The sequence below is a fragment of the Triticum aestivum genome, chromosome 3B (genome assembly GCF_018294505.1).
Source record: "Triticum aestivum cultivar Chinese Spring chromosome 3B, IWGSC CS RefSeq v2.1, whole genome shotgun sequence".
Taxonomy (NCBI): domain Eukaryota; kingdom Viridiplantae; phylum Streptophyta; class Magnoliopsida; order Poales; family Poaceae; genus Triticum; species Triticum aestivum.
In genome coordinates this window covers 125,678,920-125,751,008 of record NC_057801.1, presented here as the reverse complement: position 1 = coordinate 125,751,008, position 72,089 = coordinate 125,678,920, and the positions used below count along the sequence as shown (strand labels likewise).

General features: G+C 44.0%; 1 protein-coding gene across 1 annotated transcript; it reads left to right on the top strand.

Moving 5' to 3' along the window:
* The first annotated feature begins 30,327 nt into the window (after window positions 1-30,327).
* LOC123065011 (uncharacterized) lies at window positions 30,328-31,814 on the top strand. The gene is made up of 2 exons (XM_044488386.1): window positions 30,328-31,326; window positions 31,566-31,814. The coding sequence occupies exons 1-2, from the start codon at window positions 30,333-30,335 to the stop codon at window positions 31,601-31,603; spliced, it is 1,032 nt and encodes a 343-aa protein (XP_044344321.1). The 5' UTR covers window positions 30,328-30,332; the 3' UTR covers window positions 31,604-31,814.
* The last annotated feature ends 40,275 nt before the right edge of the window (window positions 31,815-72,089 follow it).

The following is a 72,089-nucleotide window of genomic DNA, read 5'->3' as shown; positions in this document are numbered from 1 at the left end:
CGCCCGGAGACCCCCCCCCCCCCCCCCCCCCCGCGTCGTCGGACGCCTCGCAGCTCATCCGTCAAGCCCCCGCCGCGTCCTCCTCGTAGGCCAACGCCTGCTGACACTGCGCCCGTCGCTCGTCGACCGCGCTGACGCCGCCTCACCGCCGGGATGCAACTGTCCCCGTCCTCCTCCCCAACGACGCCCCGACGCCAACGCCGTTCGCCGTCGCTGCCACCTCGCCCCGCCGTCGTGTACCCCCTGCATCGGGTCTTCCCTTCAACGCGGGTGAGCAACCCCCGGTCGTCCTCCTCTCTCCGTGAAGCAGCCACCGCATCCCGCGGCTCCCCCCACCATGGCCACGGCCCAGCTGCGCTCGTGTCGCGCCGGCCATGCCCGACGCGCACGCCCGCGCATCGCCTCCCTCTCCGGCCGTGCTCACACTCGCCCGTGGCTGTGCCCGATCGGCCTCCCTGCTTCGCCCCCGTTAACCCGCGCCTGATCTCTGAGCCACTGACAAGAGGGCCCCCACCCCCTGAACGTATTTATAAAAATAAAAATAAAAGTAATTAATTAATTAATTAGAGAAATAATTAACTTAATTAATTCTGTTTAATTAAACTAAATAACTAACTAAACTAATTAAACATTAGTTATCTAATTAACTTGGTTAGTTAATTAGTATGATAGTGGGGCCCACCCCTAATTAATTCTGATTAGATTAAATTAATTTTGGATAATTAACATGTGTCTCTGACCAGGGGACCCACTGGTCAAGTTGACCAGTCAACTCTGTTGACGGCTGACGTCAGCATGACATCATGCTGATGTCATTATTCCATTTTTGAATTAATTTAAATAATTAATTAAAATTCCAGAAATTAATAAAATCTTTAGAAAATCATATCTTTTAATCCGTAACTCGGATTAAAATATTTTCAACATGAAAGTTGCTCAGAACGACGAGACGAACCCGGATACGTAGCCCGTTCGTCCACCACACACCCCTAACATATCAAACCCGCTACTTTCCCCCTCCGGTTCATCTGTCAGAAAACACGAAACACCGGGAATACTTTCCGGGATGTTTTCCCCCCTTCACTGGTATCACCTACTACCGCGTTAGGGCACACCGAACACCGCGTATTGCCTTGTTATATTTTGTGATGCTTTGTTTGCTCTGTATTCATTATTTCTTCCCCCTCTTCTCTCCGGTAGACTACGAGACCGACGCTGCTGCTGACCAGTTTGACTACGGAGTTGACGACCCCTCTCTCTTGCCAGAGCAACCAGGCAAGCCCCCCCTTTGATCACCAGATATCGCCTACTCTTCTCTATACTTCTTGCATCAGAGTAGTGTAGCATGTTAGTGCTTTCCGTTAATCCTATTCTGATGCATAGCCTGTCATTGCTGCTACAGTCATTGATACCTTACCCGCAATCCTAAATGCTTAGTATAGGATGCTAGTGTTCCATCAGTGGCCCTACACTCTTGTCCGTCTGCCATGCTATACTACTGGGCCGTGATCACTCGGGAGGTGATCACGGGTATATACTATATACTTTATACATGATACATGTGGAGACTAAAGTCGGGTCGGCTGGTGGAGCACCCGCGAGTGGATCTTTGAGGCGGAGCGGCAGGGCAGGTTGAGACCGCCTAGGAGAGAGGTGGGCCTGGCCCTATTCGGCGTTCGCGGATACTTAACATGCTTAACGAGATCTTGGTATTTGATCTGAGTTGGCTACGAGCCTATACGCACTAACCATCTACGCGGGAGTAGTTATGGGTATCCCGGTGTCGTGGTATCAGCCGAAGCACTTCAGACGTCAGCGACGGAGCGGCGCACGCCGGATTGGAACGTAAGCCTGCTCTTGTATTAAGGGGGCTAGTTCTGCTTCCGGCCGCCCACGCAACGTGCAGGTGTGCTATGGGCGATGGGCCCAGACCCCTGTGCGCTTAGGTTTAGACCGGCGTGCTGGCCTCTCTGTTTTGCCTAGGTGGGGCTGCGACGTGTTGATCTTCCGCGGCCGGGCATGACCCAGGAAAGTGTGTCCGGCCAAATGGGATCAAGCGTGTTGGGTTATGTGGTGCACCCCTGCAGGGAAGTTAATCTATTCGAATAGCCGTGATCTTCGGTAACAGGACGACTTGGAGTTGTACCTTGACCTTATGACAACTAGAACCGGATACTTAATAAAACACACCCTTCCAAGTGCCAGATACAACCGGTGGTCGCTCTACCTCAGGGATATGAGGAGGGGATCGCCGGGTAGGATTATGCTATGAGATGCTACTTGGAGATGCTACTTGGAGGACTTCAATCTACTCTCTTCTACTTGATGCAAGACGGTGGCTGCGAGAAGCGTAGTCTTCGACAGGATTAGTTATCCCCCTCTTATTCTGGCATTCTGCAGTTCAGTCCACTGATATGGCCTCCTTACACATATACCCATGCATATGTAGTGTAGTTCCTTGCTTGCGAGTACTTTGGATGAGTACTCACGGTTGCTTTCTCCCCCCCTTTTCCCCTTTCCTTTCTTTCTGGTTGTCGCAACCAGATGCTGGAGTCCAGGAGCCAGACGCCACCATCGACGACGACCCCTACTACACTGGAGGTGCCTACTACTACGTGCTGCCCGCTGATGATGACCTGGAGTAGTTTAGGAGGATCCCAAGCAGGAGGCCTGCGCCTCTTTCGATCTGTATCCCAGTTTGTGCTAGCCTTCTTAAGGCAAACTTGTTTAACTTATGTCTGTACTCAGATATTGTTGCTTCCGCTGACTCGTCTATGATCGAGCACTTGTATTCGAGCCCTCGAGGTCCCTGGCTTGTATTATGATGCTTGTATGACTTATTTATGTTTTAGAGTGGTGTTGTGATATCTTCCTGTGAGTCCCTGATCTTGATCGTACACGTTTGCGTGCATGATTAGTGTACGATTGAATCGGGGGCGTCACAAGTTGGTATCAGAGCCGACTGCCTGTAGGAATCCCCCTTCCACACCCCTTGGCCGAAGTCGAGTCTAGACATTGCAAAACTTTTACTAACTTGGCTGTGTGCCTTACGGGCCCACGTCGCCATTGGGTGGTACTAGGATCTTTTACTCCTCGACCTTTACTCTGGGACTCTGAGCTCTCTTCTATTCGGGTTAAATGATTTTGCTAAAAACAAAACTAACTTTAGGTTCTCGCAAGTACTTTCTCCCGGAGAGCCACTTGTTACCGATGACCGCCTGCTGCACCAGAAGATTCCGAAGATACTCTACGATGTGCTCTCGAGACTATGTGACATCGCTTTTGCAATTCACTTCCATCGATAAATCCCTCTGGATAACTACTTACACCTATCGTTCATATTGTCCTCCCCAGTTGCTCTTGTTATTACAAGATGTCCTGAAATACTCTTCGATATTCCGAGAATTCTTTACGCTTACTGCCCTGCAGTTCCTTGCTGCATGAATACCCCTACGGATAATTACTCGCGCTTGTCGAGTATCCGCTCATCCCCAGTTATTCTTGTGTTTCACGAAAGTCTTCAAAATAATATTCGATCTTCCAAAAATCCTCTGGAGCCTTTGGCTCTTGAATTTCTTGTTTGCTTTCATTATGATTAATCCCATAAGTATAGAAATCTTATTGACATTCCTTGTCATTATCATTTTGAGTCTGTTGACTCAATATGTTGCGAATACACGCAATCATCATTGATCCTTATAAATTACCTTTCTGGCTGAGCTTCCATTCTTTTAACTGGAATTGGTTCTCGACCAATCCAATTGTCTTTGATTGTACCCTAAGGCTATTCAACTTGTCCACCCCTAATCAGAGCATTGCTCCTGATCCCTTGATTTGGAAATCATAATTCCTTTGCATTTGACAATTGAATTAGTCAGTTGTTTCTATAATCTGCTTCCTCTAGTTGAGTACCGATGCTCACGTCAGATCCCTTGTGGACCACCAGATCCTTTGTTGGATTTTATCTGACAACGCCCTTCATATTCAATAAACTTGTGAGCCTTTTCTCGGATACATAATGCCTTTGGTAAATTACTCCTAAAGATTTTGGTATATGATTCTAAGATGCCCCGATGGGTTGAACCTATGCCTTCCTTAATATGTGTGAACTCAAAAGTTTTCACGAGTCGTACTCTTCTGGTATTTTGCCAGATAAAATTTCAACGCTATAACTTCATCGAAAGCGAGAAGTGAATGAAAGGGTATGCATTGGAGAAGTGGGAGTCGACCCTGAACCTTGTGTTCATGCCCATGGACGCGATATATATCCTATCATGAAAGCTTCTTGTAACAATAACTATTTCCTTGATAACTAACCTATGGTATCTATGAATTGATCCCTTGCAACCGTGGTTCCGACCATGATTGTTCTTCTTTGATCTCATTTCTCGGACAAGTTAAAACAATTGTCTTCTATGGATCAATACACCAGTCCAACCTTTACTTTGATCTTGTGTCGAGTATTACCCCCCTGGTATCTCGAGATTATCATGGAACTGCATAACTTTTTTTTATGAGTTCTTCATCAAGTGCTACCTTCCCACTGATTCCAATTTTTCGCGGGCTCTGGGTTATTAGACACTCAAAGACACCGATAACTGAATCGAGATCGCACCACGATTAAACAACTCTTGGTAACCTTCATTACTTACGAATTTGAACTCGATCACGTAAGTCCTGGCCTGCTCGGCTATATCATTATCATGCTAAACTATAATTGTGCTACCTGGTCCTTAAATCCCGGAGCACCACTTTCGATGATGAGCTAAGCTTACGACGATCATGCTCGTCATATCAAGTTCACCTTGAACAACAAGCTTGATTTCAAGTTTGTGTCCTACCCATGGTTCCAATAACCTTCCGCTCCATCATTCCGTTGACCTGATGTCGTCGCTGATTGATTACTTCTTCATGAAATTCTTCGGCAAATGTGTCGTGATCATCATCGACCTTATGAGCTCTTCCAAGATATCAATTGAGTTCATGATGAGAAATATCCTTGACCCCGATGATTTGTGTTAGTTTTGACCACTTTATTGCCTTCCGGTCAACACAAACGTGTTCGTGTTTTGTGTTATACCTTGAGTTCCCTGCTATCCAGCATTTGTTCTTCTTTACCTTGGAGTATTACCATCTTTTAATATCAAGGATGTTGTGAGGATTGCTCCACCTCTTAAGAATTCTTGGAATAGTGATACTTCTCATCATCACCATTCTTTCTTGGTCCTCACGTTGATTCCAACCGGGGTACCAACAAGTGAACGGTGTTGTTTGGATTCTTTCCTTCTAGCAACCCTATTTCTTTGAAGTTAATGGTCGAAAGTTCATTCTTAGGCTATTGATTATTGAATCACCATTCTGACATTGGTTGTGCAACCCAACCCATATTTCGGGCGCACCTTTCAACCAATGTTTAATTGGGTATGTTCTCCTTGAGTATACCTCATTATATTATCTGATCTGACAAATGTTATTTCCTTGTTCACATAATTGTGGAAATCCATCTTTTGAAAATCTCAATGGATTGTCGCTGAGTCCATCAGCCACCTCCTCATCCTCAACTTGGTTTAATGATGAACTATTGCTTCAAGAACCCGCTCCCATAGTTCATTTCCCGAGAATCTTGCAATGTCATTTCGTCGATTTGCGTTGCACCTTTCCTTCTCAGGTATCCTAAGTCTGAGGTATCCTGACACCAATCGGATCTGAATCTCGGTCAGATATGATGGTTGGGACAACTTCCAAGAGTTATGATGTTGATCCTTTGATGACCCGGTAACATGATGTCATGCCTAGCACCCCCCGGCTGGAGGACCTATCATTATAGATACCTTTTCAGCAAGGTTATCTATTCGTCCATGAGGAAATTGTAAGACTTATTCTACAAGTTATTCCTGATGGATCCTTCGTGTTTCCAAAGTCTGATCTTCACCTGAAGACCATGTCAATGCTATCTCGAAGCATGTCAATGGTACTACGATTTTCAACAGGAACATTTGAAGCACGATGCAAAATTTTATTTATCACTTATCCTAACACCGTTGTATGGGTAATATCATGAGATTCCTTCCCCCTTACCTAAATGGTTTTCTACTTTGTATCCTGTCATGGATATCTTGCTCTGCTTGTCCTTGGGAAGGATATACCCCTGAATTATGTGTTTTAACACATTTTCCTTTCCATTGTTCTGTTTAATCTGATATTCATATTTTCCTTTCCATTGTTGTGTTTGACATTCTTGTGATCTATATAATCTAAGCAGTAAAGATTCACTGCTTATGTAAACACCTCGATGTATAATTGGTCAGTAAGACCCTGTTACGATTGTTGATGATGTTCCGGTAACCACCGATGGACGAGAACTTTGCCTATTGGCCCGCCTCGTTCAACAAGCAAGAAAATGGTTCTCTTCGTCCCTCGCCCTTGGTACCGATGTTGTTGACAACATAACTGACAGGCTATGCTCTGATACGTCTTGCTTACACGATCGTGCAAGACGTCACCGCCCTTCCTACTTTAACCCACATGGTGGGCCCATAACCCACAGGTCCACTGGATCGAAACCTGACTCTCCTGTACGACCCTGTTTCTAGTGGTTATTCCCCATGCTTGGCTTCGTATTTAATTCATGGGCCACCTTCCTAGTGCTCTATTATGGTATCAGATGCAATATTTACTGTCGCTACTCTGAACCCCTTTCTCACTCTGGTTCGGACTTCGAGCAACCACCTATCCGCTTGGAACCTCTTATTGTACCTTCGTACCTTACTCTCGATGTATTTTATATGTTCAACTCGAGAGATAATCTTATGCTCATTCATGGGTTAACCCCAGATTGTTTCCCTCATAAGCATTATGTCGTAGCCGAGCTGCCCCCTTACCTATTCGTAACTACGATGGAGATCCTGAAGAAAGGATGCTGACTTCATCATGATGACTGGAAGAAGAGTAATGAAGACATCAATGTAATGGATCGATCTCTTCGAGAAGAGCAACCAAGACCGAGAAGATTCGTTAGAGTATCGTAACCAGATCTCCCCCTTACTCTCCCTCTTAAATCTCGGGACGAGATTTCTTGTAGTAGACTCCATGGCTTGCTCGAAATGAGGAGTGCCTCCAACAAACAACAGCCCTGGGGGAGTTTTGTTTAATTATTTTGATTTGCTTTGATCTTTTTGGATCATGGGACAGGGCATCCCGGTTACCGGCCCTTTCTCGTGAATGAGGAGCGGAGTCCACTCCTCTGAGAATAACCCACCTAGCATGGAAGATATAGGCAGCCCTAGTGGAAACATGAGCGGCTAGAGCATACAAAACAGAATTTCATTTGAAGGTTTGGAGTTTGGCACATACAAATTTACTTGGAACGACAGGTAAATACCGCATATAGGAAGGTATAGTGGACTCATATGGAACAACTTTGGGGTTTAAGGAGTTTGGATGCACAAGCAGTATTCCCGCTTAGTACAGGTGAAGGCTAGCGAAAGACTGGGAAGCGACCAATTGAGAGAGCGACAACAGTCATAAACATGCATTAAAACTAATTCACACTGAGTACAAACATGAGTAGGATATAATCCACCATGAACATAAATATCGTGAAGGCTATGTTGATTTGATTCAACTACATGCATGAACATGTGCCAAGTCGAGTCACTCAATTCATTCAAAGGAGGATACCATCCCATCATATCACATCATAATCATTCTAATAGCATGTTGTCACGCAAGGTAAACCATTCTAACTCATAGCTAATCAAGCATGGCACAAGCAACTATAATCTCTAAATGTCATTGCAAATATGTTTACTTCATAATAAGCTGAATCAGGAACGATAAACTCATCATATTTACAAAAACAAGAGAGGTCGAGTTCATACCAGCTTTTCTCATCTTAATAAGTCCATCATATATCGTCATTATTGCCTTTCACTTGCATGATCGAACGATGTGTATAATAATAAGAGTGCATGTGCATTGGACTAAGCTGGAATCTGCAAGCATTCAACTCAAGAGAGAAGACAAATAATATGGGCTCTAGATTAAATAAACAATCATGCATATGAGAGCCACTAAGCATTTTCAATATGGTCTTCTCGACCCTCAAAGGAAAGAAAAGAAAATAAAACTATTTACACGGGAAAGCTCCCAACACGTAAAAGAAGAATAAGAAATCTTTTTGGGTTTTCATTTTAATTTCTACTACAAGCATGGAAATTAAGCTAACTAATTTTTTGTTTTTTCTCAAGGTTTATCAAACACACAAGAAGAAAACTAGAAAAAGGAAATTTAAACTAACATGGATAATACAATGAAAGAGTATGAGCAACGACAACTAGTGTGTTAACATGAATGTAAAGTCGGTGAGAAATACGTACTCCCCAAGCTTAGGCTTTTGGCCTAAGTTGGTCTAATACCAGGGACCGCCTGGCTGATATCCATAAGTGAAACCGGGGTTGTACTGAGATGCAGCGGCAACCGCCTCCTGAGCTACAGCGTGTTGGCGAGCTGCCTCCACTCCCCTCTCGTATTCAGCTGCTTACTCCCTGGTGACAACATATCTCCCTTTTGCCTAATAATCAAAAAGGTAGGGAGCAGGAAGAGTAACAGGGACGATGTTGCGTCTGTCATAGATTAGTCGATAATGGAGGAATTGTTCATTACTCTCAAGAAAATGATGATTAAACATGGCTTCTTTATCCAAATAAGCAGGAGGTAAAATCATATCCCCCTCTCGTGGGGCTATACCAAGATAATTAGCCACACAGGTTGCATAAATTCCTCCAAAGAAATTTCCCTTTCTACTATTATTCTGCAACCTTCGTGCAACTATTGCCCCCAAGTTAAAGCCTTTATAACCTAACACAACACTCTTGAGGACACACATGTGACATGCTTCATCCTTACCGTTAATAAATCTACCAATGAAGAGAGCAAAATAATGGATAGCAGGAAAATGAATGCTCCCTATGGTAGCTTGTGCTATGTCCCTAGATTCTCCCACAGTAATACTAGCAAGAAAATCTCTAAATTCAGATTTGTGAGGATCATTAATATTACCCCATTGCGGGAGTTTGCAAGCATTTGTGAAATCCTCTAAGTCCATGGTATAAGATGTATCATAAATATCAACTAGGACACTAGGAGAATTGCGCGTACAGTTATATTTAAACCTCCGCACAAAGGAGTCAGTCAATTGATAGTACCGAGGACACTTATCTTGTAAGAAGTCATCCAGCTCAGCATTATGCACATACGCGTCAAATTCCTCCTTAAAGCCTGCTCTGACCATAAAATCACCGGATGGCCACTCACAAGCTCGTACATCCGCGTTCCTCGGTAGTTCAACATCTTGCTCACGTATAGCAATCCTGGGCCCTTTCTTCACCAAGGAACCACCTTGGTACATTCTCCTAAGCATATTTCTTTTTCTGAAATAATTCTGAAATTTTAGTAACTTCAAAATAAAAGTGAATAAGACTTAACAAGAATGGTAGCAACTACTCCTACAAGTGCCTAGAGCCTATATCATGCATTAGAATTACTTGGAACCTCAAAAATTTAACATGCAAGCTCAAGAACAGAGTCACCAAGGCAGTAAGGATTTGCAATGAATAAAGCACTAGAACAAAAACTAATTGGACCAATGGAGGAGTCACATACCAAGCAACAATCTCCCAAAGCAGTTTTGTGAATGGAGCTTTGAGCTAAGAGATCAAAAATCGCAGCAAAACGAGCTAGAACGCGTGCTTGAGCTGGATGGGGATTTTTTTGGTTAGATGATGAAGTGTGTGGGTGCTGGCATAAGTGGAGGGTGGCTACCAGGGGCCCATGAGACAGGGGGGGCGCCCTACAGGGGGGCGCCCTCCTCTCTCGTGGCCTGGTGCTTGCCCCTCGTGCAGTGTTTTTAGTGCCTAAAATCCTCAAATATTCCAGAAAAAATTATACTAAATTTGCAGGGCATTTGGAGCACTTTTATTTTCGGTCTATTTTTTTATTGCACAGATAAATCAGAAAACAGACGGATAATACTATTTTCACTTTATATAATCTAAATAATAGAAAGTAAAAAGAAAGTACAGAAGGTTGTGCCTTCTAGTTTCATCCATCTCATGATCATCAAAATGAATCCACTAACAAGGTTGATCAAGTCTTGTTAACAAACTCATTCCGAATAACACGGAACCAGAGAAATTTCGAAGTGACACTAAGTTACCTCAACGGGGATATGAAAATCCCCAACAATAAGAATATCATACTTTTTCTTGACAGTAGGGAGAGGAAATTCAAAACCTCCAATAATAATTGATGGGATTTTCTCAATAGTATTTATGCTATGAACTTGGATTTGCTTCCTCGGAAAATGTACCATATGCTCATTACCATTAACATGAAAAGTGACATTGCCTTTGTTGCAATCAATAACAGCTCCTGTAGTATTTAAAAAGGGTCTACCAAGAATAATAGACATACTACCGTCCTCGGGAATATCAAGAATAACGAAGTTTGTTAAGATAGTAACATTCGCAACAACAACAGGCACGTCCTCACAAATGCCGACATGTATAGCAGTTGATTTGTCAGCCATTTGCAAAGATATTTCAGTAGGTTTCAACTTATTCAATTCAAGTCTATGATACAAGGAAAGAGGCATAACACTAACACCGGCTCCTAAATCACATAAAGCAGTTTTAACATAATTTCTTTTAATAGAGCAAGGTATAGTGGGTACTCCGGGATCACCAAGTTTCTTAGGTATTCCACCCTTAAAGGTATAGTTGGCAAGCATGGTGGAAATCTCAGTTTCAGGTATTTTCCTCTTATTAGTGATGATATCTTTCATATATTTAGCATAAGGGTTTGTTTTAAGCATATCAGTTAAGCGCATGCGTAAGAAAATAGGTCTAATTATTTCAGCAAAACGCTCAAAGTCCTCATCATCCTTTGACTTGGATGGTTTAGGAGGAAAGGGCATGGGTTTCTGAACCCATGGTTCTCTTTCTTTACCGTGCTTCCTAGCAACAAAATCTCTCTTATCATAATGTTGGTTTCTTGATTGTGGGTTATCAAGACCAATAGCAGGTTCAATTTCTATATCATTGTTATTACTAGGTTGAGCATCTACATGAACATCATTATTGGCATTATCATCAGGTTCATGTTCATCTCCGGATTGTGTTTCAGCATCAGAGATAGAAGTATTATTAGGATTCTCAGGTGTTTCTTCATTAGGTTCACTAGACGTTTGCAAAGTCTATCATTCTTCTTTTTCTTCTTCTTAGAAGAACTAGGAGAATCTAGATTATTATTCTGAGAATCTTGTTCAATTCTCTTAGGGTGGCCTTCAGGATACAAAGGTTCCTGAGTCATTCTACCAGTTCTAGTAGCCACTCTAACAGGAAAGTCATTTTTATTATTTAATTCAGCAAGCAATTCATTCTGAGCCTTAAGTACTTGTTCAGCTTGAGTAGCAATCATGGAAGCATGTTTACTAGTGAGTTTAAGTTCACCTTTAACTCTAGCTACATAATCATTCAAATGTACTATCATATAAGCATTATTCTTCAATTGTCTACCAACCTAATCATTGAAATTTGCTTGTCTATTCATGAAATCATCAAATTCATCTAAGCAAGGGCTATGAAATTTAGTAGATGGGATTTCATCTTTATCATATCTATAGAGAGAATTTACCTTTACTACCTCTGTCGGGTTATCAAGACAATGTGTTTCTTCAATAGGCAGTATATTAAGACCATGTATTTCTTTAATAGGTGGTAAATTCTTAACATCTTCAGCTTTAATACCTTTCTTTTTCATTGATTTCTTTGCCTCTTGCATATCTTCAGGACTGAGAAATAGAACACCTCTCTTCTTCGGAGTGGGTTTAGGAATAGGCTCAGGAGTTGGCTTAATTGGTTCGGGAATTGGCTCAGGAAGAGTCCAATTATTCTCATTAGTCAACATATTATTCAATAATATTTCAGCTTCGTCGACTGTTCTTTCCCTGAAAACACAACCAGCACAACTATCCAAGTAGTCCTTGGAAGCATCGGTTAGTCCATTATAGAAGATATCAAGTATTTCATTTTTCTTAAGTGGATGATCAAGCAAAGCATTAAGTAATCGGAGAATCCTCCCCCAATCTTGTGGGAGACTCTCTTCTTTGATTTGCACAAAATTATATATTTCCCGCAAGGCAGCTTGTTTCTTATGAGTAGGGAAATATTTAGCAGAGAAGTAATAAATCATATCCTGGGGACTACGCACACATCCAGGAGCAAGAGAATTATACCAAGTCTTAGCATCACCCTTTAATGAGAACGGAAATATCTTAAGGATATAAAAGTAGGGAGATCTATCATCATGAGTAAACAGGGTAGCTATATCATTCATCTTGGTAAGATGTGCCACAACAGTTTCAGATTCAAGGCCATAAAAAGGATCGGATTCTACCAAAGTAATAATTTTAGGATCAACAGAGAATTCATAATCCTTATCAGTAATACAGATATGTGAAGTAGCAAAAGCAGGGTCAGGTTTCATTCTAGCATTAAGAGATTGTTACTTCCATTTAGCTAATAGTTTCTTAAGATCATATCTATCCTTGCAAGCAAAAATAGCTTCAGCAGCTTCTTTATTCATAACATAACCGTCAGGAACAACAGGCAATACATAATCATTGGGAGAATTTTCATCATCACTATCATCAATAGTAGCATCTTCAATAATTTCATTCTCTCTAGCCCTAGCAAGTTGTTCATCAAGAAATTCACCTAATGGCACAGTAGTATCATGCACAGAAGTAGTTTCATCATAAGTATCATGCAAAGCAGAAGTGGCATCATCGATAACATGCGACATATCAGAATTCATAGCAGTAACAGGTTTAGGTGTCGCAAGCTTATTAATAACAGAAGGAGAATCTAGTGCAGAGCTAGATGGCAGTTCCTTACCTCCCCTCGTAGTTGAGGGCAAAATCTTGGTTTTAGCGTCTTTCAAGTTCTTCATAGTGATCAACAGATATAAATCCCAAGTGACTCAGAGAATAGAGATATGTTCCCCGGCAACAGCGCCAGAAATTAGTCTTGATAACCCACAAGTGTAGGGGATCGCAACAGCTTTCGACGGTAAAGTATTCAACCCAAATTTATTGATTCGACACAAGGGGAGCCAAAAAATATTCTTGAGTATTAGCAGTTGAGTTGTCAATTCAACCACACCTGGATAACTTAGTATTTGCAGCAAGGTATTTAGTAGCAAAGTAGTATGATAGTAATGGTAACGGTGGTAAGAGGTAAAGATAGTAATAGCAATATTTTTGGTGTTTTGTAGTAATTGTAACAGTAGCAATGGAAAAGTAAATAAACGAAGAACAATATATGAAAAGCTCGTAGGCAATGGATCAGTGATGGATAATTATGCCGGATGCGATTCCTCATGTAATAGCTATAACATAGGGTGACACAGAACTAGCTCCAGTTCATCAATGTAATGTAGGCATGTATTCTGTAAATGGTCATATGTGCTATGGAAAAGAACTTGCATGACATCTTTTGTCCTACCCTCCCGTGGCAGCGGGGTCCTAGTGGAAACTAAGGGATATTAAGGCCTCCTTTTAATAGAGAACCGGACCAAAGCATTAACACATAGTGAATACATGAACTCCTCAAACTATGGTCATCATCGAGAAGTATCCTGATTATTGTCACTTCGGGGTTGTCGGATCATAACACATAATAGGTGACTATAGACTTGCAAGATAGGATCAAGAAGACACATATATTGATGAAAACATAATAGGTTCAGATCTGAAATCATGGCACTCGGGCCCTAGTGACAAGCATTAAGCATACCAAAGTCATAGCAACATCAATCTCAGAACATAGTGGATACTAGGGATCAAACCCTAACAAAACTAACTTGATTACATGGTAAATCTCATCCAACCCATCACCGTCCAGTAAGCCTACGATGGAATTACTCACGCACGGCTGTGAGCATCATGAAATTGGTGATGGAGGATGGTTGATGATGACGACGGCGACGAATCCCCCTCTCCGGAGCCCCGAATGGACTCCAGATCAGCCCTCCCGAGAGAGATTAGGGCTTGGCGGCGGCTTCGTGTCGTAAAACGCGATGAAACTTTTTCCTTGATTTTTTTTCTCCCGGAGACGAAAGATATGGAGTTGGAGTTGAGGTCGGTGGAGGTCCAGGGGGGCCACGAGATAGGGGGGCGCGCCCTCCTGTCTCATGGACAGGCCCTGGCCCCCCTGGTGTATTTCTTTCGCCCAGAAATTCTTATTAATTCCAAAAAGTGCCTCCGTGGATTTGCAGGTCATTCCGAGAACTTTTGTTTTCTACACATAAAACAACATCATGGCAGTTCTGCTGAAAACAACGTCAGTCCGGGTTAGTTTCATTCAAATCATGCAAGTTAGAGTCCAAAACAAGGGCAAAAGTGTTTGGAAAAGTAGATACGTTGGAGATGTACCACTTGCGCTTCGGGTAACTCTTGGTTGGGCATCCGAGGTCGTATTCCTCGGCTGCCAGGACATCAGTCCATCTGCCATTGAGCAGATCCTGATCAGCTTGAAGTTGTTGCTTCTTTTTTTCAAGCTTCTTGAAGTGGCTATTAGCTGGCGCTTAAAGCGCTCTGGTTTGAAGGGTTCCTTTGGCACAATAAATTCTTCATTGCCGAGGCTCTCGTCTTCTTCGGAGATTGGTATGTAATCATCATCCTCCGAACCCTCGTTCGCGATGGGATTGTCGGGGTTGACTTGCCCCTCCTCCCAATCATCATGTTCGGATGTTGGTTCGACCAGGGCTTCTTGGTCTTCTGCATTATCCAGAGTATTGTTGTCTTTGGTTCCGGTATTGCTGTCTTTTTCTCGGCGCGGTTTAGAGCGGTGCCGCTGACGACGACGCTTTGGTGGTGCCTCAGGAGAATTTTTCTTGACTGGGTCGTTCCCACCTTCGCTGTCATCGTATTTGGGTGTATGCACCATATACACGTCATACGTGGAGGTAGCCGTCCAGCGTCTGGTAAGCGGCGGGTTCTGGCCTTGTTCTTCTCCAGCATCGTCGTCCATGTCGTCGATGTCCTCGGAAGCGTAATCGAGCATGTCGGTTAAATCCTTGACAGTGGCTATGAAGTGGGTGGTGGGTGGGACGTAAAATTCCCATTACTCAGCCCCTAGTGCGGTTTGGGCATAGTTTGGCAACGATCCTTCTATAATGGCGAGAGACCACATTAAGTCTAGAGCCTCATTTAAGGGCGAGGTATGGACATGGAAGCGAGAATCCGTGGAGCGGGGCGAGACAAGAGCTCCCTAGCCGAGCTCGTGTAACACAGACCTCGAGAGTTCGGAGTTGGTGTACAGAGCTGAGTCCGGCTCGGTGAGGATAAAGGGGGCCAGGAGTGATTCCGGGCTGGCCGGTGAAACGATGCCCTCCGCGTCTCCGGTGCTGAGCTCTATGGGTGAAAAGAGTTTGGCGAGCTCTAAGATTCCATCTTCGGACTGGACGAGGAGTTCCGGTTCTGAGGCCGGAACTGTGGTTGAGGTTAAGAACCCTTAGAAGATCAAGTCTCCTCGGATATCAGTGACATAGTTTAGGTTCCCGAAACTGATCTGGTGACCAGGGGCGTAGTTATCGATCTGTTCAAGATGACCAATCGAATTGGCATGCAGCACGAAGCTACCGAATACGAAGATTTGGCCGGGGAGAAAGGTCTCCCTTAGGGTGGAATTGTTGTGGATGGTTGATGGAGCCATCGAGCCTTCTGGTGACGACACAGTGGAATTCTCAATGAAAGCACCAATGTCGGTGTCAAAACCGATAGATCTCGGGTAGGGGGTCCCGAACTGTGTGTCTAAGGATCAAAGGTAACAAGGAGGCAGGGGACATGGTATTTACCTAGGTTCGGACCCTCTAAATGGAGGTAATACCCTACTTCCTGCTTGATTGACTATGATGAATATAGGGGTTACAAGAGTTGATCTACCTCGAGATCGTAATGGCTAAACCCTAAATGTTTAGCCTGTATGATTCTATTCAACCCCTATAGACTGAACCCTCTGGTTTATATAGACACCGGAGGGATCTAGGGTTGTACAGAGTCAGTTACAGAAGAAGGAACATACATGATCCGAACGCCAAGCTTGCCATCCACGCAAAGGACAGTCCCATCCAGACACGGGGAAGGTTCTTCTATCTTGTGTCTTCAAGGCCCATCAGTCTAGTCCACATCACATAGCCCGGACGCCCGAGGACCCCTTAGTCTAGGACTCCCTCAGTGGGTTATCAAGATCAATCGCAGGTTCCATTTCAACATCATTATCAAGTTCTTTATCATTGTCTAGTTGAGCATCTACATGAACATCATCATTATCATTATCACTAGAATAATGTTCATGACCAGATTGTTTCTCAGCATCACAAATAGAAACATTATTACTATTCTCAGAAGGTTTTTCTACTTTAGGTTCACTAGGAGCATGCAAAGGCCTGTCTCTTTTCATTTTCTTTTTCTTCTTAGATGGACTATGTGCATCTATATTAGTTCTCTGAGAATATTGTGCAATTCTTTTAGGGTGACCTTCATAATAAAGTGGTTCCTTAGTCATTTCTACCTCCTCTAGTCATTACTCTATGAGCATGATCGTTCATATTACTATTCATATCATTAAGTAATTCCTTTTGAGACTTAGCAACTTGTCCTAACTGAGTTTGGACCATGGATGAATGTTTACCTAGACCTCTAACATCATTAGCAATTCTAAACATCAAGTCACTCAAACGATCTATCATGAAAGCATTACGTTTCAATTGCTTCATAACATATTCATTAAAATGTTCTTGCTTAACAATGTAATTGTCAAATTCATTCAGGCATTCACTAGCAGATTTATAAGGAATATCACCTTCATCAAATCTCATGAGATAATTTACCTCTACTACCTGTGTCGGGGTATCAAGTCCATGTATTTCTTCAATAGTAGGTAATTCTTAACATCTTCAGCTTTAATACACTTTTCTCTCATAGATTTCTTTCCCTCTTGCATATCTTCAGGACTGACAAATAGAATACCTCTGTTCTTCGAAGTTGGTTTAGGCGGTGGTTCGAGAAGTGTCCAATCATTATCATTCCTCGGTATATTATTTAATGATTCTTCAGCCTACTTAATAGTTCGTTCCCTGGAAACACAACCAACACAACTATCTAGGTAGTCCCTAGAAGCATCGGTTAGTCCATTATAAAAGATATCAAGTATTTTGTTTTTCTTAAGAGGACGATCAAGCAAAGCATTAAGTAATTAGAGAAGCATCCCCCAAGCTTGAGGGAGATTCTCTTCTTCAATTTACACAAAGTTAAATATTTCCTGTAAGGCAGCTTGTTTCTTATGAGCAGGAAAGTATTTTTCAGAGAAGTAATGTATCATATCCCGGGGACTACTCACACAACCAGGAGCAAGAGTATTAAACAATATCTTAGCATCACCCTTTAGGGAGAACGGAAACAACTTAAGAATATAGTAATAGCGAATTTTTTCCTCATGAGCAAATAGGGTGGCTATATTATTCAGTTTAGTGAGATGTGCCACAATAGTTACAGATTCATAACCATGAAAATGATCAGATTCAATCAAAGTAATTAACTCAATATTAACAGAGAATTCATAATCCTTATCAATAACGAAGATAGGCGAAGCAGCAAACTTAGGATCATATTTCATTCTTGCATTCAGAGATTTTTCTTTCAGCTTACATAGTAATTTCTTGAGATCATCTCTATCATTACAAGTAGGAAGTTCTCTAGTTATCTGCTCACCCACAACATAACCCTTAGGTATCTTAGGCATTTCAATTCTAAGGTAGCTAGGCCTAATAGGTGAACCATAGTTTTCAGCTTCAATGATTTCATTTGTTTCAGCATTTTCAATTTCTTTAGCTCTAGCAAGTTGTTCATCAAGAAATTCACCTAGTGGCACAATATCATCCAGCATAGTACTAGCATCATTCATAGCAGAAGTAGCATCATCAATTATTTGTGACATATCAGAATTAATAGCAGGTGGTGGTGTCGCAAGCTTAGTTGGTGGCGTCGCAAGCTTACTTAAAACAAAAGGTGAATCAAGTGTAGAGCTAGATAACATTTCCTTACCTCCCTTCATCCTAGAGGGAACGATCTTGGTTCTATCATCCTTTAGATTATTCATAGTGATCAATAGATATAAATCCCAAGTGACTCAGTAAATAGAGCTATGCTCCTCGGCAATGGCGTGAGAAAGAGGTCTTAATAACCCACAAGTATATGGGATCGCAATAGTTTTGGAGGGTAGAGTATTCAACCCAAATGTATTGATTCAACACAATGGGAGCCAAAGAATATTTGCAAGTATTAGAAGTTGAGTTGTCAATTCAATCACACCTGGAGAACTAAATATCTGCAGTAGAGTGATTTGTAGCATAGTAATATGATAGTTTGGTAGCGGTAATAGCAGTAGCAACAGTAATGGTAGCGGTAACAATAGCAGTTTTGTAGCAATTGTAACATTAGCAACAACAGTAGTAACTTAGCAACGATCAATATGCAAAAGTCATAGGCATTGGATCACTGATGGATAATTATGTTGGATGACATTCATCATGTAACAGTTATAACCTAGGGAGACACAAGACTAGCTCCAATTCATCAATGTAATGTAGGCATGTATTCCGTATATAGTCATATGTGCTTGCGATAAAAACTTGCATGACATCTTTTGTCCTACCCTCCTGTGGCAGTGGGGTCCATAAGGAAACTAAGGCACTTATATGTGGCACTGCCATCTTGGTCATATCAGAAAGAAACATATGCAAAAACTTCATAAAGATGGGGTGTTAACAACATTTGTTTTTGAATCATTTGATACATGCGAAGCTTGCCTGATGGGTAAAATGACCAAGACACCGTTTACTAGTCATCTTGAACCGGCGCTTGAATTGTTTGATATAATACATAGTGATGTATGTCGATCAATGAGTGTTCCCGCTCATGGTGGATACTTATACTTCGTTACCTTCACTGACGATTTGAGTAGATATGGGTATATCTACCTAATGAAACATAAGTCTGAAACATTTGAAAAGTTCAAAGAATTTCACAACTTATCATGGAGGAGAATATTTGAAAAGTTGAGAATCATCATGGCAAGTTCTATGATCACATCATGGAGGAGAGTATCTAAGCCATGACTTAAGCAAGCATCTAAGTGATTGCAGGATTGTACCACAACTTATTCCTCCCGAAACTCCGCAGAGAAACGACGTGTAGGGAAGGCGTAACCGAACCTTGTTAGACAAGGTCAGGTCAATGATGTCATTTACCGATCTACCTTTATCATTTTGGGTGTATGCACTTGAGACAACAATATATACGTTAAACAAAGCACCATCAAATTCTATTGAGACAACACCATATGAGTTATGGAATGGTAAGAAACCAAATTTGTTGCATCTCAAGATTTGGGGTTGTGAAGCTTATGTAAAACGTTTACAACCAAACAAGCTTGATCCTAAAGCAGACAAGTGCTACTTTGTGGGTTATCCCAAAGAAATATTTGGGTATTCCTTCTACCAAAAGTCCAGTGACAAAGTGTTTGTTGCAAAAGGTGGACACTTTCTCGAGGATGAGTTTCTCGCCAAAGAAGTAAGTGGGAAGACAGTATAGCTTGACGAGCTTTCAGAATCTTCGGAAAATATAGACAGGACTAACAAAAAGGAATCTGTTCCAAAAGTTGTCCATGCCACTGAACCAGAAGTTACTGCACCACTTTTACGAACTCTAGTTAACATTGTGATTGAAGCGCGTAGACCAGGAAGAGTTATCGAACCTCCTGAATGGTTTCATAGTGAAATATTCATCTTAGAAGAAGATGAACCTACACACTACAAGGAAGCGATGGCGGTTCCCATCTCAAAGAATGGCTCAAAGCCATACAATTCGAAATGGAGTCCATGTACGAGAATCAAGGTTGGGACTTGGTCAATCCTCCAGAGGGTGTAAAACCCATACAATGTAAATGGATCTTCAAGGCAAAAATGGACACAGATGGTAATCCCACCATCTACAAAGCAAGGCTAGTTGTAAAATGGTTTTCGCAAGTCGAGGGAGTCGATAATGATGAGGCTTTCTATCCATTAGCAATGCTAAGGGTGTGTTTGTTTGGGCTCTTTTCAGTGGCTTCTATGGCTTCTACTGCCTAGAAGCTGGACCCCAAACAAAGGCCCATTTTTTGAGCCGGCTCCTCGTAGCCAAATCCGGAGCGCTCCAGGAAAACGGTCCAAAAGCCGCAGCTCACAATTTGGGCTTCTTCCGGTCGCAGCTGGCTCCAAATCGATGAAAGACAGGTTTACCCCCCCCCCCCCCCCCACACACACACACACACACCAAAGATCATTATATGGACGAATTGCCACTGCCCGGTATGTATTTGTTCCTTCTCCCCTCTCCTTTCCCACGAACGCACCACCCCCATGTCCCTAGGGTTTGTCGTTCCCCATCTCCTCTGCAACCCACCCCGACGTCGGCCAACGGCGGCCGGCAAACTGGAGACGCCACCACTGTAATCCCTCTTTTCCAGGGCGCAGGGACACGGCCGCCGCATCAACTGCCTCTTCCAACAGCCGCTCCCCATCACCGGACCGCCTTCACGAGCCGCAATCCCAACCACCGGCCAGTCGGATAGTCGCCCACCGCCACGGTAGCCTATTTTGCCTCTCTCCCTCTGTTCTCTCTCTGATCCCTTCCCCTCTGGCAGCATGCACGTGCCTGCCCTTGTGTTGTGCGTGTGTACAAGTATGATGGACGTGTTCTGTGTTATTGAGCTGCTACTATTGTTTTGACTGATGCTGATTCTAGCGAGACACCTAGTACTTGTACTGATTCTAGTGAGACATCTAGTACTAGTGAACTGCTACTATTGTTTTGACTGCTCGACTTGGTACTAGCCAAGTACTAGTGCGTGCTATTGCAAATTTGACTGCTCACATTTGGTACAAGGGAACTGCTAGTGTGTGCTCTTTTAATATAAATTGCAAATTTGACTGCTCCATTTGGTAGTAGCGAACTACTAGTGTCTCCTCTGTTTTTACAAATTGCAAATTTGAATGCTTGATTTGGTACTTGGGCCTGCTACTGTTACTTCCATTGCAAACTCATACTTGGATGTATAGATGGAAGAACCCAAAGTAAATGCTCGGTGAGTACTACATGGCTACAAAGTTGTTTGCTAAACCATCAAACCGTAGCTTCTTTTATGCAATGAAGACAAATGAAGGGAGGCTCAATTGGCTCAAGAGACAGTCTGATGATAGAAGGAAGTAGCTTCTGTCATGTATCTTTACTTATTTACGTGCTTTTGAACAATTTGAAACATGTGTTTGCTTGTTGTACCATGTTGAATTATGTATTTGCTATGTAAATTGAGCATTGTTGAAACTTGTTCTGTATGGATTAAAGGATGGTTTGTGGTACTGACTATTGGCTTTTTACCATAACCATGTATTTTGTAACGAAGGACGGTCAGTGTCTCATGCAATATATAATTAATACCATATGTTATGACGAGTTAAAAAATATTGTCATGTGCTAGAGTATGTGAAAACTAGTATGATCCAAGTTCAAATATGTGAAAACTGGCCATCTACGACTAAAACAATTCAAATCGGGTCATTTACTATAAAAACAGTGTAATCAACACTTAAACCCAATCTACAGAAGAACAAAGGGTGTTATGGTCATTTCAGCATGTTTCAATACCAGTCGCAGCTGCTACAGCACAACGATCAAACGGCTGCACTTCAGCTCCAACCTTCCAGCCACAGCTAGCAACTACAACCGCTCCTTCCAGCTGGAGCCGGTGCAGCTGCTGCCGAAGAAGTTGTATGGATTACGATGTCTATAGCTGCATATTTCGACTATGAGACATGTCAGATGGATGTCAAAACTGCTTTCCTAAATGGAAATCTAAAAGAGGATGTATATATGATACAACCAGAAGGTTTTGTTGATCCAAAGAATGTCGGAAAGGTGTGCAAGCTTCAAAGGTCAATCTATGGTCTGAAGTAAGCATCAAGGAGCTAGAATCAATGTTTTGATGAAGTGGTAAAAGAGTTTGGCTTCATTAAAAATGATGAGGAAGCTTGTGTATACAGGAAGTTTAGTGGGAGCTCTGTAGCACTTCTAATCTTATATGTTGATGACATATTGTTACTTGCAAAATGATACAAAATTCCTTAGCAAAATAAAAGACTATTTGAAGAGTGTGTTGTCAATGAAAGACTTAGGCGAAGTTGCATATATATTGGACATAGAGAACTATAGAGATAGATCAAGACGTCTAATAGCACTAAGTCAGAGCACGTATATTGATAAGGTTTTAAAGAGGTTTAAAGAGGATAATGCTAAGAAAGGTTTTTCTCCCAATGTCAGATGGCGTATCACTTAGTACAAATCAATGTCCCAAGATAGTTGATGAGCGAGTGAAAATGAGTGGAGTTCCATATGCCTCTGCTATTGGGTCCATCATGTATGCTATGATATGTACAAGACCAGATCTTTCTTATGCACTAAGTGTTAGTAGCAGGTACCAGAGTGATCCAAGAGTGGCTCATTAGACAACAGTTTAAGAATACTCAGAAGAACAAAGCACATGCTCCTTGTTTATGGAGGAGATAAAGAAATCGTTGTAAATGGTTACAATGATGCTAGCTTCATGACCAATATAGATGACTATAAATCTCAATCAAGTTATGTTTTCACACTTAATGATGGCTCGATTGTTTGGAAGAGTTTCAAACAAAACACTGTTGCGGATTCTAGGATAGAAACAGAGTATATATTGCGGCTTCAGAAGCTTCAAAGGAGGCATTCTGGATCAAGAAGTTTCTTGAAGAAGTTGGTGTGGTCCCAAATGTGATGAATCCAATGGCTATCTATTGTGATAATAATAGAGCCGTTGCTCAAGCAAAGGAACCAAGATCACACATGAAGACCAAACACATTGAACGCAAGTATCACATTGTCTGACAATATGTTGAGAAGGGCTATATGAAAATTCTCAAGATTCACACGGATTTGAATGTGTCATACCCGATGATGAAGGCTTTACCACAAGCAAAGCATGAGCAACATCGGATAGCCATATGTGTTAAGAGACTATGTAAATTGACCCTAGTGCTAGTTGGAGTCTGTTGGAAATATGCCCTAGAGGCAATAATATTTGTATTATTATATTTTTGTATTCATAATTAAAGAGTTTATATTCTATGCTATAGTTGCTATGATCCTGGAATATGCGATTCAGTGGAAAACTCATATGCACGTGTGGAATGGCAAACAATTACATAAATGGTTCCTAGTCTTTGCTATAGGACTAGCTCAAGTGTTGTTGGTGATCAAGTTTTCCGGATCTTAGGATATCATTGATTGTAAACGATAGTCCTAAAAGAACATTGAGATTATGACGTTGGTAGAATGATCATATTCAATTGACCCAAACTTGTCTGTTATGAATTGAGTTTATATAGTGTGTAATCAATTGTAATAACACAGAGTGTTAATGTGTGATTTTGCTCCTTCGACCATAAGAGTACCATAGTCACTTCTTACCGTATAGTGGAATTTGGGGTTGCTCAAACTTCACATGTAACACAGTGATCATAACGACAATTTATTGGCTCATCAAAAAGTTTGACAAGGGACTAGTTAGCTAGAGAGTGGGATTTTCTCCTACGACGATGGAGAGATATTATTAGGGCCCTCTCGGTGTGACTTTATCTAACATTGTCTGGCTGGACACAGGTGACTATGTTATGAGGATGTCGAAACACGACAACGAGAAAGAAGAAGAAAACTGGTAATGAGGAGAATGGTATAATGAGCATGTGATGACTGAGGAGGATACCGATGCATCCCGGGTTATGTGAAGTATCGCGAAGCAAAGGGAACATCACATGATAACCAAAGGTTCACTCGAATATCATTTGTGTGCTCATAGGGATCGATATGGACGTCCATGGTTCCACTATCTGTTATTGAACGAACGCTTTCGTTCATGTCTATGAGTTACCAAACCTACGGGGTCGCAAGCTTAAGGTAATCACAATTTGCAGAGTGTTAGTAGGACGGGATTGATTAGAATATATTTTTCGAATTGTTTCATAAATATTCGAAATGGTTTTGAGAGGATAGAGAAGCGTTTCGGGTCACGAGAAGGGTTTCTGAGAGTATCAAGTAATACCGGGTATTACCGATAATTAATATATAGGTGGAAATGTTTTTGGGGCTGTTAAATTATATATAATATGGTCTAGTAATTGTTAGAGGGCATTTATATTTAATTTAATATCAATGAGCCTTAAAAGTCCAAACGGTGAAAGGCAGTCACAAGGGCCCAATATGGGTGGCGCCCCTCTCCCATGAAAAGAGGGGAGGGGAGGCCGAATTGGAGGGGGTTTCCCCCTCATTGCCTGATGCAAGGGGGGAGGGAACCCGGAGCCTCCTCTAGTTCCCTCTAGTTCTAGTTAATCCTAGTTGATGTAATTAGAACTAGACCTAGATCCTCTAATCCTCATAATTAGAAGACCATTGTGGTTCTAATCTCCTCCCTCTAATTCTTCAGCGACGATTATGTCTGTCTGGATGGTGAAGCGCTACTGGATCGTGAAGGTTGCACGCTTGCAACCAACTAGAGAGGTCGTGCTTTTGGTCTTCAGTTTGAGGGAATGTTCATGGGTAGTTCGCGAGATCGTTCATCAATGGTTTGAGTGACTCCAAGTACGATCTACACTGACACGTTCTTCTTCCACTGCAACTCAGCAATGGTAACGATCGTGATCCCGACATGTATTGTATCTCCATATTGATCTTGGGTGTGCGTAGGCACGAATTTTTTGTTTTCTACTACGTTTCCCAACACACACTAAGTGTTTGCTTTACGTAGAAACAAGAAATAAACTACTTTGCGAGCGTAATGAGATTTGTTTGTAAGATATGAAAGAACGTGGAAATAAAAGTTAGGTGTTGTTTAAATAAAAGAACAATAAAGTAAATATAGCGAGTGTGAAAAAGTGGTGGTAGTATGTGCAGAATTGTCCCTAGGCAATTGATAACTAGAAAAAGATAATCCTCATTGCAGTTTTATGTGTGGGAGAGGCCTCTTTAACATACTATCACTTTATTGAAATTTCATGCACTTATGATTGTAACTATTAGCAGGAATCCGCAACTAAATAACAAGTTCATTAAGATAAACCCGACCATAGCATTAAGATAAATTGGTCCCCCTTCATCCCATATGTATCGATCCCTACACTCAGCCTCGGTAATTTGCGCCGCCCCAGCCGGCCTATGCATAGTTCTCTTCAACATACAACTAACCCTAAAGTGTGATGTATATACGGGTACGCTCAAATGATGGAGACCAAAGGACATCAACTAAATAAAACATGCAACTCAAACCAATCACGATCACCAATTAACCAATAGAACAAAAAGAAACTACTCAGACATAAGAGCGATGAGACAAATCATTGGATAATAATTTATAGGATCAAAAACCATGTTCAAGTAGGGGATTACAGAGGGTTGCGGGAGAGTGGACCACTATATAGAGAGGGATGAAGGTGATGGAGATATTTATGAAGTCGACGAAGTTGATGGAGATGATCGTTGTGACAATGTTTCCTTTGGGGCTACTAGGGTATCTATGTTTGTACAAATGTTAGTTGTACAGGAGAGCATCCAATGAAAATTCAGAGTTTATTCACATGCTCAAGCAAACGGTGTATGTGTTGCCAAAGAAAGCTATGTGCAATGATCATCGTTAAGGAAAATAGAAACATGTTACAAACATAACCATTTGCAAACACTTGAGGAAAAAATCTTTCAAATAGTTAGCTTAACTTCCAGGCTACAGTTGGTCTCTGCGCGAATTGGTGCAACGGGTCATCTAGTTATAAGAAAAATTAAACAAAACAATGTAGGATATTCCCCCATAGTACCTAGAAAATAAACAACAAAGAAGCATTGATCTTGTTTGTTCGATGATTCAATAGTGTGGTGGCAGTTGACTAGCCAATGAACCACGACTAGTCATCTCCACCAATAAAAAATAACTCTTATCTATCGCTTGTTTCTCCTATGGTTTCACAATAGGTAACCATGTGCATATTTTCACATAGGCTTTTTTCGGCTCTTAGGGATCGAAAATTGTTTTTGAGTGTCCGTTTTCTTTTGTTCATCTATATGCAACATCTATAGAAGAAGCATGGGTTAGCTTTTATCATTTATTTTTATTTATGCAGTATTTTTTATGTGTACTATGTACAATTTATATGCAAGTTCATGGGGAAAATTCATTAATGTGTTTTAGTCACTAGGTGGTGCTCATATTTGAGTATCCATGTTATAGGTATATGATATCACCAATTCTGAAACTACTCATTAATTAAAAAATGGTTGAGATGCTTTCACTCTTCATATGGCAAATTATCAGGGAATCTTAGTGAACTTTAAATAAATTTAATAGTTGCGGTAAGAAACATACATCTTACCAAGTTCTAGCAAACCTTCATTGAAAAGCGTGATTTCTTAATTAATAAAAAGGGAAAGATAATTAACATACTCCATTGATCTGTTTCAAAATAGAAGGTGTATTAGTTTTCTCAAAAGTCAAACATGTGCATGTTTGACCAATTTTTTTGAAAAAAGTACCAATATCTGCAATACCAAATTTGTGTCATTAGGTCCATCATGAAAACTATTTTCATAATTTTATTTTATTTTGCAATGCAAATGTTGATATTTTATTCTTCAATCCTGGTCAAATGTACATAAGTTTGACTCGCACAAAAATTAATGCATCTTATATTTTGGAACCAAGGAAGTAGTACACAACCATCAAAGATGACTCTGTTGTTTACATAGGGAAATAGCAACACAAACATAGCCACGAAAATAATTTTTGATAGTTTCGCACCCACATAACATATCTTCACTCTTATGCTATTCTATTGATATTTTTTCCAAATATAAATAACCTCTTATAAAGTTTCTCCACTTGCGATGAAACCATCGTGCCTTCATCCATTGTGTTCTTAGGAAAAATATTGGTCCCACAAGTATCAATCATGGGATGTCAAGCTACATGGGAAGATCAACTTTGTAGGCTTTTCATCCTTGCTTTGCTATGCGAACTCATGTGACCACCATATGCTTGAGATGTGTTGAATGTGGCATTGCAAATCTTGCATGTGTATTTACGTGAGGTTATAGAATCATGCATAATAGCACTATCAGAAATGCCATTTGGACCAACTAGAAGGATCTTATCTTCTCTTTGAATATGTGAGGATTGCATGGCTGGAGAAGTAGGGGCAGCTACACCATATGGATTAGCATTTGATAATCTTCCATCTTGTATCTTCAGTTGCTTCTGCATAGTACTTGATGTGAAGGGGTGAATCTTTTGAGAAGAACAAAGAAACCTAGATGGTAGTGAGCTTACCTCGGAGACATCCCTCGTGACCATCTTAAAGAGTGAACCATCATCCAACACTCCATTAGTGTTAAGTTGGGAATGAACAATTGAATTTGGTTCTGTTTGAAGTAAGGGTGTGAATGGTGAAGCCTCCGTTGACAAATTCTGCATCTGATGTGATGAGTTGAAGTCATTCCAAAAAGGATTTGTGAGGAAGCCTTCATGCGAGAACGTTCCTTTTTCATCCAATGATAAAGGACTAGGGATTGTATCACCCAGCTATGGGGGTAGTGGTGCGAGTTCTGCATTAGATTGGTATGGAATCATGGAACTATCATTGACCGACAGCACGGTACCTTCTTGTGGTGCATGGATGTTTGTTGAGGAATTTCCTATTGAAGGTGAATATGATGATGGGGATTCAAGGTCTATGAAATCATTCAATATCGGCATGGCGGTCGTGCCTCTCAATGCTTCATGCAAGGGGGAAATGTTAGGATAGGAGCCATCAGGATCCATAGCTACTAGCAATATCAACAATTCGCAGTAGATGTTATGGAGAATAGAGATGCATATGCTAGGATGCCTTTGATGCTTATGTGGGGTATTACAGAAGGTGATATTTATAAGGATCTTACAAAAATATAGACGTGCATGGAATCATGTACTATTTAATTATCTCATTAACAAGAAGATTTTAACAATTGCTATTAATACAATATATAGGAGATATGATATTATAATTTCTAATAATTAATGAGATCTTCTAGGATCTGTTGGTTAATCTGGTCTCCCCACTGGTTTTCGTAAAACCAGGCATTAATCATGTACAATATATGGTATGATTATTGTAGCCTGAGTCCTGTGCATCTTCTCTTTTATTGGAAGGAAAAAACATGTATGTTGATGCAAAGTTGCATGTGTCTTCCTAAACAAGCGATGTCAGTTTATTCTCGGCTTGCAAAAAAATTAAGTTATATGATTGCACAATAGGTCAAAACTAGTATTGCTAATGGATCTTTGACACACACACGCGAGAGAGAGGGGGAGAGGGAGAGAGAGAGAGAGAGCAAAGATTGCGAAAGTGCCTATGTGAGCCCGAGCTCACAGGAGCTTGGAATCTGCACCAATCATTCATCTCGCGATCTGTGTTGCAGGCTGTATAGCAGTAGGTATATGCTCCTCCTCGTTAATTCCCGAAATATGATATGGCCCATGGATCAGTAAACGCTGTCAGTTAGCTCAGCAGCGTATCAGGCGGACGACGACGGAATGTACCGTCCAGTGATTGATTCTGCTCCAACGGAGCCGTTGAGCCACATCTCCGCCGGTGTGTTTCGAATTTCAAAGAGAATCCCGCCCTGCAGGCTCCAACACATGACACACAATAGTTGGCAAACTGCAGTTACGCATGTCCCTCCTTCAGTAAGCAAAATGGTCAGATACTGAAACACACACCAGCCTACACTTAATTGAACGCATCTTTACTGTAACTTATTCTCTGAATTTAATTAGGTTGTCCATGCTGGCATAGACATTACGTACTAACAGACTGAATCAAGCATGGTTCAGACACCATAGTAGCCCACTGCAACAACCAAGAATAATATCAACACTCCCAGGTAAAATTCAGAAAAATGAGATTATACAATCCTCACAGGAAAAATCCACATATCCGTTACAGTTGTACGAATCCAACTACCTGACTATGGCTAGTTCAAACAGTTAAAAGTTCATACCACCCTTTTTTTTCTTTTTAAGTTCATACCACCCTGATATGAAAGGAATTACAAACGATGAACTACAAGAAGACGTTTCCTGGTTTATCCCCAAAGCTGGTCATGTTTCCACTTAATTATTTCAACCTAAGCTCTGTTGTCTTGTTACAGTTGTTCCGGTGCCCTTCAACGCCACAGTTCTTGCATCTTGCCGGTTTACGAGGCTGTTTTGGCACATCCCCGAGTTCCAGCAAGTTGTGCGCTTGTGCCATTGCTGCCTACAAATGCCACAAAATCTTGTTCTCTTACTTATGTTGGAACGTGCCCACGTCCCTCTCGTCAGGACGCTAGCCATGCAGCCCGCGTCGTGCGCGTCTCCAATAGCCCACGTACTTCATGTTTATCCTCTCCTGCATGGTAGCGATAGCCGGCCAAGGCCGTTGTACTCTCCCACGTTCTCCTGCTTCCTCTCCTGTAAAGTGTATAAATGTACCTATGATGGATGAATAGAAGCAGTGTGTGAGTGCGACATATCTCAACTTGGTATCAGATAGCAACACCCCGATCCTTCTTTCTCTCAACGCTTCCGCCATGCATCGTCTTCTCCGCCGCACCCGCTCGGCCGACTTCGACGCGCCGGCGTCCACTCCGTTTGCCGCCGTTCCCGTCGCCGCGGCCACTACTGCTGCGGCTGCACCTCCTCAGGCAGCTCCCGCTGCTACGGTCACCACCACCCCGGCTGCACCCGCGCCCCGCCGTGCGCACCTCGGTGACCTGGGCAAGACGCCAGTCCCTGAAGCCGTTGTGGCTCCTTCCTCGTCCACCTCGGCGCCCCGTGCGGCGCCCTCTGCCCAGCCAGCCACCGGCGTCCTGCGCACCGCCGACAGCACCCCCGTCCCGCGTCTCACGCTGGGCGGCCCCGGCAGCGCCGTCGTCACCCACCTCGGCCCGGGGCGCTCCGACGCCGGTCCTTCCTCAACTGCCGGTCTCCCGCCCTCCATCGCCCACTACTTCACCAGCAAGCTTCACCTCGAGTCCGGTAACTACTCGCGCTGGCGTCAACTCTTTTACATCATCGCTTGCAAACATGAGGTTCAGCATCATCTCGACGCCGCCACCGACCCACTCGGCCAGAGTGTCGTGTGGTGCAACGACGACCTGTCCATGGTGTTGTGGATGCACGGCGTCGTCGCCGAGGAGCTCCTGGACGTCGTGGCGTCCCCGGACAGCACCGCCTACGACATCTGGTCCCAGCTCCACGTCCTCTTCATGGACAATCAGCCGGGCCGCGCCGTCGTCCTCGGCGAACCTCGTCCAGGGCGACCTCTCCGTCGCCGAATACAGCAGGAGGCTCAAGTCCCTGGCCGACGCTCTCGAGGACGTCGGCGAGCACATCTCCGATCAGGCCCTCACGCTCCAGCTCATCCGCGGCCTCAACCGCAAGTTTCAGATCATGGCGACGCGCCTCCCGATGCAGTCGCCGTTCCCCTCCTTCGTGCAGGCCCGCTCTCGTCTCCTCATGGAGGAGATCTCTGCCAACGAGCGGGCTAGGCTGGACGGCCGTCCGGAACTCCCCGCCGCTGCACTCACCATCGGGCACGCCCCGAGTGGCGGCCCCTCTCCCTCCCCTGATCGCGGATCAGGCAGCGACTCCGCCAACAAGAGCAAGGGCCCCGCTGCATCTTCCCCGGGCGACAGGGGCAGTGGCTCGCGCGGGCGTGGGCGCGGTCGTGGCCGTGGCCGCGGCGCCCAGTCATCTGGTGGCGCTCCCGCTGGACGCAGCGCCGCTCCAGCAGGGCCGCATCCCCCGACTGGCTTCTTCGCTCCATACGGCGCCCTCCTCCCCGGCCTACCTGCACCACGGGCCCCTTGGGCTGCGCCGAACGCCGCCGGCGTCCTAGGCCCACGTCCTCCTGCACCGCATCAGGCCTACCCCCTGCACTCGACGCCTTCGAGCGGGCCTACCTGGGAGCAGTACAATCAGTTGTACGCCGCTCTCCAAGGCCTCTCCATGCAGCAGCAGCACGCCGGCGGCACCCCGGATTGGTTCCTCGACACGGGCGCCACGTCGCACGTCGCTGGTAAGACGGACCTCCTCACCTCGTATGGTTCTCCCTCATTGCGTCATTCCTCTGGCATCTTAGTAGGCAACGGTTCTCGTCTCCCCATTACAGCCGTAGGTTCTACCTCTCTTTCAAATTTTGCACTAAATGACGTACTTATATCTCCTACTATCATTAAGAACTTGATTTCTGTACGTCGTTTCACTCAAGATAATTTTTGCTCTATCACGTTTGATCCTTTCGATTTTTCCGTGAAGGACCTAGCCATGGGGAAGCTAATCATGAGGTCCAATAGCCATGGGGACCTCTATCCTTTCTTCAACAACTCTGACGTTCAAGCAATGCTCTCCATCTCCACCGATGACATATGGCATCTTCGTTTAGGGCATGCTAGCAATAAATCGGTTTCCATTCTAGCACGTGATTTTCTTCCAAATTGTAATAAAGCTATGCCTAGCACTTCCGTTTGCTCATCATGTAAACTTGGCAAGCAGCCTCGACTTCCTTTTTCCCATTCCATTACTAAAACAAGTGCGCCTTTCCAATTAATACATTGTGACTTGTGGACCTCGCCGGTGCATAGTTTCTTTGGTTTTCAGTATTACCTAGTGCTTCTTGATGACTACTCCCATTACTCCTGGACGTTTCTCTTGCGCAACAAATCCGACACCGCCGACACAATCACTCGTTTCTTTGCGTATGTTCTTACCCAATTTCACGTCACGATTCAATGTATGCAATGCGACAACGGTGGCGAGTTCCTCACTACTTCCTTGCGCGAGCTCTTCTCCAAAAACGGTGTCTCCTTCCGTTTATCTTGCCCGCACACCTCACCACAAAACGGGAAAGCCGAGCGCCTCATACGCACCACCAACGACGTACTCCGTGTGCTCCTCATCCACACACACCTCCCACCCCCTTTTTGGGTCAAAGCGCTACATACTGCCACCTACATCCTCAACCGTCGCCCTCCTCAGCCATACACTTCGTGACGCCTCACTTCGCTCTTCTTGGCCAGCATCCCACATATGACCACATGCGTGCCTTTGGGTGTTTGTGCTTTCCCAACACCATAGCTACTAGTTCCCATAAGCTCGCTCCCCGCTCATCTTGTTGCGTTTTTCTCGGGTATCCTTTAGAGCACAAGGGCTACAGATGCCTTGATTTATCCACTCGCAAGGTCATTATTTCTCGGCATGTCACGTTCGACGAGAGCGTTTTTCCCTACTTCTCTGCCGATCACCCACGCTCCTCCGCACCTCCCCTGGCCACAGAAGATCCCAACCTCATCCACCCCGTATCCCGCACACCTACCTCGTACCCATCGGAATCCACGCGCGCTCCCGATCCAATCGGCCCGCGGGACCCGCCACCAACCCCCGCGCGATCCACTCGGCCGCCAATCCCCGCACGCTCCACTCGGCCGCCAACCCCCACGCGCATCTCCCCTGCCAGCCCGCGGGACCCCCCCCCCCCCGCCAGCCAGCCCCCTGGCCGCCTCGCCCCGCGCGCCTAGCTCCACTCCACCTGCATGCAGCCCCACCACTCCACCAATTCCCGCCCCAGACAGCTCCCATGCAACCAGTACATGCACGCCATCTGTCCCAGACTCTCCACTCCCTACAGCCACTCTACCACCGTGTGCCGTTCCGATTACCCCTCCGGCTAATCTCCATCGCATGCGCACCCGTAGCAAGTCCGCCTTCGCACAGCCCAAAGCACTTCACGCCTCGACACCTTCCATCAGTCCTATCCCCTCTTCCTATCGCGCTGCTCTTCGAGACCCCAACTGGTATGCTGCGATGCTAGAGGAGTATAACGCACTGATGCAGAATAATACTTGGTGTTTAGTGTCTCGTCCTGCAGGTGCCAATGTCGTTACAGGGAAGTGGATTTTCCGGCACAAGTTTCATCCGGACGACACTCTCGCCCGGTACAAGGCGCGGTGGGTGCTTCACGGCTTCACGCAACAGGCCGGTGTCGACTACGGCGAGACCTTCAGTCCGATGGTCAAACCAGCCACCATCCGGACTGTACTGAGCCTCGCCGCCGGCAAGTCGTGGCCCATACATCAGCTGGACGTCAAGAACGCCTTCCTCCACGGCCATCTTGCATAGACGGTCTACAGCCACCAGCCTTCCGGCTTCGTCGACGCCACCTCGCCCTCGCATGTGTGCCGGCTGAACCGTCTCTCTGTGGTCTCAAGCAGGCGCCTCGGGCGTGGTTCACCAGGTTCACGACGTACCTGCGGAGCCTTGGCTTTGTCGCGTCGCGGGCGGACTCGTCGCTCTTCGTCCTTCGGCGTGGTGCTCACCTCGCCTACCTGCTCCTCTATGTCGACAACATCATCCTCACCGCCAGCTCGGGCGCGGTGCTCGACTCCGTCATCCAGGCTCTTCACCACGAGTTCTCCATGACCGACCTCGGCGTGCTCCACCACTTCCTCGGCATCAACGTCACCACCACTGCGCGTGGCTTGTTCCTTTCCCAGGAACAGTACGCCCTGGAGATTCTCGACCGTGCAGGCATGCTCAACTGCAAGCCCATCTCCACTCCGGTCGACACGCTGGCCAAGCTCTCCACCGACACTGGCCCGCTCTTCCACGACCCGTCGCTCTACCGCAGCCTGGCTGGTGCGCTGCAGTACATCACGTTGACGCGGCCCGATCTCTCTTATGCCGTTCAACAGTGTTGTATGTTCATGCATGCCCCCCGCGACTGCCACTTCCAGTTGGTGAAGCGCATCCTCCGGTATCTGCGTGGCACGACTCACCTCGGCCTTCGGATCCATCGCGACGCCGGCACCGAGCTCGTGGCTTACTCCGACGCCGACTGGGCCGGCTGCCCCGACACGCGCAAGTCCACCTCGGGCTATTGTGTCTTCCTCGGCTCCAACCTCCTCACGTGGTCATCTAAACGGCAGAGCACCGTTTCTCGTTCGAGCACCGAGGCCGAGTACCGGGCGGTCGCCAACGCCGTCGCCGAGTCGGTGTGGCTACGCCAACTTCTCGGCGAGCTCCACCAACCGCCGTCCCGTGCCACGGCCGTCTACTGCGACAACATCAGTGTTGTGTACATGTCGAGCAACCCGGTGCAACACCAACGCACGAAGCACATCGAGATCGACCTTCACTTCGTGCGCGAGCGTGTGGCACTGGGTGAGATCCGTGTTCTCCATGTACCAACGAGCTCGCAGTTCGCCGACATCTTCACCAAGGGGCTGCCAACGGGCGTCTTCCTCGACTTCCTCGACACGGTGTTGGAACGTGCCCACGTCCCTCTCGTCAGGACGCTAGCCATGCAGCCCGCGTCGTGCGCGTCTCCAACAGCCCACGTACTTCATGTTTATCCTCTCCTGCATGGTAGCGCTAGCCGGCCAAGGCCGTTGTACTCTCCCACGTTCTCCTGCTTCCTCTCCTGTAAAGTGTATAAATGTACCTATGATGGATGAATAGAAGCAGTGTGTGAGTGTGACATATCTCAACTACTTAATCCCTCATATGGTGCTTTCTCCCTATTGTTGTTGGTCTGCCCACTTGCTTTCTTTTAATCGGTGGTAATAACTTTGTTGGCAGAGTTGCAGATTCGTTAGCTGAGTTGTTGTCACCATCACCCACTGTAATCTGAGTTCCTCCCCTTGGACGTATATCAACTTCAGATTGTATCCTATTCGGATATTTTATATTGTCCGCTAGCCTGTCTTCGAGACCCAGACCATCTCGGATGTCTGTGAATGGCTTCATCTCTGCAGCACAGTGCTTGAACAATGAAATCAGGTTTTCATAAGCTGCCACACTTGAGTCTCCCATCCGCAGAAGCTCCATAGCTTGCATGTACATATTGAAATACCGGAAACTAAATGGGTTTTCTTGAGCATTGTCCCTCTGGTATTGCATCAGGTGTCTCGGCAGGATATCTCCTGCATCTCTGGTCCACCTTTTAACTATGTGCTTCTTTGGCATTTCGATGACACGAATGAAGTCAAGTACCTACACATTTTTTGGAGACAAATTCACATAATTCAACTTTAGTGCCGATCCAAACGATAAGAGTGAAAATTAGACCAGATAACATATGCACACCATCCTGCCATGTAAATTACCTTTAGGATATGGCTGCACAGCAGACCCATGTGTGCAAACTGGCCACACTCACAATCAAATTCTTCGCCTCCTTCAATAACTGTGACATTGTATGAAGTTCTGCACCACTTCTCTCTAAGCACTGCATCATTATGTATGGCAACACATCTTTTACCTTTCTCTATCTCCTCCACCTGATATGCACCTCACTCATAAAGGATGTGGCCGAATTGCTCGAACATAGCTCTTGTGTATATTTTCCCAGCATGTCTCTAGGTTGGCATATTTGCTCGGATCAGCGGCCTCCCTTGCAAAAAGCAAACACCAGATTACTTGCAACTGACTTTCTCGGGTTCAACAAAGCTAACATACAGAGCGGATGACTCACTGATCATCATGAGCGGATGACAAGTTCCACGAATTTTTGTCATGCTTAAATTTTCTACTGTAATTTGTTTCTACACAAAGCGAACATGCTTCTCAGGCGCACCTAGCAGTATGTTCTGAATTACATAGCTACAGGTTCCAGTCTATGCCTGTTATACTAAATGAAGATCAATGTCAGTCTGCAAATCAGTATTACCTTTGTGCCCAGCTCGGAGTCTTTGGGTCCAGTTGCTCTACAGAGTGCTCAGATCTCTGAGCCTTCCCTGCACTCCCAGGATCAGCAGCAGCCTCGCCACGACAGATCTGCCCGTCCGCACTAGAAACTTGCGCTGCTGGCAGCTCAATCTTTGCGGAGAGGTGACTGGGAACCTCACGGGCTCCATCATGCTGTTGTTCTGGTTCACCTCCTCCAGCAGAGTTCTAAACAATCCAGAAGCAGATGGCATCACAATCACAATCACCCACAAAAAAAGTATTCAAATCGACGGGAAAGAAGTCCGCATCGGACAGATCCTAACCTGTTTATCGGTTGCATCAAGAACTCCATGGCAGCCGCCGCACGCGTGATCTTGCTGCACAGCGGAATCGCCGTCGCCGCAATAGATTTTCTCCTCCGTGTAGCCGCCCTAGATGGAGCCCTAATCCAACTTCACCGCCCACAACCAACCCCCACCCAAGGCCCACCTACTGCATTTACTGTCTCTACCGCCGGCGCTAGCGGAAAGCCCCTGATCTGGTCCACGGATCAGACCGGCAGCGACGTCTCGAGCCACGGCTCAGAGCTCGCTCCGTCCAGGCCGTCGCAACGTCTGTGCATTGAGGGCCCACACGTCAGGCCCGTATAAGGGAGTATATTAGCTTTCCCCATCCCGTGTCTGACATCTGCATTCAATGCATCCGAATCTCACAGCTATTCTGGACGGGCGTGATACCGAGCTCCTGTGAGCTCGCAATCACATACTCCGCGTTCGATATATGTCTTTCTCTTTAAATCAGTTTTATATATATCCAAATATGCTGTGATGTAACCGAAAGATTGCCTTCATCATTGAAATATTTTTTAATACATGTAAATATCCAATCATATCAACCTTATGCTCCTAGGTAGCAACATCAATTCCTTCTTCCTCTACCTTGGTGCCTCCTTCGCCGCCTCTTATCCCCCCTCGGCATTGGCAATGTTGATGTTGAGTGTTAGCCCGCGCGTTGCATCATCCGCCATTAGAATCACTAGCTAAGGAGTCAGCAGGGTAGAGTTCAACCAATCGTCCGACTCGGGAAGAGGTGAGGCCGCCGTAGGGGCAACTATTACTGGCGGGACCCTAGATTAGGGATCAAAGGAGAAGGGAAATAATACTCCATTATGGCCAAGGGAAAATCGTAACATGGTCACGGGAACCTCTAGTGGTGGGGCTCAGGTGGTGAGGTAGCGTAGGGAGAGATGAGAGATCCTAAGGGGGAGGCAAAGGAAGGGACACAGTGGACTCTTCCATTTCTTTTTGACCCCTTTAAATAAGATAGGGGGAAGCCAAAAGAACTCCGCACACGAGGCATCATCAAGAGTCATGACACCACCATTCAAAGCACCGACATGACAAGACGTGTCTGTGACCCTCTGAACCTTCGATCTTGCTGACGCCATCAATACCCTTACCCCTCGGGTAGCTGAAACAAATCTCACTAACAACACAACGTATCCAGAGGAAAAAACCTTTGAAAAGCACTAAATTGTGGGTTCCCCACCTTTCCATTAATCATGTGATTGGAGCTTGAGGTATGAGGACACCACACTTCAAAAGACTCTGCGGAAGAACAAGGGAAGTTAACAAGACCCACATTGTTCCACTCTAGGCAACAGAGGAAACCTAACACTCGAGAGCTGCTAACAAGGGTTCCAAAGATTGAGACCTTCATCCTCCAAGGATGCATGAGCACATCCCGGGGATATCTGACCCCTCAAGACCTCCCTTTGGGGGACTTGAGAACCACACTTGTAATGCAAAGCCGACCGACTATATAAGGCGGACCAGAGGGTCCCATCGGGGCATAGGGAAAAAAGATAGGACATATCTACTTTCTACAACCCCACTCTCTGCTGCTAGGTAGGGTGACCAGTAAATGTCAGGAAAGATCTCGCTAGTGATCCACTAGATCCTTGGCGAACACCTTGACAATAAAGATAATAAGGTAGGAGTAGGGTCTTACCTCCCCTAGACGGCCTAAACCTGTGTAAACTCACAGTGTCTCCGCCTTAACATTCTAGTATGCCATGCCCTCACCAAAATATTTGTCGTACCTTGCCAACACTTTCATGACAAAACCCCAACACTAGCGGATGTAAAATATAGTAGGTGTACGCACCTACCCACAGGGCCTCCTTATGAAAGAATACTTCTTAGTTTTCTCACAGTGAATATACACTCGAGTATAATTTACAAATGGGACTAAGTATGTCTTGTGGTTGAAGTTGTACAACCTTTGTAGGGTATCGTGGCATTGCCAGCAGGAAGCAGTCCGGCAACATGTTCAACTCAATGACGAGCGACCGCAACCAGAGTGGGTGAGGGGAGGCCTGTTCTACACCTACAATGCTTTCATGAAGGAGGTGAACGCGACTACGCAAGTAAGTTCCACGACTTTGGCACCACTTGCGACAAGGTAATAATGGAGGAGCAAGAAACTAAACACGAGGCCACGAATCGAAGAAAAATATAAGAAATTTGAGAGGAATTCATCAGGGAGTGATCATGGTGGAACAATGCTGACCCGTGGAGGCAGCAGTGGAGATTATGCAGGATTATACACGAAAGATCCTTTTTTCCACTGACTCAATTCTAGTTTATTAGATTCTTGTTTAAAAGAAGCGAGGAATCCTCTTTTCGACTCTGACTCCCCTACTCCAGTCGTTGCTTTTCTTTCTGTTACTTCGAAAGTAGCTGCTTCAGCTTCAGCCACGCGAATTCTCGATATAATGGGCGACCTAGATGGAATAACGCTGACCCATGGCGGCACCGGGGTAAGAGTAGGCGACTTGGAGAAAGGCGTGGTTCTACCTGCTAAACTATCGACGAGGGAATGGAGAGGATATAATGGAGGAGGCATTGGTGGGGGCTGACGAAACGACAACGGCTTCTAGTGGGACTTGATGCATGAAAAATGAGAGAACCCTGCCCGACATAGTGCGCCCCTCCGTGACCTACTGCACGACCAAAGCCAGGCTAGCTACAGGGAAAACACGCACAACAACGTGAGAAATTAGTGATGACGTGGCTTCACCATAAGCCACGAAATCAGGTAGTGAGTGGCTCTTATTTAAATATTCTAGATACCAAGGACATTGCATTGTGGATGCTGACCTAGATAACATAATGTGTCAAAATAAATAAATAAGATGGCATAGTACTTTTATCTAGATGCAGAGGCGGGGTCATGCTCCTTTTCAAAAAAAAAATCTATCTTAATATTGGCATTGCCTTATTGCACACACATTTCTTTTTCATGAATACACAATAGTGTGTGTTATTTAATTGATAGGGGAAAAGAAGTTATAGGGTGCCGCTCGAGGGGGCGTGTACACAAGCCTATTGGGATTCGCCCGCAAATTGATCACATAAAATCACGACCAACACGTGCACATGAAAACTTTGTGGCCAAGGGGGCAGTGTCATGTCTGTATTTTCTTTATTCCTCTTAATATCCCATGGTACATCAAAAGCTAACCCTGCATTGCACATATATATACACGCAGAAGCAACGACCCAAATAACCTAGACCTATACGGACTCTTGCTAGAAGCCTACCCAGACTAGTAGTCGGCTCCGTACACAGCCAGGACACAAACCAACCTGAACTAAACTTACCCAAAGTAGTACTCCTCGACTCACACGTACTAAACCTAGTACCACAAACACTTGACAAAGTCCTAACCGGACTACATGACCACAAGCACAAACCGTACATGCACGCGCTAGTACTTCACTAACACCTGCACAAGACTGGGAGAGCGGCCGACCTGCTTCGTGAACAGGTTTCGTCATTTGTATGGAAGATAGGGAGGATCTGGGTGAGTAATCCGCATGAGGATTTAGGGCTTTTATAGCCGTGGTGGGGTTTGTAAAATACTTGGCCCTTCTTGGCATCTTCTATCTATCTTCTCGATGCGTCAATCTTTGACGTATCCCTTGAAAAAGTACTTCACTAACACCTGCACTACAAACTCAAGATTACTACTAACAATCTCTTTCTAATCTTAATTGTTTGTCTTCCATATCTCTCCGGTCTTGGTTTGTCGATGATTCACCCCTTGTCGACTCATTCGCTCACACCACGACAAGTTAAATTGACGGCCTTGATTGCTCAACAAAGCCGACGTCCCCGAGAATGCAACATGAGCATGGTAGAGGTTGCTCAGCCTCGATAAATCAGGTTCAGACTACAGGGATCACTAATTCTAGCCCTATGGCTCCGGCCCTTGCCCAAAGCCGAGCCTCATCCTTGGTAGAAGGCCGGAGGTCGTTGAAGACAACAACGTTAAGGTGCTTCCATATAGACCAGGCGACAAGGGTGATGAGGGAGTTTAGGCCCTTCAGCAAGCTTGCCTGAGAAGTGCTAACGGCAGCAGACCACCAACGGAAGAAGCACAACGCGGCGGTAGGTAGAGACACTGGTATCCGGCACCAGGATAATATCTCATGCTAGGTAATCCTAGAGAAGGCGCATCAGATGAGTAAGTGGTCAAGAGTCTCGTGCTCCTTGCAACATAACTTGCACAACGGGTCGTGGGGGAGACCGTGGCATGCCCTTCTTTCCGCGGTCAAGCAACGATTAAGGGAGGCAAGCCAGAGGAAGAACTTGGCATTCATCAGAGCCCAGCACTTCCAGATGGGGCGCCAGTAGGGCGCGGTGGTGGAACCAAGAGGGCCTTGTAGGCAAAGCTAGCCGTTTAGATCCTGTTGGAGGCCACTTTCAAGTAATCTTGTCGGGCACAACAGATAGCTCAACGTGCTGGATTTGCTGCCAAAAACCAAAGTACTCGATGGTAGTAGCAGGTCCAAATGATCCATGGATGTCGCTTATCCAGTTAATCGGAGATCCCTTCACATACTAGTATGTACCGCCATTGGCGTCACGGGAGTGCTTGGGTGATCTCAGTGATAGAATGGCCTTGAAGCCAATGATCACACCAGAAGAGGCAAGTCTTGCCGTCACCAGTGGTCCTGATCATAGAAGTAGGGATGAAAATGGAGTGGAAACTTTCCGCTTTTCTGGAGGAAAAGAGAAAATGGAGAGGAAATATGAAAATGGAAACGGGAATTTACAAAAAAAATGAAATGGATTTTTATGTGGAAACGAAACAAAATTGGAAACAGGTTTTTGGTGGAACAGACGCTCTGTTTCCATGAATATGGAATTTCCGTTTTTAGTATAGGGCTATGTCAGGACCCCGATCCTAAGTCATACCGATCTAGCATAAGACACATCATATCACTTTGCGGCCTCACACACGGCAACCCACGGCTGCCACCTTTACCTTGGCCAGAACCGTTTGCGTCTTTTGACTCACGTATATGATTGCGATGTTAGCATCCATATGACAGAGAATCCGGGTCGACATAACTAGTCATAACCAAGGTGGAACGAACGTACAGGGACAGGTATAGGTAACCCAATAGTGCATGTGTCTGTCATCAACGTATGAACCCAAGTCGTAGCAAGCTACAAGGACTCAAAGGAAGAATGTGTGACATTTCCCCATAGGGACAGACACAGGAGCAAACAAGGATACATGCCGGTCAGTCCATGTGTTCCGGAGCAATAACGAACTACCAAGGCTCAGTGGAAGCACTAGGAGGCATTTTTCTATAGGAAAGGCTACCAAGGCACATAACTAGGTGTTGAGTCCCATACATACCAATGCATTTTAAAATACACACACAATATGCACAATATGTGTAGATACAACATGGCATCACAACATAACTCTACGAGTCAAAGTATTTATTTAAGAGGCTCAAAGAGCCATACATAGCATGGTATTACAAACAGGGGTCATATGACCCATCATACAAAGCATACAACCAACGGAAGCAAAATATGTCTGAGTACAAACATCTACAAAAGAAAAAGGCTGAGAAGTCTGACTGACTACAAGACCCTCCCACTCGTCAAAGTCCACGTGGAACTACTAGTGAGATCGAAATCTCCTTTGCAAAATATAAATTAAGCAAACGTGAGTACAAACATACTCAATTTCAACTCTGCCTTCAGAACTTTGAGACATTGTTGAGGCGCCTTCAAGACTGCACCATCCCATGCATGCATTTATTTGTGAACGGCACCAGTACGCACCACAATAGATGTTGTAGGACTCGTTTGTTCCCATGCATCTCTCACCAACCATGTCCCTTTCCTTCAACCAACGAGCTTCAAACTGGTTGTATCCTCTCGGTTGCTGCAGGTTACCTCCGACAGCCCCTTAAGTATCCAGGAAAATAGTTTTGTGGTAAGATTTTTGTTTTCTGCGGTTACAACCTTTGCATTTGGAAATACACCATGAAACTCTCCATTACAAACAACCGTATCCAGTCGTTCCCGTGGCCTCACCCTTCTCCATGTAAACTGATCTCCGGTAAACCCCCTATCTTCAACTCACAGTCAATCAGAGCATCACAGAAATCTTGCATCATGTGCATCGGATGTGGAGCTCGTCCCTCTTTCTCATAAGAGTATAAAATCTGATTAAAGCCACCAATCACAACCCAGAGGAGTCGAGTTTGATGATGTGAGTCTAGGATATAGTCCCAATAAAGATACTTATCTTCCCACTTAGGTTCATCATAGAACCCCGTCAACCTCCAAACCTCATCATCCGACAGTTCCACTGTTACGTTGATGCAGTTTTGGGTTTTATAGAACACATGAATTATCACAGGACTACACCAAAATAACAACAGCCTACCACTAGCACCATTGCTCTCATGGACCTCCACACGGTCCATCTATAGTTTCCTTCTCAATTTTTCTACCCTAGATGGGTTTAGACGCCACTCGGACAGGAAAATCATATATGTCCCCCCTTGCTTAGAACCTCAACTAAGCCACAAAAGTTGACAAAATCTGGTAGTTTTTCATATTATACCGGATACCTTCTCCTTTTAAGGTTACTAGCAAACATGCCCGTGCGTTGCAACAAGAGAGAGAAAAAATACACGCTAGCCAAATAAGCATGACTCAATACCCTGATATATGAGCATCATCTATTTTAACACAGTGACCCATCATGTTGCCACTTGTCTTTCTTCCCACCCTCGCTTATGATGAACGCGATGTCCACGTGATCGCAATGTATTCGACATGGTAAGGCAATGAGCTTGCCACTGCACGGCACACTTTAAAAACAAATCTCATCAACCACAAACTCACATTTTTTTTAGTTTTTTCAATATTTTCTAAAATTTCATGGACATTTTTGTCAGATTCACAAATTTTCTTTTAATACACGATTATTCTTTCAAAATCATGAACATGGTTTTATTTCCCAACATTTTTTTCCAAATTGTATTTTTTTAATAATTTGTGAACAGTTTTGTAAAATCACTAATATTTATTAAAACTACAAAAAAAATATGATTTCACACACATTTTTGAATTCACAAACATTTTATAATTTGTCGAACATGTTTTTCAAAATTTGTAACATTTTGAAATTTGAAAATCTCGAATTAATTTAAAGAAGGAAAAAAGAAAAAAGAAAAGAAAAGACAAAAGACGAAAGACAATTTTTTTAAAAAAATAGGTGCGTCACGCTCTGCGGACCGGCCCATGAACACGGACTGGGGAGTGATAACCCACAAGTGTAGGGGATCACAACAGTTTTCGATAAATAAGAGTGTCGAACCCAACGATGAGCTAAAGGTAGAATAAATATTCCCTCAAGTTCTATCGACCACAAATACAACTCTACGCACGCTTGGCGTTCGCTTTAACTAGAACAAGTATGAAACTAGAAGTACTTTATGGGTGTGAAAGGATAGGTTTGCAAGATAATAAAAAGTATGTAAATATAAATTAGGGTTGTTTAAATAAAGATGCAAGAAAGTAATATAGCGAGTGTGGAAAAGTGGTGGTAGGAGTTGTGAAATTGTCCCTAAGCAATTGACTATGTTACTAGACCGATAATCACTATTGCAATTCTATTTGAGGGAGAGGCATAAACTAACATACTTTATCTTCTTGGATCATATGCACTTATGATTGGAACACTAGCAAGCATCCGCAACTACTAAAGATCATTAAGGTAAAACCCAACCATAGCATTAAAGTATCAAGTCCCCTTTATCTCATACGCAACAATCCCCTTACTCGGGTTTGTGTTTCAGTCACTCACGCAACCCACTATAAGCAAATCATGAACGCATTGCAACACCCTACAGCGGGAATCCCTCACGCTTGCGCGACATGGAGGGCACCATAGGACAGTACCAATAATAAAACATGCAACTCAAATCAATCATAGCAGTTCATCAATCATCGATAGGACAACGAAAATCTACTCAGACATCATAGGATGGCAACACATCATTGGAAAATAATATGAAGCATAAAGACCCATGTTCAAGTAGAGGGTACAGCGGGTTGCGGGAGAGTGGATCGCTGTAGATAGAAGGGGGAAGGTGATGGAGATGTTGGTGAAGATGACGGTGGTGTTGGTGAAGATCGTGGTGATTATGATGGCCCCCGACAGTGCTCCAACGCCACCGGAAGCAAGGGGGAGAGAGCCCCCTTCTTCTTCTTCTTCTTCTTCCTTGACCTCCTCCCTAGATGGGAGAAGGGTTTCCCCTCTGGTCCTTGGCTCCCATGGCGTGGGAGGGGCGAGAGCCCCTCCGAGATTGGATCTATCTCTCTGTTTCTGCGTTCTCTCTTTCTGCCCCTTCACCGTTTCCTTTATATCAGGAGATCCGTAACTCCGATTGGGGTGAATCTTTCGCCCAGATTTTTCTCATAGAATTAGCTTTCTTGCGGAAAAAAGAAGGGTATCAACCGCCTTACGGGTGGCCCACGAGAGTCCAGGGCGCGCCCAGGGGGGTGAGCGCCCCCTGTCTTGTGGCCACCTCGGACACTGTTTCGCGTTGATTCTTCCTCCGGAAAATCCCAAATATTTCAAAAAAAGTTCTCCGTCCGTTTTTATCCCGTTTGGATTCCGTTTGATATTGGTTTTCTGCGAAACATAAACATGCAACAGACAGGAACTGGCACTGGGCACTGGATCAATATATTAGTCCCAAAAATAGTATAAAAAGTTGCCAAAAGTATATGAAAGTTGAATAATATTGGCATGGAAAAAATTATAGATAAGACGGAGACGTATCAGCATCCCCAAGCTTAATTCCTGCTCGTCCTCGAGTAGGTAAATAATAAAAAGATAATTTTTAATGTGGAATGCTACCTAGCATAATCTTGATCATGTGTCTAATCATAGCATGAATATTAAGATACGAGTGATTCAAAGCAATAGTATATCATTTGACATAAAAAAACGATAATACTTCGAGCGTACCAATAAAGCAATCATGTTTTTTCAAAACAACAAGGCCAAAGCAAGCTTATCCCTACAAAATCATACAGTTCGACCATGCTTCATCTTCGTCACACAAAAATGCTCCCATCATGCACAACCCCGATGACGAGCCGAGCAATTGGTTCATACGTTTTAACGTGCTTCAGCTTTTTCAACCCTCACGCAATACATGAGCGCAAGCCATGGATATAGCACTATAGGTGGAATAGAATATAATGATGGAGGTTATATGGAGGAGACAAAAAAGGAGAAAGTCTCACATCAACGTGGCTAATCAACGGACTATGGAGATGCCCATCAATTGATGTCAATGAGAGGAGTAGGGATTTCCATGCAACGGATGCACTAGAGTTAAGTGTATGAAAGCTCAAACTGAAAACTAAGTGGGTGTGCATCCAACTTGCTTGCTCATGAAGACCTAGGGCATTTGAGGAAGCCCGTCGTTGGAATATACAAGCCAAGTTCTATAATGAAAAATTCCCACTAGTATATGAAAGTGACAACATAAGAGTCTCTCTATATGAAGAACATGGTGCTACTTTGAAGCACAAGTGTGGAAAAGGGATAGTAACATTGCCCCTTTTCTTTTTCTTTTTTTTCTTTTTTTTCTTTTTTTTCTTTAGGTGGGTTCTTTGGCCCCATTTTTTATTTATGCTTCTTTGGCCTTTCCCTTTTTTTCTTTTTTTCTTTTTCTTTCTTTTTCTTTTTATGGGGCAATGCTCTATAATGATGATCATCACACTTTTATTTACTTACAACTCAATATTACAACTCGATACAAGAACAAAGATATGACTCTATATGAATGCTTCCGGCAGTGTACCGGGATGTGCAATGATCTAGCGTAGCAATGACATAAAAACAGACAAGCCATGAAAACATCATGCTAGCTATCATACGATCATGTAAAACAATATGACAATAAATGCTCAAGTCATGTATATGATGATGATGGAAGTTGCATGGCAATATATCTCGGAATGGCTATGGAAATGCCATGATAGGTAGGTATGGTGGCTGTTTTGAGGAAGATATAACGAGGCTTATGTGTGATAGAGCATATCATATCACGGGGTTTGGATGCACCGGCGAAGTTTGCACCAACTCTCGAGGTGAGAAAGGGCAATGCACGGTGCCGAAGAGGCTAGCAATGATGGAAAGGTAAAGTGTGTATAATCCATGGACTCACATTAGTCATAAAGAACTCATATACTTATTGCAAAAGTTTATTAGCCCTCGAAGCAAAGTACAACTACGGATGCCCCTAGGGGGGTAGATTGGTAGGAAAAGACCATCGCTCGTCCCCGACTGCCACTCATAAGGAAGACAATCAAAGAAACACCCCATGCTTGAAATTTGTCACACAACGGTTACCATACGTGCATGCTACGGGACTTGCAAACCTCAACACAAGTGTCTCTACAATCCACAACCACCCACTAGCATGACTCTAATATCACCATCTTTATATCGTAAAACTATTGCAAGGAATCAAACATATCATATTCAGCGTGTTGGAAATATGCCCTAGAGGCAATAATAAAAGCATTATTATTATATTTCCTTGTTCATGATAATTGTCTTTATTCATGCTATAATTGTGTTATCCGGAAATCGTAATACATGTGTGAATAACAGACACCAACATGTCCCTAGTGAGCCTCTAGTTGACTAGCTCGTTGATCAACAGATAGTCATGGTTTCCTGACTATGGACACTGGATGTCATTGATAACGAGATCACATCATTAGGAGAATGATGTGATGGACAAGACCCAATCCTAAACATAGCACAAGATCGTATAGTTCGTTTGCTAGAGTTTTGAATGTCAAAGTATCTTTTCCTTAGACCATGAGATCGTGTAACTCCCGGATACCGTAGGAGTGCTTTGGGTATGCCAAACGTCACAACGTAACTGGGTGACTATAAAGGTAGACTACGGGTATCTCCGAAAGTGTCTGTTGGGTGACATGGATCAAGACTGGGATTTGTCACTCCGTATGACGGAGAGGTATCACTGGGCCCACTCGGTAATGCATCATCATAATGAGCTCAGAGTGACCAAGTGTCTGATCACGGGATCATGCATTACGGTACGAGTAAAGTGACTTGCCGGTAACGAGATTGAACGAGGTATTGGGATACCGACGATCGAATCTCGGGCAAGTAACATATCGATAGACAAAGGGAATAGCGTACGGGATTGATTGAATCCTCGACATAGTGGTTCATCCGATGAGATCATCGTGGAGCATGTGGGAGCCAACATGGGTATCCAGATCCCGCTGTTGGTTATTGACCGGAGAGTCGTCTCGGTCATGTCTGCTTGTCTCCCGAACCCGTAGGGTCTACACACTTAAGGTTCGGTTACGCTAGGGTTGTAGGGATATGTATATGCAGTAACCCGAATGTTGTTCGGAGTCCCGGATGAGATCTCGTACGTCACGAGGAGTTCCGGAATGGTCTGGAGGTAAAGATTTATATATAGGAAGTCCTGTTTCGGGCATCGGGACAAGTTTCGGGGTTATCGGTATTGTACCGGGACCACCGGAAGGGTCCCGGGGGTCCACCTGTCCCGGGGGGCCACATGGGCTGTAAGGGGGTGCGCCTTGGCCTAATGGGCCAAGGGCACCAGCCCCACATAGGCCCATGCGCCTAGGGTTAAGAGGGGGAAGAGTCCTAGGAGGGTAAGGCACCTCCTAGGTGCCTTGGGGGGGAGGGAAACCCCCCTTGGCCGCCGCACCCCCTAGGAGATTGGATCTCCTAGGGCCGGCCACCCCCCCTTGGCACCCCTATATATAGTGGGGGAGAGGAGGGACTTCATACCTGAACGCCCTGGCCTTTGGTTGCCTCCTTCTCCCTCCCCAACACCTCCTCCACCTCCATAGTGCTTAGCGAAGCTCTGCCGGAGTACTGCAGCTCCATCAACACCACGCCGTCGTGCTGCTGCTGGTGCCATCTCCCTCAACCTCTCCTCCCTCCCTTGCTGGATCAAGAAGGAGGAGATGTGGCTGTTCCGTACGTGTGTTGAACGCGGAGGTGCCGTCCGTTCGGCACTGGTCATCGGTGATTTGGATCACGTCATGTTCGACTACATCATCCCCGTTCTTTGAACGCTTCCGCTCGCGATCTACAAGGTACGTAGATGCATCCAATGACTCGTTGCTAGATGAACTCCTAGATGATCTTGGTGAAATGAGTAGGAAATTTTTGTTTTCTGCAACGTTCCCCAACAGTGGCATCATGAGCTAGGTCTATGCGTAGTTCTTCTTGCGCGAGTAGAACACAATTTGTTGTGGGCGTAGATTTGTCAACTTTCTTGCCGTTACTAGTCCTTTCTTGCTTCAGCGGTATTGTGGGATGAAGCGGCCCGGACCAACCTTACACGTACGCTTACGTGAGACCGGTTCCACCGACTAACATGCACTAGTTGCATAAGGTGGCTGGCGGGTGTCTGTCTCTCCTACTTTAGTTGGAGCGGAATCGATGAACAGGGTCCTTATGAAGGGTAAATAGAAGTTGACAAATCACGTTGTGGCTTTAACGTAGGTAAGAAAACGTTCTTGCTAGAACCCTAATTCAGCCACGTAAAACTTGCAACAACAATTAGAGGACGTCTAACTTGTTTTTGCAGCAAGTGGTTTGTGATATGATATGGCCAAAGTTGTGATGAATGATGAATGATCTATATGTGATGTATGAGATGTTCATGCTATTGTAATAGGATTCACGACTTGCATGTCGATGAGTATGACAACCGGCAGGAGCCATAGGAGTTGTCTTTATTCTTTTATATGACCTGCGTGTCATCAAGAAACGCCATGTAAATTACTTTACTTTATTGCTAAACGCGTTAGCCATAGTAGTAGAAGTAATAGTTGGCGAGCAACTTCATGGAGACACGATGATGGAGATCATGATGATGAAGATCATGGTGTCAAGCCGGTGACAAGATGATCATGGAGCCCCAAGATGGAGATCAAAGGAGCTGTGTGATATTGGCCATATCATGTCACGTTTATTATTTGATTGCATGTGATGTTTATCATGTTTTGCATCTTGTTTACTTAGAACGACGGTAGTAAATAAGATGATCCCTCATACTAATTTCAAGAAGTGTTCCCCCTAACTGTGCACCGTTGCGACAGTTCGCTGTTTCAAAACATCACGTGATGATCGGGTGTTTTATTCAGACGTTCACATACAACGGGTGTAAGACAGATTTACACATGCAAACACTTAGGTTGACTTGACGAGCCTAGCATGTACAGACATGGCCTCGGAACACAGAAGACCGAAAGGTCGAGCATGAGTCGTATAGAAGATACGATCAACATGAAGATGTTCACCGATGTTGACTAGTCCGTCTCACGTGATGATCGGACACGGTCTAGTTTAACTCGGATCATGTAATACTTAGATGACTAGAGGGATGTCTAATCTAAGTGGGAGTTCACTAATAATTTGATTAGTTGAACTTAATTATCATGAACTTAGTCTAAAATCTTTGCAATATGTCTTGTAGATCAAATGGCCAACGTAGTCCTCAACTTCAACGCGTTCCTAGAGAAAACTAAGCTGAAAGACGATGGCAGCAACTATACGGACTGGGTCCGGAACCTGAGGATCATCCTCATAGCTGCCAAGAAAGATTATGTCCTACAAGCACCGCTTGGTGACGCACCCGTTCTCCCTGCAGAACAAGATGTTATGAACGCTTGGCAGGCACGTTCCGATGACTACTCCCTCGTTCAGTGCGGCATGCTTTACAGCCTAGAGCCGGGGCTCCAAAAGCGTTTTGAGAGACATGGAGCATATGAGATGTTCGAAGAGCTGAAAATGGTTTTCCAAGCTCATGCCCGGGTCGAGAGATATGAAGTCTCCGACAAATTCTTCAGCTGTAAGATGGAGGAAAACAGTTCTGTCAGTGAGCACATACTCACTATGTCTGGGTTGCATAACCGCTTGACTCAGCTGGGAGTTAATCTCCCGGATGATGCGGTCATTGACAGAATCCTCCAGTCGCTTCCACCAAGCTACAAGAGCTTTGTGATGAACTTCAATATGCAGGGGATGGAAAAGACCATTCCTGAAGTATTTGCTATGCTGAAATCAGCGGAGGTAGAAGTCAGGAAGGAACATCAAGTGTTGATGGTCAATAAAACCACTAAGTTCAAGAAAGGCAAGGGTAAAAAGAACTTCAAGAAGGACGGCAAGGAGGTTGCCGCGCCCGGCAAGCAAGCTGCCGGGAAGAAGCCAAAGAATGGACCCAAGCCCGAGACTGAGTGCTTTTATTGCAAGGGAAGCGGTCACTGGAAGCGGAACTGCCCTAAGTACTTAGCGGATAAGAAGGCCGGCAAAACAAAAGGTATATGTGATATACATGTAATTGATGTGTACCTTACTAGTGCCCGTAGTGGCTCCTGGGTATTTGATACCGGTGCAGTTGCTCACATTTGTAACTCAAAGCAGGGGCTGCGGAATAAACGGAAACTGGCAAAGGACGAGGTGACGATGCGCGTCGGGAATGGTTCCAAGGTCAATGTGATCGCCGTCGGCACGCTACCTCTGCATCTCCCTTCGGGATTAGTTTTAAACCTTAATAATTGTTATTTAGTGCCAGCTTTGAGCATGAACATTGTATCGGGATCTCGTTTAATTCGAGATGGCTACTCTTTTAAATCTGAGAATAATGGTTGTTCCATTTTTATGAGAGATATGTTTTATGGTCATGCTCCTATGGTGAATGGTTTATTCTTTATGAATCTCGAACGTGATGCTACACATATTCATAATGTGAGTACCAAAAGAAGTAAGGTTGATAATGATAGTCCCACATACTTGTGGCACTGCCGCCTTGGTCACATAGGTGTCAAACGCATGAAGAAGCTCCATGCTGATGGACTTTTAGAGTCTCTTGATTATGAATCATTTGACACGTGCGAACCATGCCTTATGGGTAAAATGACCAAGACTCCGTTCTCAGGAACAATGGAGCGAGCAACCGACTTATTGGAAATCATACATACTGATGTGTGCGGTCCAATGAGTGTTGAGGCTCGCGGTGGCTATCGTTATGTTCTCACCCTCACTGATGATTTAAGTAGGTATGGGTATATCTACTTAATGAAACACAAGTCTGAAACCTTTGAAAAGTTCAAGGAATTTCAGAGTGAGGTTGAAAATCAACGTGACAGGAAAATCAAGTTTCTGCGATCAGATCGTGGAGGAGAATACTTGAGTCACGAGTTTGGGGGCACACTTAAGAAAATGTGGAATAGTTTCACAACTCACGCCGCCTGGAACACCTCAGCGTAATGGTGTGTCCGAACGTCGTAATCGCACTCTGTTAGATATGGTGCGATCTATGATGTCTCTTACCGATTTACCGCTTTCTTTTTGGGGCTATGCTTTAGAGACTGCTGCATTCACTTTAAATAGGGCTCCGTCGAAATCCGTTGAGACGACACCGTATGAATTGTGGTTTGGAAAGAAACCTAAGCTGTCGTTTCTAAAATTTTGGGGATGCGATGCTTATGTCAAGAAACTTCGACCTGAAAATCTCGAACCCAAATCGGAAAAATGCGTCTTCATAGGATACCCAAAAGAAACTATTGGTACACCTTCTACCTCAGATCCGAAGGCAAGATCTTTGTTGCCAAGAATGGGTCCTTTCTGGAGAAAGAGTTTCTCTCGAAAGAAGTAAGTGGGAGGAAAGTAGAGCTTGATGAAGTATTACCTCTTGAACCGGAAAATGGCACAACTCAAGAAAATGTTCCTGAGGTGCCAGCACCGACTAGAGAGGAAGTTAATGATAATGATCAAGATACTTCTGATCAAGCCCCTGCTGAAATTCGAAGGTCCACAAGGACACGTTCCGCACCAGAGTGGTACGGCAACCCTGTCTTGGAAGTCATGTTGTTAGACAACGGTGAACCTTCGAACTATGAAGAAGCGATGGCGGGACCAGATTCCGACAAATGGCTAGAAGCCATGAAATCCGAGATAGGATCCATGTATGAAAACGAAGTATGGACTTTGACTGACTTGCCCGTTGAACGGCGAGCCATAGAAAATAAATGGATCTTTAAGAAGAAGACAGACGCGGATGGTAATGTGACCATCTATAAAGCTCGGCTTGTTGCTAAGGGTTATCGACAAGTTCAAGGGGTTGACTACGATGAGACTTTCTCACCGGTAGCGAAGCTGAAGTCCGTCCGAATCATGTTAGCAATTGCCGCATTCTATGATTACGAAATATGGCAAATGGACGTCAAAACGGCATTCCTTAATGGTTTCCTTAAGGAAGAATTGTATATGATGCAGCCGGAAGGTTTTGTCGATCCTAAAAATGCTGACAAAGTGTGCAAGCTCCAACGCTCGATTTATGGGCTGGTGCAAGCATCTCGGAGTTGGAACATTCGCTTTGATGAGATGATCAAAGCGTTTGGGTTTACACAGACTTATGGAGAAGCCTGCGTTTACAAGAAAGTGAGTGGGAGCTCTGTAGCATTTCTCATATTATATGTAGATGACATACTTTTGATGGGAAATGATATAGAACTCTTGGACAGCATCAAGGCCTACTTGAATAAAAGTTTTTCAATGAAGGACCTTGGAGAAGCTGCTTATATATTAGGCATCAAAATCTATAGAGATAGATCGAGACGCCTCATAGGTCTTTCACAAAGCACATACCTTGATAAGATATTGAAGAAGTTCAATATGGATCAATCCAAGAAAGGGTTCTTGCCTGTGTTACAAGGTGTGAAATTGAGCTCAGCTCAATGTCCGACCACGGCAGAAGATATAGAAGAGATGAGCGTCATCCCCTATGCCTCAGCCATAGGTTCTATTATGTATGCCATGCTGTGTACCAGACCTGATGTTAACCTTGCCGTCAGTTTGGTAGGAAGGTACCAAAGTAATCCCGGCAAGGAACACTGGACAGCGGTCAAGAATATCCTGAAGTACCTGAAAAGGACTAAGGAAATGTTTCTCGTTTATGGAGGTGACGAAGAGCTCGTCGTAAAGGGTTACGTCGACGCTAGCTTCGACACAGATCTGGATGACTCTAAGTCACAAACCGGATACGTGTATATTTTGAATGGTGGGGCAGTAAGCTGGTGCAGTTGCAAGCAAAGCGTCGTGGCGGGATCTACATGTGAAGCGGAGTACATGGCAGCCTCGGAGGCAGCACATGAAGCAATATGGGTGAAGGAGTTCATCACCGACCTAGGAGTCATACCCAATGCGTCGGGGCCGATCAAGCTCTTCTGTGACAACACTGGAGCTATTGCACTTGCCAAGGAGCCCAGGTTTCACAAGAAGACAAGGCACATCAAGCGTCGCTTCAACTCCATTCGTGAAAATGTTCAAGATGGAGACATAGAGATTTGTAAAGTACATACGGACCTGAATGTAGCAGATCCGTTGACTAAACCTCTCCCTAGAGCAAAACATGATCAACACCAGAATTCCATGGGTGTTCGATTCATCACAATGTAACTAGATTATTGACTCTAGTGCAAGTGGGAGACTGTTGGAAATATGCCCTAGAGGCAATAATAAAAGCATTATTATTATATTTCCTTGTTCATGATAATTGTCTTTATTCATGCTATAATTGTGTTATCCGGAAATCGTAATACATGTGTGAATAACAGACACCAACATGTCCCTAGTGAGCCTCTAGTTGACTAGCTCGTTGATCAACAGATAGTCATGGTTTCCTGACTATGGACACTGGATGTCATTGATAACGAGATCACATCATTAGGAGAATGATGTGATGGACAAGACCCAATCCTAAACATAGCACAAGATCGTATAGTTCGTTTGCTAGAGTTTTGAATGTCAAAGTATCTTTTCCTTAGACCATGAGATCGTGTAACTCCCGGATACCGTAGGAGTGCTTTGGGTATGCCAAACGTCACAACGTAACTGGGTGACTATAAAGGTAGACTACGGGTATCTCCGAAAGTGTCTGTTGGGTGACATGGATCAAGACTGGGATTTGTCACTCCGTATGACGGAGAGGTATCACTGGGCCCACTCGGTAATGCATCATCATAATGAGCTCAGAGTGACCAAGTGTCTGGTCACGGGATCATGCATTACGGTACGAGTAAAGTGACTTGCCGGTAACGAGATTGAACGAGGTATTGGGATACCGACGATCGAATCTCGGGCAAGTAACATATCGATAGACAAAGGGAATAGCGTACGGGATTGATTGAATCCTCGACATCGTGGTTCATCCGATGAGATCATCGTGGAGCATGTGGGAGCCAACATGGGTATCCAGATCCCGCTGTTGGTTATTGACCGGAGAGTCGTCTCGGTCATGTCTGCTTGTCTCCCGAACCCGTAGGGTCTACACACTTAAGGTTCGGTTACGCTAGGGTTGTAGGGATATGTATATGCAGTAACCCGAATGTTGTTCGGAGTCCCGCATGAGATCTCGGACGTCACGAGGAGTTCCGGAATGGTCCGGAGGTAAAGATTTATATATAGGAAGTCCTGTTTCGGGCATCGGGACAAGTTTCGGGGTTATCGGTATTGTACCGGGACCACCGGAAGGGTCCCGGGGGTCCACCGGGTGGGTCCACCTGTCCCGGGGGGCCACATGGGCTGTAAGGGGGTGCGCCTTGGCCTAATGGGCCAAGGGCACCAGCCCCACATAGGCCCATGCGCCTAGGGTTAAGAGGGGGAAGAGTCCTAGGAGGGTAAGGCACCTCCTAGGTGCCTTGGGGGGAGGGAAACCCCCCTTGGCCGCCGCACCCCCTAGGAGATTGGATCTCCTAGGGACGGCCACCCCCCCTTGGCACCCCTATATATAGTGGGGGAGAGGAGGGACTTCATACCTGAACGCCCTGGCCTTTGGTTGCCTCCTTCTCCCTCCCCAACACCTCCTCCACCTCCATAGTGCTTAGCGAAGCTCTGCCGGAGTACTGCAGCTCCATCAACACCACGCCGTCGTGCTGCTGCTGGTGCCATCTCCCTCAACCTCTCCTCCCTCCCTTGCTGGATCAAGAAGGAGGAGACGTGGCTGTTCTGTACGTGTGTTGAACGCGGAGGTGTCGTCCGTTCGGCACTGGTCATCGGTGATTTGGATCACGTCGTGTTCGACTACATCATCCCCGTTCTTTGAACGCTTCCGCTCGCGATCTACAAGGTACGTAGATGCATCCAATGACTCGTTGCTAGATGAACTCCTAGATGATCTTGGTGAAACGAGTAGGAAAATTTTTGTTTTCTGCAACGTTCCCCAACACAGCGATCTACAAGTTTATGTAGGATTTTATGACTAACCATGTGAATGACCAATTCCTGTCATCTCTCTAAATTGATATAAGTGAAGCAAGAGAGTTTAATTCTTTCTACAAAAGATATGCCCACACTCTAACAAATAAAAGTGAAGCAAAAGAGCATTCTACAAATGGCGGTTTTCTATGTGGAGAGAAACGGGCAATCCAGACTTCAAATGATATAAGTGAAGCGCATGAAGCATTCTATAAAGCCATATTCAAAAGATTTAAGTGAAGTGCAATGAGCATTCTATAAATCAACCAAGGACTGTCTCATACCAGCATGGTGCATAAAAGAAAAATAAAAACTAAATGCAAAAGACGCTCCAAGACTTGCACATAATGAATAAACGAAACGAATACGAAAACATACCGATACTTGTTGAAGAAAAAGGGGATGCCTTCCGGGGCATCCCCAAGCTTAGACGCTTGAGTCTCCTTGAATATTTACTTGGGGTGCCTCGGGAATCCCCAAGCTTGAGCTCTTGCCTCTCTTCCTTTTCCTCATATCCAAACCTCCTCGTGTAGACACTTCATCCACACAAAACTTCAACAGAAAAATCGGTAAGATCCGTTAGTATAATAAAGCAAATCACCACTCTAAGTACTGTTGCAAACCAATTCATATTGTGTTTTTGCATTGTGTCTACTGTAATATAACTTTTTCATGGCTTAATCCACTAATATAAATTGATAGTTTCATCAAAACAAGCAAACTATGCATCAAAAACAGAATCTGTCAAAAACAGAACAGTCTGTAGCAATCTGAACATCCACCATACTTCTGGTACCCAAAAATTCTACCAAAATTAGGAAAAATAAAAAAGTTGTATAGAAAGAAAGTTCAAAAGGAATCAGAACCAATTGACGTTCCAGCTAAAAATGTAAAATCATGCACTACAGCCAAAGTTTCTATCCTGCACCATACAAACCAACAAGCATTGTAAACATTCTAAAGGCAAACCTTGGCACATTATTTTTATAATACAATGGAATTATACAAGGGGATAATTATTTTTGTTGAAAAATTTCTGTAATCAAGATTCACAAAGTTTCCGTGAGCATGAACAAAGTTCAAGGCTAGCTTCCACTTCAACAATGCTTGCCTTTCTCACTTTCACTTTGCTTTTTGAAAAGTTTTTAGGTTTCCCTCTTTATTTTTATTGTTTTTAAACTATATGAAAGGACTCAACAGAAATAAATGACTCTCTAAAACTTCCGGGTTGTCTCCCTGGCAGCGCTTTCTTTAAAGCCATTAAGCTAGGCATTTAGTGCTCAAGTAATGAATCCACCCGGATCCCAAGTTATATCAAAGCCAATTTTAATTAACAATGATTTGTAATTTAGTAGTGAGCACAAAGTAACATATATCATGCAACAATGAAGTATAACTCTCTTCCTATGCATCGGCATGTTATAAAAGAACAATTCATGCACACATAGTAAAGGCCAATGCATAGTATAAACAGTTTCTTGCAATTTTATCGTATTGGAAACATAGAGAGGTGGAGATATAGTTCCTCTCTCATAATAATTGCAAGTAGGAGCAGCAAGCACATGAATATTACATTCATCAAAATCATCATGTGCAATGGTAAAAGTCAACCCATCAATATAATCCTTAATAAGCACAAACTTCTCCGATATAGTGTAGTAGGGAGAATTCAAAAAGATAATAGGACTATCATGCGTGGGTGCAATAGCAACAATTTCATGTTTACCATAAGGAACTATAGCAAGTTCATCTCCATAAGCACAATTCATATTGGCATCTTGGCCACAAGCATAGCAAGCATCATCAAAAAGGGGTAATTCAAGAGAATCAACGGGATCACAACAATCATCATAGCAATCATCCTTCGGTAAGCATGAAGAGAAATTAAACAGTGTATGGGATAAAGAGTTACTCTCATTAGAAGGTGGGCATGGGTGATCAATCCGATCTTCCTCCTTTTGTTCTTCGCTCTCCTCCTTATCGTTTTCATCCAATGAGCTCACAGTTTCATCAATTTCTTCTTCCATAGCTTCCTGCAAAATATTAGTCTCTTCTTGGACAACGGAGAAGACCTCAATATATGGTTTAACATAGACATTAGAAGCATAATTATCATAACAATATTCAAGTATGGCAAAGTTCTCAGATTTGTAGAGAGTAGCATCATACTTTTTAATCAAAGAAGCAATTTCATAAGCACCCTTAAAAGCAACAAATTCTTCAATTTGTTGAACATCATAGTAATTATAAACACCTTTAGCATATGAAGATACAATCCCATTATCAAACTCACATTGGTAGGGAAGGTGTTTCTTAGGGTTTTCAGAACAACAAGTAATATCATATATTTCACATAAATTCCAAGCATAGCATTGCACGTTGAATTTGATCCCATAATAGTTTCCCTTTTTCAGATATACGGTGTCGCACATAACAGGCATGGGGGTTTCAGCATGAGCACATAGGGATCGAAGACGATCCCAGTAAAAAGCTTCAGGAGTGCGATAGATTTTGAGTGGTTCTTGAACCATTGGTGTAGTAGGTACAACTATTTTTTTGGTATTTTGCGTTTCCTACCCATAACTAAAGATACAAAACAACTAAGAGCAGCAAATAAAAATTACATAGTGATAAAGCAAACAGGCACACACGAGAATATTCACCCCACGCTATGACTCCCCGGCAACGGCGCCAGAAAAAGGTCTTGATAACCCACAAGTGTAGGGGATCGCAACAGTTTTCGATAAGTAAGAGTGTCGAACCCAACGAGGAGCTAAAGGTAGAATAAATATTCCCTCAAGTTCTATCGACCACCGATACAACTCTACGCATGCTTGGTGTTCGCTTTACCTAGAACAAGTATGAAACTAGAAGTACTTTGTGGGTGTGAAAGGATAGTTTTGCAAGATAATAAAGAGCATGTAAATATAAACTAGGGGTTGTTTAAATAAAGATGCAAGAAAGTAAATATAGCGAGTGTGGAAAAGTTGTGGTAGGAGTTGTGAAATTGTCCCTAAGCAATTGACTATGTTACTAGACCGCTAATCACTATTGCAATTCTATTTGAGGGAGAGGCATAAGCTAACATACTTTCTCTTCTTGGATCATATGCACTTATGATTGGAACTCTAGCAAGCACCCGCAACTACTAAATATCATTAAGGTAAAACCCAACCATAACAATAAAATATCAAGTTCCCTTTATCCCATACGCAACAACCCCCTTACTCGGGTTTATGTTTCAGTCACTCACGCAACCCACTATAAGTAAATCATGAACGCATTGCAACACCCTACAGCGGGAATCCCTCACGCTTGCGCGACACGGAAGGTACCATAGGACAGCACCAATAGTAAAACATGCAACTCAAACCAATCATAGCAATTCATCAATCACCGATAGGACAACGAAAATCTACTCAGACATCATAGGATGGCAACACATCATTGGAAAATAATATGAAGCATAAAGCACCATGTTCAAGTAGAGGGTACAGCGGGTTGCGGGAGAGTGGACCGATGTAGATAGAAGGGGGAAGGTGATGGAGATGTTGGTGAAGATGACAGCGGTGTTGGTGAAGATCGCGGTGATGATGATGGCCCCCGACAGTGCTCCGGCACCACCGGAAGCAAGGGGGGAGAGCCCCCTTCTTCTTCTTCTTCTTCTTCTTCCTTGACCTCCTCCCTAGATGGGAGAAGGGTTTCCCCTCTGGTCCTTGGCTCCCATGGCGTGGGAGGGGCGAGAGCCCCTCCGAGATTGGATCTATCTCTCTGTTTCTGCGTTCTCTCTTTCTGCCCCTTCACCGTTTCCTTTATATCTGGAGATCCGTGACTCCGATTGGGGTGAATCTTTCGCCCAGATTTTTCTCATAGAATTAGCTTTCTTGCGGCAAAAAGAAGGGCATCAACCGCCTTACGGGTGGCCCACGAGAGTCCAGGGCGCGCCAAGGTGGGTCTGTCTCGTGGCCACCTCGGACACTGTTTCGCGTTGATTCTTCCTCCGGAAAATCCCAAATATTCCAAAATAATTCTCCGTCCATTTTTATCCCGTTTGGATTCCGTTTGATATTGATTTTCTGTGAAACATAAAACATGCAACAGACAGGAACTGGCACTGGGCACTGGATCAATATGTTAGTCCCAAAAATAGTATAAAATGTTGCCAAAAGTATATGAAAGTTGAATAATATTGGCATGGAACAATCAAAAATTATAGATACGATAGAGACGTATCAGGGAGGAGGTGCGCGACAAAAAGGAGAAGGAAAATCAGCAGGTCCTGGTGTCAAACCATGGCCTACACAGTGGAAGCAACAGGCTCTAGCTAATGCACTGCTCGCATGTTTGTGAATTATATGTGGTATCTTCTCTATAAAACAACATAGCACGGCGGAGACTTTGAAAAAATGAATCGTTTTTTGACTTACGAGTGGCATTGGTGAGTAATTTTTGTCTAACTTATAGAGTAAATTATATGACGTACGATGAGAAGCAATAGCCCTTTTATTATTAGGGGGAGAGGGAAGATATGGGTACAAAACCGACCAAAGGTGTCTCCAGCTAAACAAAGACCCGAGCCCTAAGATACTTCGAGGGATACAATTACTTTGAACGATGGAAGCCCAACATTTTTGCAATCATTTCAACCACCTTTTTTTTCTGCATTAATCCCTCAGGAACACCCATGATTCTTGCCACACACCTGAAGTGCTTGAGGCACGAGAAGCACCTTGATTGATTCCAGCGACTGGATGCGCGTGTACACGATGCACAGTTGCACACGTACACTGAGACCCTGTTCAGTAATCACCTGCTCCCGGAATCTGCAAAGCAGAAAAATTGCAACTCCGCCATTTTAAACTGCAGCTCCACCAACTCCGCTCCCGGAGTTGGGAAGCGGAGCAGTACCGAACAGCCCATGAGTCACTAATTGATCCGCTCTTGGAAAGATCAAGATGTGGCACTATCTCCGCACAAGAAATCTGCTTTGGTCTCTGTAAGCAACTGTGACAATAGTCATATGACTTCTATCATTACCAACACTGCAGCATTTTTTACAAGCTAAAATGCAAGAAACTATTCTAAAAAGAATGCAAAAAATAACAATAGAATGCATGCATGCTATTCTCAAAAAAAAAATGCATGCATGTTTCCCGTGCAGGTAGATACATGCATAACCTAAAGTCCAATGATAACCAGAAAAGTAGCCATTAACATTAGAATGCATGGATGGGCATCATGATGAAGTAATTTGAAGGAAATGATATTTTAGTTTCTTAACAAAATATGAAAACAGACATAAATGTAGAACATATATATACATACGAGGAAATATGATAATTTCAAGCTGAGAAAAAGAAACAAATTAAGTTAGACACTACCTAACGGTAACATGCTGTAAAAATGTATCTAAATTAGTAAATGCAGATCGTAATTTATCGCTAGATGGAAGGCTATAGCCGTGCCCTCCAAAGATTTAGATGGTCGGCATATTTTGTATCCTTATTTTCAGGAGATTGTGAATGTGAGTAAGCATCCTCCCATGAACCCACGACTCAGCCTGCAGGCTCATACGGCAGAGGTGAAACCCATAAGATCTTGCAACCAACTCATGGCTCTGGCACATGGATAGCAAGCTTCCACGCACCCCTGTCAATAGCTAGGTCTTTGATGATACTCCAATCCTTCAGGTCTCTCTTAACGGATTCCTCCCATGTCAAATTCGGTCTACCCCACCCTCTCTTGACATTCCCCGTACGCTTTAGCCGTCCGCTATGCACTGAAGCTTCTAGAGGCCTGCGCTAAATATGCCCAAACCATCTCAGACGATGTTGGACAAGTTTTTCTTCAATTGGTGCTACCCCAACTCTATCTCGTCACAATGAGGCTCTAAGCTGACAAAAAATCTCAGGTGGCATTAGCTCACTATAAAGGAAAGAAAAGGCGTCTAAAAATTAAGACAGTGCTACACGCCTGATGAATTTTCATCCAATATTTGTTCGACACTGCTCAACCAACCTAGATCAAATCACTACATCATCTTCGAATCGTAGGATTATAGTGTAGGTTGCAAACAATACACAGAATCTTGTACGCGGATTTTTTTTTCTGAAAAGGAGGTTGGAGCCCCCGGCCTTTGCATCAATTGATGCACACTGACATTTTCATTAAAGCTTTTTTTTCATTAAAGTTGATGCAAGTTCGCTGCTGCTGAGCCCGATTAACAAAGGCCGGAACAAGAGTTTTCATCCCGGATATGAAGTGTGTTTCAAATGCCATTTTAGCAACGGATCTTTGTGCTAGTCACGTCTCCCAGTTCTCCACGCTATGCCAGAGTGCGACTAGCAGATGGGTCTGATGTATGCCCACCAAAGACATCACCATGGTGCAAAACTAGTCGCTAGCACTTCACAACGGCGTGAGCCGACCTGCAACATCCACGCAGACCAAGTAAACAATAAATCTGAAAGACTTTATGAGTGCATGCATGCTTGGTGCTTGAGGACAATTATAGAGATATTAAAATAATATCATTCATCCTGATGAATTCTTTAAGCAGTCTCTTAGCCGAGACAGCAACCACGTGGTCGTATCTATGGATTGTTGAGCTGGTCGTTAGTTTATATATAAGGTTGACTGGAATTGTACGTGATATTATATTAGATGGAAGCGGCAGTGGAATCCGAGAGAAGAAGAGTAAGTATTCATTTTCTTGATGTCTGGCTTAATTCCATGAGTCGTCAAACTACAAATTTCATGTTATTCCCCATTTCACTATTATCATCTTTGTCCTCGGGAGAATCCGTTTCAAAATATTTGTCAGTTGAGAAAATTAACAGTGTTTGTTACTGCTATATTTCTACTCCCAAATACTTTGAAAGTGGTTAACTGATTGTAGTTTTCAATCAACACGAGTGTGGCTAAAGAAAGTAAAAGAAAATGAAGTGAGTAATCAGTAATGTTATGAAGTAGTGATGCATCAAATAGTCAAAAAAAAGTAGTGATGCATCATGTTAAGGGACGCAGAATTTCTGCACCTGAGCTCAAATGAGCTTGGTGAACAGTAAAATCAAAACAAAATCGAAAAAATTCCAAACAAATTTGGGAGAAACATTGACAAAAGTTGTAAGTACTTGCAAAAATTCGTCTTGAAATCACATTCCTAGAAGGCGTGGCAAAAAAATCGATACTCTGAAAATGCTACTTTCAAAAGCATTTTGAAGCACTGAATTTGTTTTTTTTTCATGCCTTACAGGAATGTGATTCCATGATGAATGTTTGCAAACACTTAGACCTTTCATCAATGTTTCTTCCAAAAAAATCGATTTTTTATGATTTTTTAAATTCAATTTTACTGTTCACCAAGCTCATTTGAGCTCGGAAGCAGAAAGGTACTTTCGCATGTTAAGCTTGCACTATTGACCGCGGGTGCATTAGAGAAGGTATGGGTATATAACATTCATCTTGAAAAATAATCTAATTTATGTGTCAAAGTAGAAGTAAGAAAACAAAAACTAGATGATCGGTACATACCAATGTGGATAGCTTTGTTACACATAAAGACCCAATATATTATTTTTTTACGGGTAATAAAGACCGAATATAATACAAGCAACCTCAGAAGCAGGTATATTATTTGTGTGTGTGTGTGTGTGTGTGTGTGTGTGTGTGTGATCATAATCATAATCATAAGTTTTATTATTGAAATAATAATAAAACTGAAGCAAGAATGGCTAGCCTTACAATTATATGTACACATAACTGGAAATCTGTTGGTGCTCCCAGGAGCACCTGCTCCTGCATGCAAGAAAAATATTTCAAACTGTGAAAAAAATCCAAACAAAAGTTTGGTGCATACATCTCGATATTTTATGCGTGCACGTTAAGTTTTGGAGAAAGCTGACATTTTTTGCAGCTTGTGCAAAAAGACAAAAGGATGTCTTGCGAAAAGCATTTTAAACACCGGATTTTGTCTTTTTCACACGCGACACATAATTTGTTAGTTTTTCGCGAAACGATTTTGTGAGCATATACAATACCAAGATGTAAGTCCCAAGTTTTTGTTTGGAATTTTTTAACATTTCAAAATATGTTTAAAACACATTTTAAAAACCGGGGGCGTGCACTCTCATGTGCCTAAACGCCACTCTCCATAACATATCAGTTTAAATCATCACAACATTAGTATATAATTGAGATATAGCCTGCACAGGCCACTTTGCTAGCACGTGCAGTGGTTGGTTCACAAGTCACAGACATAAGAGTGATAGATATGTTACATAATGTGAAGACAAGATCTTGCATTATTGCAGATATTAAGCGAAAATTCAAAGGAGTGCTCGTCCTCGCCTGCTCATGATATCCTACACCGTTCGGCACCACCAAGATCTGACACACCGAGTGCTCATGGGACATAGCACGCTGTTGTAATGCACGTGTTGGCCCACCTAGCGTTGTAACGTTGTCAGGTTGCTAGAGAACTTCACGTCCAGCTCCGTCATGTTGCTACAGCCAAGTCATAGCCTCATGAGTGTAGTTACATACTTCCACAATATGGAAACACTTTTCTAGAAGAATATTCATGTATATTAAAAAAGTCCTTATACACATATTCATAATATTAGTCGCGTATTAAAAAATGCATCGAATATTTGTATATATATTTTTAAATGCGTACCATTAGAGCAACTCCAAACGGCCGACCCAAACGAACGTCGATTTTGTCTTTTTTGTCCGTTTGGAACGGCCCAGCGGACGTCTATGTCCGCTTTCGCGTTTGGGACGGCGCTTGCACTCAACGCTGGCCCGACCGACTTTTGAGGTCGCGCGAAAAAAATAACGCAAATATTTCAAAATTAGAAAAGTTATTTAAACATAAATGCTGGCCGCGAAGGCCGGCGAGAGTCCCGAGTCCACATTACATTTAATAAAACTAAAAAAGAGGAGGAGGCGCACTGCCCTAGGCGTCCTCGTCGGGGCCGGTGAGGTCGACGAGCGTCGGCACCGCACCAACACACTAATCATGATGTTAAAATATAATGAGTTTTCTAAACGTGTTAGAATATTTCTTGTAATGTGATGAATGTTTTTCTAATAGATCCTAAATTGCTTTAGAAAATATCCATTGAACAAAATATGCGCAACGAACTTTTTTAAATACATATTTTTTCAATGTACGATAAAAATTCCGTTCAAGTACACAATGGACATTCTTTTTAAAAATTCACGAAGACTTTATAAAATACACTACGAACATTTTCTTAAAACATTGAAAAACAAATGAACATTTTTCAAACATGACGACCAAAAGTTGGCCTAACTCTGCACCTCCGTTCCTACTCACTAGCATTTTGGCTGAGTCTGCTAGGAAATCTTTTGTTAAATAATAAAGCTCTCCAAGTTCGACGCAAAAAATAATCACCACAAAAAAGGGCATCCGAAGGATGGGTTCCTTCAAGCCAAATTTTTTTCCAAACTTGTACTTAACATCTCAAAAAATCTGAAAAACTATGCGATACATATATACATGCATACCATCAAAATGAGATTTTACTTTTACTTTTTTATATGTGGCGTACACAAAAGGACAAACACATTCATCACAATGAACTTTTTTCTTTACACACTAGGCCAGAATTTTGTGCCGTCGTAGTGTCGTCATTTCAGACGGCGCCGTCACCACACTGGTGGAAAAAGGGCCTTTGGTCGCGGTTCGCAACTGCCATTAGTCGCGGTTGCGCAACCGCGACCGAACGGGCGCGACTAAAGGCCCCACCCTTTAGTCGCGGTTGCTTAAGAACCGCGACTAAAGGCCTGTCCACGTGGGCGCCAGGTGGCCGTCGGGGCGGAGGACCTTTAGTCGCGGTTCTTCTGGCCAACCGCGACTAAAGGCCGCCGCAGGTTTAGGGTTTTAGCCCCCCCCTTAAACTTGTTTTCTGTTTAATTTGTATTGTTTTATTTCTTTTGTGCTTTATTTTAATTTTGAAGGAGTTTCACATATTCTACGGTACTACATACATGCATATGAATGTACAATTTCAAACAAATTTGAAATCAGAACCAAAACGAATTCAAGAGGGTAACCTTTAGTCGCGGTTGGGGAGGCGACCCGCGACTAAAGGGCTTTTTTGGCGGGTTTTTGTTCCCGCGCGCAACGACCTTTAGTCGCGGTTGGGCAGGCCAACCGCGACTAAAGGTATTCTTAAAATACTTTTTCTTTTTCAAAATGTTAAAAATACAAATAATATATCGAAAAATTCAGAAAAATAAAACTAATTCAATTCAATATGTTAAAAACACAAATATTATATCAAAAAATTCAGAAAAATAAAACTAATTCAATTCAAAATTCTAAAAATACAAATAATATATCAAAAAATTAAGAAAAATAAAACTAATTCAATTCAAAATGTTAAAAATACAAATAATATATCAAAAAATTCAGAAAAATAAAACTAATTCAATTCAATATGTTAAAAACACAAATAATATATCAAAAAATTCAGAAAAATAAAACTAATTCAATTCAATATGTTAAAAACACAAATATTATATCAAAAAATTCAGAAAAATAAAACTAATTCAATTCAAAATTCTGAAAATACAAATAATATATCAAAAATTAAGAAAAATAAAACTAATTCAATTCAAAATGTTAAAAATAAAAATAATATATCAAAAAATTCAGAAAAATAAAACTAATTCAATTCAATATGTTAAAAACACAAATAATATATCAAAAAATTCAGAAAAATAAAACTAATTCAATTCAATATGTTAAAAACACAAATATTATATCAAAAAATTCAGAAAAATAAAAATAATTCAATTCAAAATTTTAAAAATACAAATAATATATCAAAAATTAAGAAAAATAAAACTAATTCAATTCAAAATGTTAAAAATACAAATAATATATCAAAAAATTCAGAAAAATAAAACTAATTCAATTCAAAAATTTATACGCCTAGGCAGGAGTATGACTAAATCACTGCAAATTTCATGTATCATCAGTGGTATCTCGAATCATTCGAAAATGGACACCAAACACATCACGGGTAATATAATTCACATGATCCATTCAACAAAGTTTGGTACAATAAATTATTACACATCATTTCTTCCCTTGTGTCCCTGCTTGCTTACGATTGTGCCGTATCCATGGAGCATCCTCATCATTTAACTTAATGCTTGGGTCGGTGTTCACTTTGAAGGGCGGAATTTCAGCAAACATATTATAATCTTCTGACATGTCTGTCTTGTCTTCCACTCCCACGATGTTTCTTTTCCCTGAAAGAACAATGTGGCGCTTTGGATCATCGCATGATGTACTGATCGTTTTCTTATCTTTCCGTTTCCTCGGTTTGCTACTCATGTCCTTCACATAGAAAACCTGAGCGACATCTTTCGCTAGGACGAATGGTTCGTCAAGGTAACCAAGATTGTTGAAATCCACCATTGTCATTCCGTATTGCTGGTCCACCTTTACCCCACCTCCTGTTAGCTTGAACCATTTGCACCGGAACAAAGGGACCTTAAAGGAGGGTCCATAGTCAAGTTCCCATATCTCCTCTATGTAACCATAATATGTGACCTTTTGCCCATTCTCGGTTGCTGCATCAAAGCGGACACCACTGTTTTGGTTGGTGCTCTTTTTATCTTGGGCGATCGTGTAAAATGTATTCCCATTTATCTCGTACCCTTGGAAAGTCGTTATAGTCGAAGATGGTGTCTTGGCCAACATGTACAGCTGATCTACAACATCATTGTCATTCATTAAATGTTTTCTCAACCAACTGCCGAAAGTCTCCATGTGGGCCTTCCTAATCCAGGATTCAGGCTTCCCCGGGTTGTCCGAGCGTAAAATATTCTTGTGTTTCTCAAAGTACGGAGCCACCAAGCTGGAATTGGTCAGTACAGTGTGGTGTGCTTCAGTCAGAGAATGGCCGTCCATACATGTCGTTGATTTCCTTCCGATCGTGCCTTTTCCACTTAGTCTCCCCTCGTGCCGCGATCGAGGAAGACCAATCGGCTTAAGGTCAGGAACAAAGTCAACACAAAACTCAATTACCTCCTCATTTCCATAGCCCTTGGCGATGCTTCCTTCTGGCCTAGCACGGTTACGAACATATTTCTTTAATACTCCCATGAACCTCTCGAAGGGGAACATATTGTGTAGAAATACAGGACCGAGAATGAAAATCTCTTCGACTAGGTGAACCAAGAGGTGCGTCATAATATTGAAGAAGGATGGCGGGAACACCAACTCGAAACTGACAAGACATTGGATCACATCGTTCTGTAACCGTGGTAGATCTTCTGGATTGATTACCTTCTGAGAGATTGCATTGAGGAATGCACATAGCTTCACAATGGCTACTCGAACATTTTCCGGCAGGAGCCCCCTCAAAGCAATCGGAAGCAATTGCGTCATAATCACGTGGCAGTCGTGAGACTTCAGGTTTTGGAACTTTTTCTCCGCCATGTTTATTATTCCCTTTATATTGGACAAGAATCCAGACGGGACCTTCATACTGCTCAGGCATTCAAAAAAGATGACCTTCTCTTCTTTGGTCAGAGCGTAGCTGGCACGACCTTGAAACCATTCCGGATGCCGGTCATCAGGGTCTTTCAAACGTTGCTGGTCCTGTCGTGCTTCCTTTGTATCATTTGTCTTCCCATACACGCCCAAGAAGCTTAGGAAGTTCACGCAAATATTCTTCATAACGTGCATCACGTCGATTGCAGAGCGGACTTCTAGGACTTTCCAATATTCTAGCTCCCAGAATATAGATTTCTTCTTCCACATGGCTGCGTGCCCGTCAGCTCCCTTCGGAACTGATTGTCCGCCAGGACCCTTTCCAAAGATGACTTTCAAATCCTTGACCATATCAAATACCTCAGCACCAGTGCGTTCCGCAGGCTTCGGCCGGTGATCTGCCTTGCCGTTGTAATGCTTGCCTTTCTTTCTTACTGGATGAATTTTCGGAAGAAATCGACGATGCCCAAGGTACACGTTCTTCTTACAATTTGGCAAATGTACACTTTCAGTCTCATGTAAGCAGTGCGTGCATGCATTGTATCCCTTATTTGACAGTTCCGAAAGGTTACTAAGAGCAGGCCAATCGTTGATGGTTACGAAAAGCAACGCTCGTAGGTTAAATTCCTCTTTTTTGTGCTCATCCCACACACGGACACCAGGTCTGCCCCACAGCTGTAAAAGTTCATCAACTAATGGCCTTAGGTACACATCGATGTCGTTGCCGGGTTGCTTCGGACCTTGGATGAGCACTGGCATCATAATGAACTTCCGCTTCATGCACAACCAAGGAGAAAGGTTGTAGATGCATAGAGTCACGGGCCAGGTGCTATGGCTGGAGCTCTGCTCGCCAAAAGGATTCATGCCATCTGTACTTAGACCAAATCTTATGTTCCTTGCGTCAGCTGCAAAATCTTTGAACTCTCTGTCGATCTTTCTCCATTGCGTTCCATCTGCGGTGTGTCTCAACTCCCCGTCCGACTTACGGTCCTCTTTGTGCCATCGCAACAACTTGGCATGCTCTTTGTTCCTGAACAGACGTTTCAACCGTGGTATTATAGGAGCATACCACATCACCTTGGCGGGAACCCTCTTCCTGGGTTTCCCGCCCTCAACATCGTCACCAGGGTCATCGCCTCTGATCTTATAACGCAATGCAGTGCATACCGGGCATTCATTCAAATTCTCGTATTCACCGCGGTAGAGGATGCGGTCGTTGATGCATGCATGTATCTTCAGAACCTCTAAACCTAGAGGGCAGACAACCTTCTTTGCTTCGTACGTACTGGCGGGCAACTCGTTATTCTTTGGAAACATATTCTTCAACATTTTCAGCAAGTTTTCAAATGCCGAGTCAGCTACACCTGCCTGTGCCTTCCATTTTAGCAAATCCAGTGTGCAGCCCAGCTTTTTCAGACCATCATCGCATCCGGGGTACAACGACTTTCTGTGATCCTCTAACATGCGATCCAAATTCTCCCTCTCCTTTTCAGTTTTGCAGCGTCTCCGTGCATCAGCAATGGTCCGACCAAGATCATCAACGGTCTCATCACGTGCCTCTTCTTCACCTTCACCTTCCCCTTCACCTTCCCCTTCACCTTCAGCATCCTCCATGAAAGTATCACCGAAATGAGCAAGATAGCTTTCATCGATGAAATCATCCCCTTCTTCATCTTCTTCCATTATAACCCCTCTTTCTCCATGCTTGGTCCAACAATTATAGCTTGGCATGAAACCGTGCCGAAGCAGGTGCAGGTGAACTTCTCTTGAGGAAGAGTAACCCTTCTGATTCTTACAGTCAACACATGGACAGATAACAAAACCCTTCTGCTTGTTCGCATTAGCCACTACGAGGAAATCTTTCAAACCCGTAGTGAACTCGCGGGAGAGTCGGTTACCGTACATCCATTGCTGATTCATCTGCATTATTATAATATAAAATATATAATTAACCATCATGCATTTGTTAAAGTAACTAGCTATAAACAATAGAAATTAAACAATGAACAACACACATGCATATTTTATCAATGACACACATGCACGAAAGGTTCAAGTTGCTAACCGCGATCGAGGAGGAACCTCAAGTGTGGCTCCAACACTTCATATCATGTTTGTTTCACGCTCTTGGGCATTTCATCAAACACCTTGTGTGCATAAGAGGAACCAAAAGCAAACCTACACTCCCTTGTGAAGAGAAGTGGCACCAAATGGCTAAGTGAGTGCGCTGAACTGGTATATATAGGGGAGGAGCTTTAGTCGCGGTTGGCAAGGCCAACCGCGACTAAAGGCCTTTGGGCACCTTTAGTCGCGGTTGGCCTGGCCAACCGCGACTAAAGCCCCTCACGTGCACCAGCTGGCCACCGAGCGCCCTGGCCCAAGCCTTTGGTCGCGGTTCGTCTGCCGAACCGCGACTAAAGACTTCATTAGCCGCGGTTCCTACAGTTTCGCGACTAATGGGGCTGGACGGAAGCCTCTTTTTCTACCAGTGCCATATGATAGTGTTAGACGTTGCATATATTTATCTGCTCTCTACTGTTGCATTCAATACACATAGGAACACGTTCTTATCCTATTCGTACAAGTACTGGGAGCAGGCGAGCTCGTGTGCTTTATCGTCGCTCTCGTTAAGGCTTTTTTTTCCTCTCCCGCTACCCTCCCGCGTCGCCCCCGCGAGGCGACTGGGAGGAAACCCTAGATCGTGGCCGGTCCTTCCCGCCCCCTTCCTCCTCCTCCCTCACTGCCGCCAGAGTGCGCAGCTGGACGAAGCCCAGCTGTCGTCGATGCTGGCGGAACCTCTGTGTCCTCTCATTCGCATGGGGCCAGTGCTCCGGGCCAGAGCTTGGCATGGGTGCTGGGCACCACAGTGGAGCGGCATGCGGGCACGGTGACCTTGCGCCTCTGTGGTTATACGATGGACAGCAAGGTGGAGAGGCACGCCTAGGGTGACATTGACAGCGGTTGAAGCTGCTGCAGCAACGTGGCCAGATACAGGTGTGTAGGCGGCGCGGGCTGTCGGCACCCACCCCTGCCATGGCCTCGGCTGGTGGTAGTGGAGGCACGACAGCTACAGAGCTGGCGAGCGTGTTGGTCGGGCTCCAGTTGGTTCCGAGGGCTGGATGGCGGCCGACGTCGTGCATTGACATCCCCAGTGAGCATTCTTGGCTGATGGTGATGGTCGATGTGTTCTCCCTTGTCGGTCGACGGGCGGTCGTTGGTGGCCTCGTATGGATCTATGTCGGCCGCCATGTGGGGCAACACAGGGGTTATCCGGTGGGGAGGTTGGCAAGAGGGATTGGAGGCGCCGACGTGGTCAGGCCACCCATTGTCGGCACAGGGGTATCCATTCCCCTTCCTCCCCCTTTCCTTGGCCGAGTGTGTGTTGATTCAATTTCGGCGATGTTCGAGGCGGGGCGTCTGCTGCTGTTCTGTCGGTCGGGGGTCGCCGTTTGGACGAAAGTCAATGACTTTGGTTTGTCTCAGGTGTGTCTGGATGTAGGGCGGTGATCATGGCGGCAGGATTCGTGACATTCATGGGAGGAGCATGTGTCTCAGGTGAGGGCACGCAGCCTTGGCCACGCGGGTGGCATGCTTGCTGGTGTTCGACTTAGCATTGGTGCGATGGAGGGTGTGAGTGTAGGGGTGCATTACTTACCTGGTTTTTGACCTGGCCAGCGGCGGTCGCGGACGTCGTTTCCTTCTTGAAGGCCCCATCGTGGTTGTTCTGACTCACTTCATGATGTTTCGGATGAAAATTTGATCTTCGGGATTGGACAGTGGCGGCACTCCATTGGCATGCCCTTCTTGGAGGCACAGTCTTGGACTCTATGCTCCGTCGTTACCTGTCTCACCTCTCCTCGGTGGCTAGCTCATGGTGGAGTTCTCTATCGGC

Bases quoted from the DNA above. Each gene is read 5' to 3' on its own strand.
- LOC123065011 (XM_044488386.1), top strand. From the start codon at position 30,333: ATGAGGTTCAGCATCATCTCGACGCCGCCACCGACCCACTCGGCCAGA. The intron at 31,327-31,565 runs GTAAGACGGACC...TTTTCCGTGAAG, and splicing joins CGCCACGTCGCACGTCGCTG to GACCTAGCCATGGGGAAGCT.